The sequence below is a fragment of the Megalops cyprinoides genome, chromosome 8, assembly GCF_013368585.1.
Source record: "Megalops cyprinoides isolate fMegCyp1 chromosome 8, fMegCyp1.pri, whole genome shotgun sequence".
NCBI lineage: Eukaryota > Metazoa > Chordata > Actinopteri > Elopiformes > Megalopidae > Megalops > Megalops cyprinoides.
The window spans coordinates 17,925,878-17,992,792 of record NC_050590.1 but is presented as its reverse complement, the minus strand read 5'-3'; the positions used below and the strand labels follow the sequence as shown (position 1 = coordinate 17,992,792).

Sequence of the window (66,915 nt, the reverse complement as noted above, 5' to 3'; positions counted from 1 at the left end):
CATTTGCTAGGATTACTGGTATCTCTACTGAAGAAACAACATTTGAGTTTTTCCATATACGGTGCTGTACATATTTGTAAAATGCTCAGGATGTTTTCAGCCTAATTCATGAACTGGACTAGGGGAGACTAAAATTAGTTGTTATGGACACTAGCATTCAGGCAACATTCCAGGAAATTAATTTCCTTGTGAAAAGATCAATAAAGACTACAGCCCACAAACAAGTCTCACTCAATTTAAACAAGGCTATATCATGTTGACAATGAATGTGCCATATCGTATAATGCACATGGCTATTAATTGTGAATTGAAAAAAGCGGGATAAGTACAGGGAGATTTGGGATTTTGATAAGTAAAGGTATATATTCCCGACAAGAGGGAGGCTAACCTCATTCCCTCATTCTGATTAGCACAAGCTCTCATATCTGTGTGCGATTAAAGTCTAATTAATGTACAGTGGTGCTGGAATTCTAATATCCTCTTAATGATGTTGATACAAAGTTATAGGTATTGGGCACAGGACTTCCTCAAGGCGAACACATCACACATGTGAGATTAATAATTGATTAAGTCTTATTTGCTTAAATATTAATTAGGAAAGACAGGGCCTTATGCCAAATCTCATTTACATAGCAAATTTATTCAAATTCTCAAATTAGGTCTAATTATCATATTTTGATAGTGTATTATCCCTATTTCCATAATGAGTCTTCTTACTACTATCATCCAAGTGCATACAGCTTAGTTAGTATTCTGAATTATTCATCAAATTGGGAGAATAGGCTTTGAAAGGATTCCAGCACCTATGACCAATCCCTCAAATATGCTCTACTTCTTAATCACATTTAGTGCCTATTTGATTACTGTAAATACTTCCATCCTCAAGCTTGTGCTTGCTGGATTGCAGTCATCCACATTTTCAGGTCTTGAAAAACATTGCCAATTTCTACAGAGCATAATCCCCATTAGCATGTGGGTAAAATCTGGATCTGAAACAATTCAGACTGAAGAGCAGAATCATAACACTTTGAATGAAATATTACTGTACTAACTGCAAAATAAAAAAAATGTATTGCACTTCACTTATAGGAAATAGTAAGTTATGAATCAACCACATATAGTGAAAACACTTGCACAGAATCATTCCTATGCTATCACTGTTTAAGTTCTCTTCTTGTAAGAATTAATCAGTCTACTTATTAAATTTATTTTGGGCTGACATGTGTAATATGATACTCTCTGCAGTTGAATGGCTCATATGTGAAACAGAGATGAACATACATTTAGTCCGTGTTTAAATTTGTATTTTGAATATATGTCTTGCACTAATTACAGAACCACTTTGCAAAATATTTTGAGAAAAGAAACTTAGCTGTGCTTAGCTGCTGTGCTGCTAGGTGAGTAGATACCATTTGACATTGCAAGAAAAAGGAACATGATTTCTCAGACATGATTGGCAATGCTTTTCATTAGTGAATTATTTAGCCTTATGTCTTACGCAGCATTGAAAGTATGTAATATTCTAAAAGGCAATCGTAAGCATGTTGAGGAATGCAGAAAAAGGAAGGCAAGGAATGCCAACTTTCTAGACTACACAAATTGCCAATTATCATAGAGACAAAAAATGTTGTGTCAATTTTTTGTGTCAGTATTTTATTTTTAGTTAGTCATTGACATTGACTGCAGCACAGAAATGTATATCACACAGCACTAGCCGCTTGCAAGTAACATGGGGATAATTAATGGAAATCATATTGCAGTTTGTATTTTATTTATTCAAGTATTGCACAGAAACACGACATTAAAATTGGTTTTCTTCATAATTTCTCACATTTTACTAAGGACATTAACAAAAAACCATTTAATAAAAACATAAAAATGTCAATTTTATCCACTTAATTAGAACTCTGCTTTTAAATGTCAATTCCTTAGAAGAGTAAGTCATCCTGGATGGATGTCATGGACCTTCATTTCCTCTGTACAGTTGTTGCATTAAACATTGTGTAAGGATGATGTAGTCAAAAAGTCAAATTAGACATGGATACATAAATTCAGTAAATTGTAAATATTAACATTTTTCCGATAAAGAACTTAAAATATGTAATGTGCTATGAAGAAATGATCACAGAGCATAACTCTGAAAAAAAAGAAACAAAAAAGCACTAACGATCAATTCACTGTCAAGGCACTACTACCCCAAACACAAACACAAATGCCATTACTTTCAGCATTATCATCGGTTATCCAGCGGATGTTATAGCCTATGCTCATCATCTTAGCCGCATCAAACATACAGAGCTATGCCCAGAACACCCAGAAAGGTGTGACATTTGGGTAAATCTGGCATTGTGTGCTTAACATACTTTAGGTCAACAAAATAGCATAACACTCTCATAATTATTTCTATCAAAGGGATCTTTTCCCAAAGGTTTGCATTTATGTCAATTATGTCATTGATTTCAGAGAAAACAAGCCAAGTGAGTTTTATACTGTGTGTGAGAATGGACCTCTAGGAAGTTCACACCAAACATTTCATAATATAAAACTAAAACTACTTTAATGTACCCTAATCTGTTTCCTGCAGAAAACTATTGGGTGGTAACCAAGTTGGGCGGTACTGACCTGAAGGAATGGCTGCAATATCTGTACTGAAAGCAACTGTAAAACTTTTGACTCATAGAGCCCTTGACCACAGAATGGAGCCATGTAGATATGCCTTCAATTAGTGGTGCTAATACCTGGCATCTTGGGTCCCTTGGGCATCCCCTGCATGTAAACAACCACAAGGATTGGCAACATACATATGCTGACCTCCCCACTGACCACATCAGTACAAGTACTAGATGCCAATTACATAGACATGTAGTTGCTTGGAAACAACCCAGATATATGAAATGCAGATAAACAGAGCATTGTAAAGCTTTTTATTAAGTAATTTGAATCTATGTTAAATTATATGGAGAACAAGAAGAATCCACAGTGATGTTATTTCTGCATCATATTGCACAATCTCTTTCTCTTTGTTTGAAAAATCTGATTTCTCAGGTGATTGATTACCCATTTGCATATATAATTATTGATTCATAATTATGTGTTCTGTTCAGCGATGGTATTGCAATGTGGTATACTGTTCTAGTACTCACAAAATTATAATGACAATAGTATCCATGTAGTATTTACTAAAACACTGCAGGATGCTGCAGTCAGTTGGGAAAATGTTTATTTTATTATTATTATTAATTATTATTTCCAGTGATCTAAGAATTGAATAACTCAAATAATCACCAATCAAATAGTTACCAATTTAATCATTTACAAACAATTTTACAATGGTGGTGTAAAATAAGTAAACAACCAGTACGTCACAACTATAGGACATCTGCATGGTACGTGTTTCTGGGTAACGGGGCCATTCTGTAGGCTTAAATGGTTGAAAGGTCCCCAATTACTAAATTATGTCTCACAATTTGATGGAATTATTTCAGGCTTTTCCCCTTACTGAGAATACAAAATATCTGTTTGGGCTTCTTGGTTGCAATGCGTGGACTAGATCTGAAAACCACTGTTGTGCACGGATGTCAGAGTCAGAATGGCAATGTGCCAGTTGTTTTTTTCATCCACTATCTGACCTTAGGTCTTATTTAATTCAGTTAAGCAATAGATTAAGAAATAAGGACATATATTAAGCAATAGATACAGAAATAAGGACACCAAGAAACCTTTGATATTCAATGTTCTTTTTTTAATTACACATATCTATATATATATATATATATATATATATATATATATATATATATATAAACTTCAACACAGACAATAACCTGAATTAGAATGTTTACAACTTCACATACCCAACATAGCACAATTAGAAAGGGAAATAGCAAAAACGGGAGAGCATGCAAGAAATAAATTAAAATTGGAATTTAATTCTCCTGGCACAGTTCACATATTCTAAAGAATGATAAGAGGACCCTTGAAGAGAAACAGAAATTTTTTTTACCACACTAATCTGCCAACAGAAACATTTTTTTCTGCATTTATGTATTGCACTATACAGTTTATAATGGCTCCCTACATATATTGATTCAAACATTTTATCTGTCCAAAGTATTCATGAAAAATGAACCTACAATGGCTTTTGAGAAGTGCTGCATACACCTTGTTAGCAATATTTAAGCATTGTATTGGTGCCAGGGTTACAGTACAGTTTTATTAAATAATTGTATAATCAGAGGAGTAACTAGATTTTATGTCAATGAGGCATGATGCCTTTCCCCATAAAAAATGAAGCACGGTTGTTGTCGTATTACATATAATGAAAGCAGAGAGGCTTCTTAACAAATTTCAAATAAAAATTCTTTTTTTGCCAAAGAATATGAATGGAGCCTCCTGAATGTGGCAATAAAAAACAATGATATTCATTCATAATAGCCAAGGATATCCTGGAAAAAGCCAAGGTGTTCCATGTTGCAGATTTTGGGAAGCATTTGGGTAGAAATTTTCATGCAGCTTTTGACAAATTATGACTCCCATGTAAAGAAATGAACAAATATTTTAAAAAAAACAACTTCTAATGCTATTTAAAATAAGATGTCGACCTCTGTTTCAATAACTGATGATAGAATGTTTCCCTGTCCATCTTAAATCACTATCAATCAACATCTATCCCCATCTCCCCCATACACAACCTGTAATTCAGTAATGACCCCCATGTTGGCATAATCCATGTTTTGATACAAAGATGTGATGTTCTGTTCTTTCCAGGTTTAATATAGTACTACTTGTAGTTCGCTAGCTGTCCTTTCTACCAATGTTTAATTGACCACATGGTCAACCAATTCCATCCTCTGACAAAATTCTATGGAGATGTACAAAATGTAAGTATGGATGCAATAATACCTGTCTGATACAGAGAAATACAGCATAACGATCTTCCGAGAAACCTATAAGTTATACATGCTTTTTGGTTTGATTTTGGTTAGATTGTGAGGCAAAATGTATACAAATCAAGTAACCCTATTTTAAAAGTAAGTATCTAGCAGACATACAAAGCACATCTAAATATACAGAAGTTTTGAAATAGTATCCACACCTTTGAATGTTATCCCCATACTTGGTTATTTTGTCCATTTCTATTAATGTAATGCAGTCAAGACATGGATTACAGAGGCGAAAATGCTGATTTGCAATTTTTTCTGGTTCACAACTCATATCTGTTTGACTCAATTGAACATGCTCAAGTGGATTGTGCATTGGAACTTTCCAGTTTTGAAAAGATGCACATTTGCACGTTCAACCATTCTTCTTACATGGCTTGGTAGAAGTGTGTAAACAGTAGTTGTGCATGATGATACACTACAGTATTTTAGCTGAAGTGTTTGATTTGGAAAAAAAAAGAAAACAACAAAACAAGCAAGTATGTGCTTCAACTGCTTAAGTGGACAAACTCAGCTATAAATACCAATCCTGTTGTCTTTTGTGCTTTGAACATAGTGTATGTGTGTATTTCAGATACTTTGGTTTACACATATAATTGGTATGGAGCCTGGTTCTTTATAGTCTGTCCATAGCATGCCAAAACTGTCTTGTCAGATCTACAGCCATATAGAAATGCTTTGGTCTGTGCTTTTCATTATTTTGTATGATAAGTGACATGGCAAGAATTTATACAATACAATTTAACTGACAGTGACACAAAAGATGATTTGCCTAAAAATACAGTCTTCTCATAATCAGAATACATGGTCTTGCATTTCACTCAGGAAGCAAATCAAACCTGTTATTTTATTAACATTGGATGAAGTGGTCTCTTGTATAACTCCATGAGCACTGCCAGATTAGGCACTGGGTAGCAGAAAGCGATGCTATAGTACTTAAATCAGTATCTGGACACTAACATTGTCTCTGTTTCTGAAATCAACAGTCTTCCACAGAGGTCTTTAATCAAGTGCTTACATTGTTTATTTTTCAAGTGCAAGAAATAATGTTAAATATGGTAAGTACTGAAGTGGACCGAAGCACCCTACATTCTGTTCTGTAAATATCTGTTGAGTCTTGTTGGTAAACCAGGTACAAAAAAATGGTGAGTCCAAGTGACTGATAATTGTTTTTCTCAGTTCTAGTGATTTACAAATGCTGCTTACTGTGTCCTTTTGAATAATTTTGGTTCTTCCACTTTCACTTTGCCTGAGAAATTCAGTGTGTTTGCAAGTCTGTTAGCAGGCATGTTAACTCTCAGAAATGTATCATTATTTGTCATTTATTTGCAGCACTTTCCCATGAATGCAGTTCAGCAAGCACTCAGAGGTAGAATGATCAATTCCGCTAATGATGAGGTGTGGGGTGGGGTGGGGCGAGGGGCAAAATCAGGCAAGAGAACAGGATACCCAGGAGGTTCAGACATGCATGTGGATCAGATCCAATACACAAACCATACAGCGTGCAGCTTTTCTTTCTTTTCTTAAGGCTGAAGTAAACTATGAACAGCAACTCATATCAACATGCCTCAGGCTGGAAATTTCAATGGGTTTATTTGGCCAGCTAGAATAAGTGCTGTGCCTCTGTGTTTGGGGGGGTTTCTTCAGAGCGGCTGCCCTGCGAACAGCTTTCGTTCAAGTGGGAGCACTGTCCTTTTGTGAGTTGGCTGAATGAATGAATTATTCTCAAGCTTTGCTTTATTGATGGGAGTTATTGTCTTTGTTTCATTTTTGCCTTTGGCTGGCATGAACAACTATCGTTACTGAGCTCCTTTCAGGACTAATCAACCTGCTATGTGATGGTACTGTAGTGCACGTTGTTGCAGCTGCAACACATATCCATGTTATTGTGTACATATCACATATCACTGCAGGGTACCTTCTAATTAATCATATTGGAAATACTCAATACATTACCTTTGAAACTCTGAAATTAGACAATATACATATTTGGTTTAATGAATAATAAGAAAACCTGTTAATGCTCATCCTGAATGGTTGGGCAGACAGATGAATGCTGGAGCCGAAACACTTTTAGTTTGGTCCGTCACTAAGCTATGTGGCCAAATAGTTGAGGTTTCATAGTAATGAATGCTATTGAACGGATGATTGAAGGATTCCTTCATTTTCACCATTATTTCAAATTTTGAAAAAAAAAAACATTATTTTTTGAAAGGTTTGACACCTGGAGATGAACAAATGGCCCATGTCATTTTAGGAACATTTCAATATACTGAGAGCCAAACTGACACTAATTTGCTGAAATTGGAAAATTCCATTGCCAACAGTCCTTTTGTTTTACAAAGCTTCTCTACTGTCCTCTTTACAATGATTCATCCTTTCTGTTAATGACGAAGAATTATCATTACATTATCTTGATAACATTAAGAGCAACTTCTCAAACACAACATTTTTAGGACAATACAATGATAGTGAAAATGTAATAATTGTAGAAAATGCAGAAACGTGCATTTTATGCACGAATCTGAATCTTGGATATGAGCGTATAAGAGGATTCAAATGGAGCAAGCCCTGTTGTGCTAGGGGGGCAGCTTCTCTGCAGTGGTGTTTTGGCCCAATGGATGGCAATGTTTCACACAAATTCAAAAGCTGCCACAGGATATCCTTCACTTAGCCTTGTGCCAATCTGGTTTGGATGTTAAGACAGTGAATGAAAATTTTGCCTTGCCATTCTGCTGTGTAGAGCCAAACTTCCAAACCACACAATGACACAGAAGCAAAAGGAAACAATTTGCATGAATGCACACAACAAATGTTCTGTACTTAGTTCTTCATAAAAGGCAGCTTTGTATGGCAATACAGCAATCCATCGTTTCCTCTAGCCATGATCTTTACAAAATTTATGGCAAAACTGTGTGCTGATTCTTGTCTAGATTACATAGAGGATTTAGCCAATCTGGGTAAATAAAACCTCTGACCATGTAACTACAGTAAAACAAAATTAAATGGAGGAAAAAGCATCATATTCTACATATCATACTTAAAGGTTTCTCTTATTTGGCAAACACATTTTTTGGACCTCTTTAAATACTATATACATTCACATTAAGTTACTGTTATTATTTTAAATATATTCGTATGTATATTTATATTATATATATATATCACCCTATGGGCAGTAGCTGAGGTTCCATTCAGTAGCTGAATTCTCTTTTCATATTGCACCTCTGTCCTCTCACTGTCTCACAATGCCAGTGATATAAAATATTCTACATGAGGATTTCCTTTTCATTGCCTACTATTGACACAACAGAATCTGCTGAAATTGCTGATTCATCAAATGTCTTTTCTGCTGCAACAAAGTTCAGCCCAAACCTAAAGCAAGAGAGATGTCTCTCCATTTCTTTTCTCAGGGGTGATCTGAAACCATGGGCAACACAGACAGATGTCAGAGACAGGACATACTGAAAAATAAAAACACATATCTACAAATGAGTCTGATGCCTTCCCAGCTGTCTGCTCAAAGTTCCTGTCCTGGATGTGGAAAGTCAGCCGGAAGTGGTGGAGTGACGGAGGTGATGGGAGCAGTGGGGGAGGTAGAGATACAGAAAGAACCAAGTGTACACTGTGAATGAAGCACTTCACTCTGCCATGCTTTGGAAAAGTAAGGAAAATGATAAGGTAGAACCCATAGAAATGTCTCGACTTCAGCACAAAAAAATGCCTCAGTTTAGAAGTTATCCTATTGTACAACGCTTGCTCAGATTCTTGTTCGTTTGTTTTAGTTCTTTGAGGTTCAGCTTCTTTTAGGGGAGGCCAAACATGTTTTTCTTTCCATTCCATTTCCATTCAGTCTTAGCCAGTGTCTTATCCTGGTTAGTTTTTTGTTTTGTATTCTCATAGTTCTGTTTTGACATACACAAAACATTGCTGCCTCCATGGAATCATGTTGAGTTGGTATTAACTGACCTGTACTTGAACAGCTTAAGTACACATACTATATGTGTTGTTTGTGTCTGTGTACCCCACAGCCTGTCTCTCCATCAGGTCTGACTTGCTGAGAAGTTGAAGTAGCTTGCGTTTGGTCACAAGATGAGTGCTTCTCCTCATCTCTCAGTTACTTTGGCAGTGTAATAAAAATAGAAGGTTTGGACTGTGTTTTTTAAAACTCATTTGGGTTCACGTCAGTACAGAGAGGTGAGTCCGGTGTATATTTTCTTGGCTCGCTAGCAAGGTAGTTGATGGGTTTTCCTTTTTTTTTCTCCTTAAAATTTTTGGGCTACTCTTTTATTTTATTTAAAGCCAAAAAAGAAGCATTGAAAGTAATCCTTCATCAAATAAATCCTTCACACCAAAGAATTCCCAAGGAACAGAATGCACCATTCCGATGGTTTATGAGGAATAGGACGTCCTGATGGCTGTCTTTTCACCCAGAGGGACAGAGTGATGTGGGAGACTGTTCCAAGGCAAGATACACTGATGAACCTGTTCTTTGAGATAGCTCCAAACGTTCTATATCAAATGTATACATTACAGGGGTGCACAGTATCCCACAGTTCAACTGACAGCCTTTCCTAATTGTTAAAGATGAGTTCAGACAGGGTCTACCACTGTTATGATATCATATTCTCCTATGGTACTAAGAGAGGGAAAGGTTTCTGGATTTCCTGCTTACCCCCCATGTATACCATGTATAGTGTAGGGCCTATTTTACCAAAGCTAAGAGTTGGGCATGCCAGGAATAAGGAACAAATTTCATATTCACTCAGTTGTCAAGTCACAGCTGTCAGTTGTGTTGATGTTAAAAGATGCTTTTTTATCACAGGATTACAATTCCAAAATTCCATGTAAATTTGGACATGTGTATTAAAGGCAGCCCATGTACATCTTTTTGGCTCCAAGTAATATAAGCCCTGGCCATGCTATACATTATAGGAGACACATGTTCATACGTGTCTTTATGTGTGTGCATGTGTGTATATGTGTGTATGCTTGCGTGACTGAGAGACAGAGGTCTTTTTGGAGGTTCAGGAGTTGAGAAAATGAGATCTTCAGGTAGCTGAGAAGTTGCCGCAGTACTGGTGGTGGTGCTGGTTACAGCTCAGAAGAGCAGGGCGTGACAGTGGTTTCTCAGTTTCTTTCCTGGGAGTGGTTGTTGTAGCGATGGGGAGGAGTGCTGTTGATGGGGTCAGCGGGAGGCACTGTCAAGCAGGGCAGGTGTGGCTGGGGTCGTGGACCTTGAGACACTGCTGGAGCTTGCTTCCTTGGGGCTGCCAGAGGCGCTGCTCCCGCTGCCCTGGCCGGGCAGGGAGAGAGGAGCCGGAGGAGTGCTCTCAGAGTGTGTGGGAGGTGCACCGGAGGAGGAGGAGGAGGAGGAGGAGGAGGAAGAGGAGGGCATCCCCTGGGGCATGCTGCTGCCCCCGGGCAGCCCCTGGAGGCCCTGCCCACACATATGGTGGTGCTTCTCCCAGTCCTTGTGCTGGCAGAAAGAGCCACAGTAACGTGCTGTGTTGCAGCCGCTGCAAGTTTCACTGGCCTTGCGCCCGCAGTTCCAACAACTCTGGGGAGACAAAGGCCGTGTTAAACTTCTAGGAGTTAACTCTACTAAATGATACCACTGCTCTGCACACCTGTAAAGAGGGTAGTAGAGATGTACTTGCACAAATTACATCATGTGATCACAGCATCTAATGTGTAAGAGCTACACTAAAAAACCTAGACACAGTTGCTGTAATGAGATTGCACTATGCAACAAACAAAACAATGGTACATGCGCTGTCCTGGCTACGATGTTTTTTCTGCAAGCATGTGTAAACATTGCAGTGATAATTTAGACAAAATGCTTGAGTACATCTTTAAAAATAAAAGCATAGACTTATATTTTCTCTGAGCCTGTACACAGTGCTAGTGTACATACAGAGTGCCAGATAGAGAATAGTTTGTGGGACAGTTGTATTTTTGGTGGGTGTGGGCTTGAGGTACATGTGAAGTGAAATTATGCAAAAGGGAGTATAGCGTAAAAGGGAATTAAGTGTGTGAGAGAAGGCACTCATCTTAAAAGAGGGAGGGAGTAAAGAGGGAGTAAAGTATGTAAGTGGCTACTGTGAGAGGAACCAAGTGAGATATGTGACAGACACTGCTCTGTGTGTAAATGGGTTGAAAGTTGAGTAACATGCTGCTTAAAGGGGGAATGAGGTGTGTAGCAGCACACCAGAAGTGAAGTGACAGGAAGAGTAAGGTAAGATAATACACTGTGAGCCAGGGAGAGTAAAAGTATATAAGGAGTTCACCTCACTGGAGTCCTCCTGCTGGTTGATGACAGTCAGAGCATCCTCAGAGGCCTGCCTCTTGGCCTCGGCCAGTGCCCGCTCCATCTTGGACCTTTCTGCAGATATCATCTCATGAGCCTTGCGCTCAGCATCCGACACGGCTTTCTGCAGCTCTGACATGGCCTGCCTCTTCACCTCATTTACGGCCTCCTCTATGGGCGACAGAGAGATGGCACATAAGACCCATCACCCAGGGTCTCCCAATTCCTCAACCATCATCCTTTATTGAGACACTCTAAGCTCTCAGCTTGTTTTATCTCTGCAAACAGATGTACATCATCCAACATTTAAGACATTCTGTCAGAAATTCTTTAATAATTCAACAAAACAAGTCTGGTGACAATCAGTTCAAGCACTGACAACAGCAGATGTCTCAAAAGTTTGTTATAAAACTTGCCCATTAACCCAGTATTCTATGCCTTTTTAACATTATTTTTAATTCATTATTTTAATTATTTTTAATATTTTTCTGCAATGATTAGAAGAACAACTCAGAAAGGATGATACCATTAGTAGCTTCCATATAGTATATGCAAAGCACAATTCCAGAAATGCAGAGTACAGTTGACAAGGTTTAAATTCTCTCTTCTTTGTTCTACAAATGCCATTGTGTATGAATGAATAGGCAGTGTTTTTAGAACAGGCAGGTGTGTGGACTCATTCACAGACGGCACTCAAGAATAGATATTCAGACTCCTACTCCCTGGAAGATGAAGTGTTTATCAGTATAATTGTGTTCCATTTATTTCATATTTATATATCACACTGTATCATGAAGGACCAAACAAGGACAAACACTCAGAAATACCTCTGCTTTAGTACATCATTAAATCTTCTCAGAAACACAGCTATAAAGAAATTCAGCAAATCTCTAAATTAATTTACATAATTGCCATTTGATGAAGATGAGAGTACAGCAGCAAGAGCAAAACACTGTTAAGTTCAGCAGTTTTCCTTTTATACCCCGTGTCCATATACAGTCAAATATGAATAGTAAAGTAAAAGAAATACACATATTTTTCATACATATTTAATACATGCGGTATATTTTGACATCTATTACAGAATAATACTTCCTAGTCTACATTTTCTATTTTAACGTGAGCTTTTTTTTAATGAGAAAATAGAACTAGAGGAATCCACTAAAAGAGAGTGAGTGAGAGCAGTGTGAGTGATGTCCCTCCTCTGACATTCAGTCAGCTACCCAGATGTCACTGCCCTCTACAGACAGGGGGCAGGAAAAGCCAGCCCTAGCCATACACAGGTCTGTGTCATACTTTGCCTTTTGGACCTAGAGAGGGGGATTGGTGACATTAATAATAGCCTGCTGGCTGGCTGGGATTGGTCCTTTTCTGGACCTGATGGAGTCCTGGAGTGTGAGGAAGCACTTAGTATTCCACCCATCCTCTCCACATCTCCCACACATGTCACTCGCTCCTTTCATCCCATCTCTACCCTCTTCCTTCATTTTTTTTACATCTGCTTATTCTCTATCTGTTCAAGCCTTGGATGTTCAATCATCAGACTTAATGCATGCACCACTAAGATCAATTTGCAAATTTAATCAATTTCATCAAGGAGAATCCAGAGCAGATGCTGGAGCAATTAGCACAGTCGAAAACACTGGGGTCTCAGAATTAACTTTTCAATTCTACAGGGATTTGGCAGGTTTCATATTTTTCCTTTCACATTTCAGATCTTGTTTTCAAAAACAGCAGTAGTTTTAAGACTGCACTAGGCCTTTGAATATGTGTCCTTTTTTAATTAAAGCAGGTTAATGGAGGAGTGTACCATGGTAAACCTGTTTACAGAAGCAGCAATTGGCCAGAAATGGCACACTGGCAGCAGTGCCTCATGAATAATCCAGCACACACACATCAGTAGTGGTGATGAGAGATGTTACTCACCCTGCTTGTTTTGGAGTTGCTTTAGTGCTGGTGAGATTGGGACACTTGTTGTACCTGTATGAAAAACAACTGCAATTAAAAGGGCATTACTGCCAGTGAAAATGCAGCACAGTTCTTGCACACAACAGCAGGATTTATTTTCACCCCATGACTGCAATGAACTGCACTGGGACTGGATCCAAGACCCGGGCTGAGTTATACTGACTCAGTAATGTATCTGACCTCAGCTGTGCAATATCTGACCCAGGCTGTGCTTTGTCTGATCCAGTCTGTGCTACAGCTGCTCTGGGGTCTCAGATTTATTATTTCGCTTTGGTTAAAAACACTGGCTAGTAGTATGTGGCCATCACAGCAGTGATTCTGAGCTGTGTGGCAGCTTTAAAGGTGAAAATAATGGGCAGAAACTCTCCCCCGGAGAATGAGTGCCAATTGCTCCCCAACTGCAGAGCATGGTTAAGATGCATCCTACCTGTGCTGGACTGCTGTTGACTGTGCCAGGTTACTGCATTTTCACCGCAGTTTTAACTGCAGTCATCTTTCATAGTGGTGACAGATGGAAAGCACTTATCGCTAATGACACATGGGATTCCAATCTCTGGCCTTATGTAACTAGGCTACTCCCCCTCAGCTATCTGCAGTGACAGCTCTGTCCAGATGCTCGGCTCTTACCAGCCTTCCTCCAGATCTCCTCAGGCAGGTATCCAGAGGGCGGTCTGTGCAGAAAGTCCCGGTGAATCTCTGAAACACAAGCAGACAGAAAACACCGTTCACACATAATGTGTTGAGGAAAATAAATATCCCAGTGCATATTGTTTTTCTCCATAATTTTTCTGAAAAACTGACAGCTCAAATTTGCATGCTTTTGGCATGGTCACTAAGACTAAAACTGATTCTGAGCTTGGCTTTTCAGAATCTGTAGGATGTATTCCCAGTTTAAAGACCCCATGTGCTTTTTTGGTCAAGCCCCCAAGCGTGGTGGATTGTACATGCTTACGGCCTGGAGTGTGCAGTAGAAATACCTAGGGGTTGTGTCTCGGTGCTGTTAGAGGTGTTGGAGGAGGAGTTGTGAGGAGGAGGAGGAGGAGGGCGCTGGGAAGAGCTCCCACCTTTTTTCATATCCTCCACATCACTGTAACGACGAATCCAGTGGTTCATCTCCTCACGGTCAGCCTCTTGGCAGCGCCGCAGCACAGTCAGCGATCGCCGTGTCTTCTCCACCATGTCCATGATGCAGTTCAGCAACTGCAGGGAAGGGGAAAGGACACAAGGGAAGAGTCAGGGAGGACCGGGGGGGTGTCAATCTACTCTGTCTTTCTCCAAACTAGGCTCCAAGGCACCTACTACTACTTTGAGAGCATAAAGCCGGAGAAAGTCCAGCATGCTGATGCCCTAACTGGGTATTAAAATGAATTGACTACACTGCATGTCTAACAATGCACACAGATTTTCAATCGCTGGACATAGTACTCTTCCTGATTGAATATTTATGCAGCTTTGAGAAAAACACCAGACTATTATGTTTACACTTTAATTCTAATATTATCTCAGCTTAGTTATCTAGTTAAGTAGTTAAAAAGTAGAAATTAATGCTCATAGCATTCAGATCATGCATGTTCTGTGTGCAGCTGTGAGACTGGGGGCAGCTGTCTCACTCATCCAAAAAGTAGTAGAGCAGGGCATAGAAACCGTGTCAGACAGACATGGCCATAAAAAAGCAATCGGCCTGCTGGCTTGACATGGTCATAGACTTGTGTACACATAGAATGCATTAATGCACATATTTTTGAGTAAGCAGTGCTTTCTGTTTGAATTCTCTGAATTCCTCTTAGTATAAAAAGGAGGGGTCTTTGTGAGTGACATCAGGCAGAATACTGACTACAGGGCTCATGTTTACATTAAACACAGCAAAAAGGATTCAGTGAAACTAGTATTTTACGATACAGATGCACTCTATACTCTATAGAACAACAAGACAACAATACTACTTGAACAATGGTGCTGATGATGTGGAAAGTCTAACAGATTCATACCATCTCCACACTCGCAACCCCGTCTCTGCTAAACCATCATGACTTTTCTTTCTTGCACCCTCTCTCTCTTTCTTTTTTTCCCCACCCAGACTGGATTTCTTTCTGTCAGTATCTCTCCCTCATATAGTCTTTTTCTGTCTTCCTCACATAGTCTCTCTTTTTTTCTCTCCCTCTGGTAGCTGTATTTATTTTCACTGAACTGTTTCTGGCTCTGGGCTCCATTGCAGGCCAGTTCCCTCCATGACTGCAGCCCTTGTCTCAGCTGCTTGCCTCAGCTGCAGCTCCTCTACACCCAAGCCTCGGTTCCATCTGTCGCCCTGTGTGTGTGTGTGTGTGTGTGTGTGTGACAGAGAAAGAGAGACAGAGAGGGAGGGAGTTCAAGAGTCAGGAAAGGGGAGGGCCAAATAGCTGTTGCCACAAACCATATGTGAGGCAGGTGAAGCTGCGTGCATGCACCTCTCTGAGTGAAGACAAGCCACAACAGCTTACCCACAGTGAGCCGTCCTTCAGAATCAAAGCCGGCCACAACAGTTCGATCTTAAATCTGTCAGTGCCTTGCTATGGCCCCCTCTGGGGCAAGTATGTTTCTGGGCCCTCTGCTACTGCAAATAATAGTGGGGAAGCCATAAAAGTGGGGAGAAATACCCCAGCCACACGTACATTATCGAGGTGCTTCCACTCCTCTGCCCACTCCCGATCTGTCAGGCGATGATCGATGACCTCTTCCTGCCGTGCTCCATGCACCGCTGCAACACAAACAGTCCTGGATGAAGTCTCTGACGCCAGTCTGTATTTGAGACATGTCTTTTACCTACAAGACTGACAGATCTATACAAAATCCTCCTAAGAAGACAAAAGCAACCACATATCTGAACAAATTATAGCCATACACAATTCTGGAACTTTTCATACATGTAAAACATGATATTGGTTTTCATTCAAAGAACACCAAGCTGATGGTCATTGCTGTAAAGATGAATGGATAAGCCTTTATTGTTGAAAGGGTCCTTGTCTTCTCTCACCTGCCTGCCGGTGCCTGTCACGGGAGTCACGGTGCTCTGTGTGGCGGTAAGCATCACGGTAATGATGGGCCAAGGCCATATCCTCTAGGCGGTAGTGCTGGGGGGCTGGGGGGTTGGAGTGTGGGAGTCCGTTGGGGGGGTGGGGGGGGAGGCCATTGGGAGGAGGGTGCGGAGGAAGACCTCCACTGGGGCTGTAGCGCTGGCTGGGGCTGACGGTGCACGGCCTCTTGGGTAGATGCTCAGGATGCAGGGTATCTCTGTCAGCACTGCTGTCTTTGGTCCTGAGGGGGACAAAGAGAATGCCTTAGTAATGTGCACCATATAAAGACAAAGGTGTCTACTGCCTGTAAGTGCATAAAACCCAGAAACAGATTTAGGGTTGTTTCCAAGCCTCTCTCCCTGTTTTAACTCAAATATCTCTTCATTTGTTCCCCTTGAATTGAAAGTCTGGAGATATACTCAGCAATTATTCTTCAACTCTGAATTTGGCCAATGCTTGATAACATTGTTTTGAATGCCTATGCTGTCTGGACAGTTAAATGTTTAAATGTTGAGCTTCCTTTAAGGGCATTTTGTCCTTAAATTTGCGTATGTAATAAATGCAAGTATCTTCATTAAGTACATAAAATGTTAAATTCATTTTCACAGATATCAATCTCACGTTACATATATAAAGGTGTACAGAGTACATGTGTGTAGTGCTTCGACTGAATCAAGCACTGCTGCTACAGATCCATTTAGCTTAGTATGCAAGACTGGTAGTTTTACCAAAACATCAATGCTACATTACAAACAATAGAATCTTTTAAAATTTTTTTAGTTTTTTTGCACCTGCTTTCCATTATTTTTTTCTTTGACTTCAGCAGCACCTTGCCTTGGCGTTAGCTGATTGAGCACAAACTAATTCACGCTTAGCTTTGTTCAATAGCCAGGCTTTTGCAGGAAAATTGCTCTTTAGCATCTGCCTGTTCAGGCACATAGCGCTGTGGCAGGGTGAAGCCAAGCTTAGCAGGAGCCACTGTGTCCGATTCCCCTGCAGGTCTCTCTCTTTATCCGCCCCGCAGTTACAACGAGACATCTCCGCCAGCCTATCTAGGCCCAACATCCCCCAAATCAAAGCAACAGCTGGAGCATCACACAGTGTCACAGGGGTTGGGAGGCAGAGGTGTGTGGATTAATGAAGGGATTGCCTGCTCCTCTTCCTCCCTCCCACAGCCCCGCCTGCATCGGCTCACACAGGGGTTCAGCAAATCACCATCTGGACACATCCGTGACATATGGCCAGCCAAAGGGAGACTTGAGAAGGGAGGGGGAGCAGCACTGCGATTATGTGCACCTTAAAATTTAATCAGATCTCCCTCAACATAGTGTAGATTTAACACATTGTTTATAGTGCTGTACATTAAAGGAAACTCTTTGTGTGAGTATTTGAGAGGCTGTTGTTGTACCACATCCAGAGCATCTGGAATTGTCCTCGTCTTTGTTCTGCGCAGGCAGCTGGCACACTGTCTGTGCACATGGCATGAGTAGGCTCAGACTGCTGTGTCCCTGACTAAGGATTCTGTGTCTGCTGTGTCTCTGACTGAGGATTCATCTCCTTCCTCAGAAAGCTGATATAGTTCAGCTCTCATGTGTGGCTTTTACATTTTTTGGTTTTAGGCCTGTGGTCTCTTGGGTTTCCATTTGATTTCAGACAGCAGAGTTTCCCGCAGGGGCTTGGATGATTTCAGTGCAGGGCATGAGCGTGGGTACCTGTCAGGGGTTCTCCTCTTGCCATGCTCGTTGATCTCCAGCAGGATCTCTGAGGAGTCCAGGGGGGAGCTGGCATTGGCATCAAGCAGGAGCTGCTCGTGCTGGGCCAGGTACTGGGCAGGTGTTTGCTTGGCCATTCGGGCACAGTGCAGGAGCTCCCTCTGCAGGAGGGGCAGGTTTGCCTGCATAGAGAGATGGGGAAACAGAGAGGAGGGAGTTTGAAAGGTTAGATAAGGTGAGACGACACACTTTCCATCCTCAAAGGTGCACTATTTTCTCTGGCCATGCCTCTGATAAAAGACAGCTTTTGAATGCTACCAATGAGTAACTGCAACACACTTCAATCATATAAAATTAGCCTTTTAATGAGGGACCCATCTTCGAATGGCAGGCAAGAAAAGTCAGCTGCATATGTCACCAAAATCATCTAATTAATGAGCAGTCATATTCAGTGAAATGCTCAGAAACACCACAAGCTTCAGACTTGCACAGTTTCACAGATCATTAAGAGGGTAGACTGCGATGCTATGCTCATTATTCATTATTTTTTATTAGCTGCTTGTTACAAAGTTAACGCTGGCACTTGCTGCCGCTTCCTTAGACAGGCCCCAGGAGTGTTTCCTTATTGAACAGATAAACAGGGGGGATCTCATTAAGGAGTTCTTCTGCAGACTGCTCAGTGCAAAATGAGTACGTGTGTGTGTGTGTGTGTGTGTGTGTGTGCATGTGTGCTATCAGATGGTGTGCGAGCTGCTGGTGTCTCTGCTGAATACAGTATGCTTCTTCGGTAGCTGTCACTGCTTAGCGCCTCCCCAGTTCCCGTGAGTTAATCTCCCCACCCGTGTGTTCCCGTTCCATTCCAGCTCTCTCCATTTGAGGCGGGCGGGCATGTGTTCGAGCCACAGAGACACACAGCGTCTGTTCCGAGCGAAAACAGGCAGGGCTCCAGCTTGCAAAGCCACCCCCAGTCTCCTCTCAGCTCCGTTCCTCTTGGAACAAACAGGGCAGCGTGTGGGACTGGAATGTGTGGACGGCATGCCCAACACACAGTCTGAGACATGGCCAATCAGCCTCTGGATGCTTTGACCCTTCCTGCTGAGAGCTCCTGTGTATTGCCATTACATTTGTTATTTCTGTGGCCTACGCTTCGAGTCATTAGTATCACTTCACACTGACATGCTGTGTTTACAGACAGCGTGTTCCCATTTTGTGAAAACACTAGAAACATTTCATTCCAACACCTCTATAGGCATACAGAGGCATGACTTATGAAAATGTTGGATGGATTCCGTTTGAAGAGTCAAAAGAGTAGTTGACTAGAAAATAAAACAATGAGAAAGTGTGTAGACGTTTCAAAAACGTGAAAAAGTAGTTGTTTGACTTGGTATGCTTATGCCCAAATAAACACTTTAAAATACTCAGCCGAATTTTTTTTTTTTTTTTTTCCAGAAGACTTAAATTTTCATTTGCAGCTCCTACATACGCATGAAAAAAACACTGCCAGGTAAACAATATTCATCTAAGTTCAGCCCCACTATAAGTGCACTTTATGCTCACAAAGAGGACCGGAGTGGAATTTGTTCCCAATAACATATTGTTGACACTATGCACCCAGGCTGTGTCCTGTGACAGTTGGCAGTAGACCAGCAAAAAAAACATCAGTGCCATGAAAAGCCCCCTGTTTGAGCTGCCCATCAACATCTGTCAGGAAATGTTCTTTTCCCACTTGACTCCACTGTACTCAGATGCGTCCCTCTCTATGATAACACACAGATGGATTAGAGTAAACGCAAGTATGCCAATTTTAATGAAACGCAAATGATTACCATATGGACCACAGATCATCACTGTGCCAGCAGACAGAGGCAGAACAGAAATGATGTGGAAATGATGAACTGTATGTTCATCATTTCCACAAATAGGTGGACAAATTACACACCACTCAGTAGCAAAGATGTGTACACTGTGGTTTACATTGTACAGAATTTATACTTACTGTGTACATTCTGTCAAGTATTTAGTGTGTGTTGAAAAAAAGCGATTCTTTAATGATTATGTCTGTATAGTTGCAATGGACACAGCAAAGGCATTTGATGCAGGTTGGGATCTCAGTGTGATTGTCAGTCAGGACACTCTTACCTTGAGGAAAGGAATGACAAATGGCCTCAGGGGGAAGTTGGTAGCCTCCTGGAGCTTGGAGTGGAACTCCTCAATAGTCAAAGTTGAATTCTGGACAGACATAGAGTGACTAGTTATCACCATCATTGTCACCAATATCCTATATTCATTTACTGTAAACACTTGAATTGCTGTTTAAGAGACCCCCACAAAAACAAATTAACAACAAAAAAGACAATTGCAATGAGCAATTATCTCCTTCCAAGGAGAAAAACAGATAGAGAGAGAAAAAACAACTCACCACCAGACCCAACACCAGGCTGCGGACGCGCTCCCCAATCTCGGGTGAAATGTCATTGCCGAACTGCTGCAGCGTGGTAAGGAAACGCTTGAGCTTGCAGAGCTGTCGTGCACCACAGGCTGGGGGCAACTGCTGGGTGGACAGGGAGGCACTGGAGGACATTGCCGGGCCGTTGCTGAAGCCGTTAGGGGTGGAGGGCGCCCCGTTAAGTGCTGTGGGCGAGTGGCTGTTCCCGTTCAGCACTGAGAAGAGAGAGAGCGGGTGGTCGTTAGAACCTATGCTCCTCCCACTCTGTCCCACACACTTTGCAGTTCTGCCCCCATTCGCCACCACTCCATCCACTTCACATTCACTCACAGAACCAACATGGGCCCTGGTGGGCAGAGCTGAGGACGGAGAGGGTGCGTGCATGGCCTGCGCTGGTGGGCAAATCTGTGGATGCAGGATACACACAGGACCTGGGGAAATTACGGATGTGCTGCCCCTCTGTGCGTTTCTACTGCTACCCCCAGCAGGGTTCATCCCACTCTGAGCAAAGCCACAGTTTGCGTTGACTTCAGCTGTGTGCAGCCATCTGACCCCCTCAGGCTGTTTCTCTCTGTCTCTCACTCACTCACTAGAACACAACTATAAGAGGAACTTGTTAAAGAGGTTCCAAAAATAGACCCGTGGCCTGTGTTACTTTTATTCCGACAGCAGGTGTGTTGCTAAATTAGTCACTGCACATGTCCACCAGCTGAAAGTAGATTTGCAGCTTTCAGGTTCAGAACCCCCCTCCCTTCCCCCAGCTCCCTAATTCAGCTCCTATACATTTCCAAACACGTCTTCCTCAGGAAAAGGACTCAAGTTTTATTTATTCCCACATTCCCACACGGCATCCAAAGCATCTTAAGTGACAGATAGGCAGTGAAGGCAGATAAACACATGAGCACATTTGTTTATATTTGGTAGATGCCTTCAGCTGAACAACAAATATTATGTAATCAAGTGTTTACACTGTGTTGCAGACATACGTTACCTGATGCAAAATCTTGTTATTTATACAGAGGAACACTAATTTAATCAGAAACATGTAATATATTGCTTTTCTTAATATTTTGGCATTTAGTGTTGGCACCACTTCAGAAGAGAAATGTCACTGTGTGCCTCTTATAAACACATGCTCCATTAGACTGGGTCTTTCGTTGCATCTCTGCTAGTACACCCTGTGCACACGAAGCTCTGTGTGGTTCTAGAGACATGTGGGTTAACCATGTGACTTGCCACTTGTGTTCTGGTTATAGAGTGGAGAGGGGGCTACACTGGCGACCGACACAACAGGTGAAACAACACAGCCTGTCATTGCTATATAGGGAAGAAAGTGGTCCAGGGACCACATGAACGCAACAGTGCCCTCTCCACCCTCTGCATTGGTACCATCAATAAACAAACAGCCTGGTCCAAAGCCAACCTGTTAACAGATGCCATGGTGCCCACCCCTGACCAGCACATACAGATACAGTACCATGATGACCCAGGCTGATACACTGTACCCACTGGGTCAATACAAAGACACTGCCTCCCTGCCTTCACTATGCTACTTACTGAACAGACATACACAGACACAAGCATACCCCCCACTAAATAGACATTCACAGACACCTGTGCACTGCCAACTGAACAGACATACACAGACACCAACACACTGTTCACTGAACAGACATACATGGACAGCAGTACACTGCCCACTGCATGGATAGGACCAGGGACAGAACCCCTGCATAATTCATCTGTGGCTGAAGAGCGGTGCTTTATGGGCTCACAAATATATCTAACAGCATGCATACTGCCGCCAGTTTTCCCATTCAGAACACATTTCGACCAATTCTTGTCTACATTTGACATTTTTGTGAGTCTTTAAAAAATCTCCAACCCTGGCCTTGAAGATATGCCACTGAGTTTTGTTTCTTTCACCCTCTTAATCTCTGATAAGTAAAGACACAAGTTTTAGAGAACATGGATGACTGGTATCTCAGAAATATTCAGATCATGACTAAAACATACTTAGAAGGAAATATAATCAAAATACAAAATGGTTTGTCCTCAGCTTATACACAATATTATTTTTTCTTCACAAAATATGCTATATACATTTTATTTCTGTTCCAATCTAAAATGATGTCAAGTATGCTTTGTGTGAAAACTCACCTCTAATGAGATTTCAGTATTCATTTTGAATACCACTGAGATATCAGTCACTTATCTTATTATTATTTTTTCTACACAATCTGTATGAGACTTTCTATGCAATATATAGACACAAAAATTATATATTGTAAAGTATTGTCATTTTTGACATATTTCATTAAAAACAGGTTAAAAAAACACTGAATCTTTGTCCATCTACCAATTTTGGATAACTACTGCCTATATTTCTCTTGCACAATGCTGAAAGATGATTGATACAGTGAACATTTGCTTTTGAGAAGGGTTGATTTGCAGCTTCACACAAAATGATTGAAAGGACAGGGGGTTACCATGGTAACAAAGACTTACTGGTGGTTGGTGTGAATGAAGCGCTGCGATTAGCTGCCTGGCTGACGGCAGGGGGAGGTGGAGGCATAGTGGGTGGAGTCGATCTGGGCTGGGTCTTGACATCAGCAGGTGAATCTGGCATTGTTCCAACCTTCTGTTCTGTGCTACCTGCAGGAACAGAGTGACCAGGTAAGAGCAAGCATATGCACAATAAACAGGAAGGACAACAGTCATCCATACTGACCATTCAGCAGCTACCTCTTTGTTCATTGGTGACTTGAATGACATAATTCTTTTTTACAAGATTGGTCCAGATACTGATCATGCCCGAGCAAAATTCATCATATTTTTGTTGTTCTTTTCTTTATTCTTTTGTCCCTCTGGTCTGAGTTCCTCTATGCTGAATATAGTATAGTAGTAGTATAGTCTAAAGCTTCAGATTGGAAGGGAGAAGTAAAGATGGGACACACTGAGCTGAAGGTAAATACAAATATCTGTCCTCTTGGAAACATCCAGTAGCACCTGCTGTCCCACTCAGCTGCTACTGATGGCCCTCCACCAGCGTCCTCCACCCACCCCCACTCTGTTCCCTGCCTGTCCCCTCCTGCCCCCCCCCCCCCCCCAAAGACAGCCGTTTGATGGTCAGTGACAAGTGCAGCTGGATCTGCCACTGTCCATCACCGCAGCCACCTCCATGAACCTGCAGCGGCCTCCAGCCGGGACCAAACAAGGCAAGGCTTTCCTAGGCCATGGTCAGGTGGCACTGCCTTTCCAGGAGCACAAGGGCTGAATGTCCCGTGGCTGCCCAAGACACTCAGGGACACTGGGGGACAAACAAGTCTCTCACACGTTCACCCTGCTAATTCTTACTGTTACACACCTTTATTTTAAAAAGGGCATACATGTCCGACTGTAGGAGATATTTAAGATTTCTTGCCTTTTCCAGTTATTCATTGCTTTTTGAGTTTCACAAAGTTTGCAATGTCACCTCTGTTAATTTCACAAAACTACTGCGAGAAACAATTTTCCATTAGCAGTAAGTTCAGAGAGGAAAACACCATGTCCGTATAGTTTAGTACTAAGTGGCCACTCACTGAAGTATGTGTTCATCTGCTCAACTACAAGAATTACCAATACGAACAGCTTTTTCAAAGAAGAAATAAACCGTAACATTGGAATTATGATCAGGCACATATTTATATTTTACAGCAATGCTCTCTAATTCTATTACAAACTAATCCCTGTCAGTTTTGCCCATATAATAATTTCCTGGGAATACCTAATGGAGTTCTTTCATGTGGTGTGTGACATGATAAATGCAATGAAAAAGATGGAATCCTTCCAAAGCTTCCACAGAAGTGAGGTAGAAAGTGGTGTCTGGTCTGTCTTCTGGGAGTTCTCTGTATTCTCTTTGCAGTGTTAATCTTGCAGTGTTGCATTCCACAATGTTAAATGCTCAATGCTGAGAATTCAGTGTTACTGGGGAAGCAATGCAAGGATGACTGACCCTGAGTGAAGGAGATCCCTCAGCTACACAGCCATATGCTAAGGAAGAGCACTGACTGATGGCTTTTACAGAGACACTGCGGGTAGCTTTACAGTTTGCGACCCAGCCACAAGAGTCAATATCCTACAAATGATACTGACTGGAGCGCGGGGGGGTCAGGGAGGTCTCGGATCTGGTAACCAGGCGGCTGGCCAGGCAAAAACCACCAGCTTCCTCCTCGCCATGGGTAAACTCAAGGGAAATCCCCCGCCTTCAGAGGGAGGACATTTAACCAGTACATTGCTCAAAGCCAGGTGAAGACACATGCTAAGTAAAGGAGTTTATGCCAGACACCCCACATCTTAATACCGCTGTGTACTGTGAAGGATTTTCCTTGATGTTCATTCATTTATGTCCATGGGCCAAATCAGTATCATCATTTCTAAAGAAAAACAACTCCTTAGGACACTTGGTCTCTCCATAGACACCTTTACAAGGGTTCTGCCAGCTTTTGTCTGTTGTTTGAATAGGCAAGTACAAAATTAACAAAAGGGGCTAACAGTGCTCAGAGGTATGGATAGGTCATCACAGCAATCCCAGCTCTAAAGGCTAAGCTGGGACAAAGGGCTCACAACTCCAAGTCAACAAATCATCTTTTATTTCATTTCTTACCCAGACAATATTCATTCTGCTGTAAGTTATAGCCTTTATCCCTCTAACTAAAATAACAGGGAATTTTAAAAACATGCTTAACCAGCAAGTTGCATCTACCAGGCTGATATTCATTATTTGTTTTTGTTTAATAAACTGTCACTGTGGTACACATTGTGAAATGCTATATTATTTCAAAGGGTGGTTTGCCTATTGGAAAAAGTAAAAAATCTGTTAATATGTTGTTACCAATGGGATGAAATAGACTTAATATAAACTTCAGATAAAGTAAGATATTGCTTCTCCCCTTTGTTCTTTGTTCAGAAAGATGAAAATGGAGGTAACAGGAAGTAACAACAGCCCGTATTCAGATATAAAACATCTGTGTTCTCCTACCTGAGATTACAACAGCATTTACCACTAACCCACCATGAATAATTGCCATTGATTCCATTTTATTGCTAATTATTACAAGTGATGTGCAGCACTATTGTTTCATCGATTTCATGACTTTTTTTAGGAAATCATTGTCTTTGGCAACAAAATACAGAACTGCATAAAATAATTGTCTCCATATATAGAAAAAAGAAAAAGAAACCAAGACTACAAAAACTTCATTGATTTGATTTGATGGAAATTATTATCAATGGAAACCATTCTCAGAGTACTCTAAAGTGTTGTTGCACTTCAGTAGTCCTGTTTTTGAACTGGGCTGTCTGAGTTCGTCCCTATGTAAGCATAGGGGAGAGCAATGTGCATGGTGCTCAGTTTCTACTGAGTGTCTGAATCAAGTACAGGATAGAAAAACAACTGTGTGCTTCTTTAGGAGGGAGAGAATTAGTTGTCCAATACTATCATTAGCACTGCATTCTTGAAAATTATGACAAGTACATGCTTCCACTACTGAAAAAATACTTGATTGGAAAAATACTTTTTGAAAAATACTACAAATATGCATAACAAGGTGTTAAGTGTTGTAATATGCTGACAAAAATGGCCACCCTTCTTTGTACTTTTGACCTAATGCGTTTTTCTCCATATTCGTACCATGGTTGACTGTAGCCCACTACTCTACATTTATAAGGCGTGCTGTTAAGTTGGTCTGTCTGCCACCAGGTCAGGCAGAAATCATGGTCATGGGAACCATCAGCAGAAGAAATGAACTGAGGGACATGCAGATAATGTCAATAAGCTCAAAACCACTGTACTCACTGTGACGGAGTGCTGTCACCACGGTTAAGTATGTGCTCTGACTGCCATACCAACGAGCCTGGCTCTTTGGCGTCGTGGTCAAAGTTGCATGGTTGGTACCCTGTAGACCGGGTTCAAGGCCAGGCGGGGTGACTGCTCTCGCCCTTTGCTACAAATGGTGTCAGAAGTGGGATGGCTGGCTGCAAGGCCATCGGAGGCGTGCCCGGTGTGTGAGTCGTATGAGGGACCCCCAGGTTGACAGCGTATCTATTACTTATCACCACATTCTATATATTTATACATATTGTTATATACAAATAATTGTTGCTGTCACTTTGATGGACACAGTGACCTTTTGAAAACACGTCTCATCAGGGTTTTAATTTGCTCTTGGAGGAGCTCCTCTCTACACACCAACTGCTGTGGAACCCACTACAGTGACTCTGGGAATGGCCCTGGCCTGGGTTATGGGAGCAAACCTTTTGAAGATGAAGAAAGTAAAAAGAAATTTTACTGTTACAGCCATAAATTATAATAACAATGTAACAAATATTTGAAGGATGTAACAAATGTTTAAAGCATGTATTTGCACGTGCGCGCACACACACACACACACACACACATGCACACACACATACACACACACAAACACACACACACACATACACACATATATGTTATATATGTTACATATGGATTCATCTTATTTTGCTGTAATTTTTCTCTTAAGAAATTGCTTGTCAAGACTGAAAAGCAAAAAAATTCTCTTAAAAGCATTTAAAATAATCTTATATTCTAAGTACTTTCTTAAGAGCAAATCATTATTGCAGAGACGGAGTGAAAATCAATGCCTGCTTGTGCCCTGCCTGGGATTACAAACAGCTGTTTAATCTGACCAGCTAAAGGACAGGGAGGGACACAGCGCTGGATTTCACTTTAATACATTAGAAAGTCTGCCATGGCCATACACCATCTGTGACCATCTGTACTCCTATTGTGCTGAAGGACAGGAAGACCTGTACTGAGCACGATAGAGAGAAAGAGAGCAAGAGAGATATTAATGCCAGCTGTGGCCTGTTCTCGGGGCTGGCCCAGGACGGCTCCTGCATAGGCCCAATACTTATCCTTGTGCTTGACATCCATCCTGGGGAGAAATGTCCATTACAGTCTACAGCTGTGCACAATGTTCATCAAGGAGATAGTCTAATATGTTATAGAAGTAGGAATATGGAAAACCAAAATCGGATTCCATCCTGAACAAGACAAAAAGCAAAATACTCTGATTGCCCTGTCTCTGCCAGTGCCCTTTTCATTTCCTTTTAGCAACAGGATCATCAATAAACATACAGATTTACAGGAAATGATACTGCATGTGGATGAGGTAAGTCACAGAGACAAAGAATGCCTGAAAAAGTTTGTAAAGGATATGGGGGAAACTGATGATTTATTGCAGAGTACACAACTTTCTTGAGATTGTCTTTTACAGGGTAATTTCAATAAAAATGTTTACTGAGGAAACTGTTCAATCTCTCATTTCTTCAAACAGTTAAAGTTATCCTTTGTGTGATGAACAAAATTGACAATAATCCACCACAAGTATGTTCTCCAGTTTGTACTTTGGCTAGTGTTTCTGATGTCTTTCTACTTTTGAAGACATAGGCTTTAACCAAAGCCCCAAATACAGAGGGAAATGTCATGTAATAACAAGCCATCAAACCATCAGACGTTTGTAAGCATTTGTTCTGTCTTCAGAAAGCCTGTGCAGTGTGTTCACACAGCCACTCATCTGCACAGACAATCCATACAGAAATACTCTACACACCCAGACACAATGAGACCCCCAAGAGAGCATGTGACACAGGCTTTCTCTCTTCTATTCCCCATCCCTGACACTCCCTCTTGTCTCCAGATGGGCTCTTATGCTGTGCCGTGATAACTCCCCTCTCTTTTTCTCTCTCTCCCTGTGTAATTCCCCCAGTCTCCAGGAATGCTGTTGTTTTTAATATCTCCCAGCTGCTCTGGCTTCGTGCCCGCCCGCCTGCCTGTCCACATCTGCTCTCCATCAGCCCGTGATGGAGTCCACACAAACACAGCCCTCGCTTCAAAACACGGGGATTAGTGCTCTCTGCCTCGGCTCCGGGACCTGTGAACCCACCCACACAAATTTCCCATCCACCTCTTCTACCCTCTGCAAATCCTCCGCCCATCAAGCCTTCACTTCAGCCCCATACCTGAACCTGTGCATGGAGGGTGCAAACATTGATCAGAGCAGCTAACAAGGATCTGTCCTCACTGACTGGCTCTGCCCTTTGTTCCTTCATTCGAGCCTGTGACATCAGCAGAAAATCACCTCTTTCTTATGAGCTGCATGTCCACATGCAGGTAGACTTCATCCAGAAAAAAACCCACAACATATTCAAATCATGTAAAATTATGCCCAGTGTCAGAAATCAATATATCTGTTAACAGTAAAAAGAACTGAAATAGCTAACAAACACCATTTGAGAATTTTATTTCTGATAAAATAAAGTATCAGCACTGGCATTACTGCTTTCTTTCTTGTTAAGGGCTGAAAAACACTCTGCTGAAAAAACTCACTCAGCCCCTGGGTAAGAGAAATCCACCAACTTCGGCCATAAAATAGGCCTCGGATCCCCTTCAGCTGCTAAAACAGCAGAATGTTTATATTTACTAATGACAGGGTGGGAAAGGGGTCAGGACAATCCAGAGGGAAGTAAGTTACACAGCCTCCCCATCCATTTCTTACCAAGGAATCCCTGAGATATTATACACGGATCTTTGGTCCAACAAATATGTTAAGCAAGTATGACATGTCTTTTTAAATGAAAGCTGAAAGCTGAACAAACCCAAGAGGTGACCTCGGCTGAGAATCAGAGGAGTGTTAATACTATGAGAATGACTGCTTGCTATGGGACTTGTGAGACTTCTGAGGCTTGTGAGATCCTACACAATAGCATACCAGGCAAGCTGGGGTAGGATATAGCGTTCATCATGTTCCATATCAGAGGTATACAAAAAGTCAGACAGACAGACAGGTAGACCTAAGACCTAAGAGTCCCTCTGTGACATACATTCAGAGGTCTGATGGTTTCTGTTGAACACAGCAGAAGAGCAGGCGACAGGGCTAACGTGGTTATCATGGACTCAGATGGGAGTTCCTCTGCCAGCCATGCATGAGGCTGTCCTGCTTGTGCAGACTGTGGAGACAGCTGTCTGACACACTGCCAGGGAGCCAGCAAACACCACACAACCAAAACAGAGAACAATACAGAGTGCACAAACCGTGCATTATCCACCTCCCTCTGGGATGTTCTCTTTCAGGCCATAAAAAGACTGCAATGATGGTCAGATGAACCAGAGTAAATGTCTTATTTTTTTATGATGTTTTCTTGCTTTTCCACAACATGGACATTGCAGCATCTTCCCCAGTCACATTTCACACAGGGTTCATTGCTGCTGCCTTATGTAAGAAGTTTGCTGGCTGAAGAGTAAAAACACTCAGCTACAACATGCTGCTTCCCGATGATGAAAAGGAACTGCGGAGACTGATTCCCCTGCAGCATGCTTGTGAAATACATCTTTTATTTTTTCAAGACTTTTCTGTTTTGGAAGTGTCCCTGTTATTGATATTATTGGAATGAAGTACAGTAATCACCAGTCTGTAGTGCCAATCTGCTCTTTCTTACAAGGGCGTTAGCAGTTAAGTGATTATGTTTGATATACCATGACTTAAAAGAGCAGGGAATACTTCCTTTTCAGTTTCCCCCAATGAGAGCTAATGAAATCCAGATGTTTTGTAGGGCTGATCCTCTTTGTGGTTCCTCCTCTTTCTTTTTCTCCCTCTCTCCTTCCCCTTCTCTCCCCAGTCTCCAACCCCAAGCCATTCCTAAATAAAGGAAAGTATTTGTGACATTCTGCCATGGTGTGCTGTGCCAAGAACAACTCCTCGCTCTGGCCCATCTGGAGTGTGTTAGGACTGTACCGGGCACACTAACATGGCTGGGACACAGAAGCGAGTGTATAGCTGCTAAAGGGGATCTGACAAAAACACATATGCACATTCACACATACACATACACCAATGAGGGCACACAACAGCTAGGCACATGTAAACACAGATGCCTGTTGATTAAACCATCATACAAATCCTGATGTGAGTGAAGGATCATTCCTCACGGAGATGAATGCTGTTTTTTGGTGGTGAAGGGGTGGGAGTGGGCAAAGCTTGAGCAAAAAAAAAAAAAAGCCACAGTGCCAAAGTTACCTCATTTAAGTTGTATATCAGAGTGTATGGTCATGTAGTCAAATATGTTCCATTCTCATGGCAGTGCATTTTGTTTTCTCGTTGAGGTTTTGCGTTGTGCTCTTGTTCCTGATACCACTTGTCTTTCTACCATTGTTGTTAAGACCATTCCACAAGGGAGCACAGCATGGAGCTCCTGCCACTCTCCTGTAAAGAGCTCACACCTGAACATCAATAACTGTCATCTCTGCCACCTGGGGCCCGCCAAAGCCGTGGGCACAGAGCCGTCACTGGCACATCTGCCATTGCTGGGGGGGGGACATGGAGCAGAACAGAGAAGAAAAACACAAAAATGCTGAGAGCTGGAGGGAAGGGAAAGCTTTTCCTGACTCCCCTGTGTGATTCCATGATCAACTCCTGCTAGGAGATGCAGACACATTCCTGCCAGCTGGGAGATTCACCTTGAGGTATAAAAAAATTATTTTCTTTGAACAGGCAAGTTAAGAAAAAAAAATGTCCTTAGTTTAAATGAAGTTATAAGTCAAGGCTACAAAATACATGACTTCATGTACTTTATGTCTTGTTAGAGTTTGGGATATTATTCCTTTGAAAAATACCTCTGTTTTGGTTCTACGCAATAATGCCAGCCTTGATTTACCTAAACATCCAGTCTATGTAAAAACAGAGCCAAAAATTACCCTTGATCAGAATCTGTTTATGCAGTGCTCCTACACAAATAAGCTTGACTATCAAAACACCTGCAGCTCCACTGAACACCAATTAGCTCATCAAGCTTTTAATTACTCTGTTAATTGCATACAGGCAGTGTGAAGGGCGGCCAGGGAATAAGGAGTAGGGCCCTTCAGAGGACCCGCCTTGACAATCCTGACAAACAAAGAGGAGCGCATGCCAACAACAACACTGTTCAAGCGGCTGGAAGAAAACAGCCTGGCTGCATCACCGCCCACTGTCTGCCACTTTATTTCCTGACATCATATCCGGTAGCACGTCGCCATTACCTTTCTTTCTGACTGCCACAGCAAGGGAAGTAAGAGCCTGTTTACATCTGAATAAGGTTAGCTTTATCACAGGAAGGCTGAGTGGGTGTGGGAATATTCCATACATGAATGTGCATGTAAGTCATTGTCCCTAAGGGAAAGTTTCAAATGTCTACAGTCATGTCTGCCTGAAAATGTTGAAGATAAACAGTTCCTTATCTGGATGCAATCTAAAATACATGAGAAACATTCTATTTATTTTCACCGGGCTTGACTTCACTTTGTTTTACTGCCATGAAAGTTACATCAGATGCCCCCCCCCCCCCCCATTCTCCTCCCTTTATCATCTCCCAGTTGTCCCCCCCCCACTCTCTGTGACTCTCACTCCTCGTTCAGCAGTCTAGGAGCTGCCGGAGTGTTTGGATGAAGAGGCGTATCCAGGAAACAGTGGCATAGCCTGACTTCCTGTGTGACAGGTGTGTGCTGGGGTCTGACAGCTGCTGTCTCTGAGGCGTGCACTCTGGCCAGGCCAGCTGCAGCCTAGCACTCCTTCTGTTTGCTCTCTTCCTGACGTCACCCTTGCTTGTTGATGTATGCTGCACAAAAAGGCACTGAGTGCAACCTGTTTGCTGCTCCTACCCAAAGAAAAAACTTGGTCCATCCTGTGTGTCTAAACTCCAGTGCAGACAGAGTCTGCCTCCAACAAATTAACAAAAGCTACCCCTTCTCTCTGTTTGCATCTGATCTGCTTTTCTAGAGGATTTTTAAGGGCCACACCATCATTGCACAGTCCACAACTGTGTCATTTTTTCCTGTAATTGTTCACAGCCAGTTGGACACATTTTGCCAGATAACTAGTTCTGAGCTATATAATCTTTCCTGATATTTGTAACAGCAGCTCTCCCTACATGGCCGAGTCATGTGATTCCTATTCTTCATTCCCTCATTCTTTCCCCACAGGTAGCGTTCTCTTCTCTATGCCCTGAAAGTGGAGTCATGTGACAAGTTAAACAGAAGCTTGACAGGTTCCCCCCACTGAGCTCCATTTAGTCACAAGTCAGAAACAGAAGCTAAAAAAATAAATAATACAAACCCCTGTGGGATATCAAAATGACGCATGAAAGCTACTACCAATAGCACCACTATTTTTTAAAGCAGTTTTGCTGAGAGAGGTATGATTAACCATAATTGTTCCTAATGACAGGCTAATTAAACTGACCCTATAACCCACGACACTGATAGAGTAGACTGACGGACATTAAAATCGCAATGGTTAGGTTTTTAGCTCTGTCTCTCTGTTGTGGCTGCCTGGATGTTATTTCGTGGCTTGCCATTTCTATCCTTGTCTTCCAGTTCAGTGACCTAATCTCTGCCTCTTTCCCTCAAGCACAGTCTTTTGTAGATCCTGTCTTTACATGTCTTCGTTGATTCGCCCCTCCTTAAAAAATGTCTCACTCATCTTGCACCCTCCCTCACATTATTAATATTCTTATACAAAATAACACAAACTCTGTTGTAGGCTTCTGTGTGCTTCAGTGTCTTTACCCTCATATTTGTATCCTGCCACAGCAAACAGAAGGATGTCAGCCTGCTTGCTTATGTGGCTTATTCATTTACTCTCAGCAATGTTTGATAGAATGAACTGTAAAGAAGAAGTTTCACTTTCTTTGGTATGCTGAAAAAACACCATTGTAATCTCTTTAGTTTATATTATCCTGTATCCTGTATAACACATTAATGCAAAGTAACTGTCCTATATGTGAATTTTAAGAACGGTGCTGTACCTTCTCAAAGGAGAGGGCAGTGTGGTACTGAGCCATAGATTGTCTATGTGACTAAAAACGTTGCTTGGATGAACCCCATTTAAATGATGAACCAGTCTGTTGCAGTGCTTCTGTTTCCAGGAGATAAGGAGCTTTTAATTTCTCCAGTATGTGTAAGGGCTGTCTTCACATTCAGCCATGCAGTTCTGGACTCTGCCCAGAGCCTTTTACATGACTTTAAACTCATTGTGAAGAAGATGCTTAATAACTTTAACTTCATCTCACAACGTTGGAGTCCCTCTCTTTGATAACCAGCTAGCCACGGAGCACAAATCTGAGTAGGCTGCTTCCTCCGGCATCAAGGCGGAAACACGGAGAACCTCATTATATTAATGTGGGAAGCAATGATACGAACCTCCCTCCCAATTTATTAAACCCAGCACCAGCAGGGATTAATCCAGCTATGTATCTGATCCTCAGATTTTTGGAATTTTGGGAAGACACTTGCTCTACAGTACCTTACTCGCCTTTTCTTCCAGCTATTATGGCATGAAAATTGCTAATGGCCAATATTTTAATAAAATCAGCTGATATGACGGTTTTGTACAATTTCCACTGATAACAAGTGTTTGCTACATACAAATAAATGCCTTTTCAGTGATCATTTCTTGGATTGTGTATAAGATTTAAAGGCTACAAGTTAGAAAGAGAGAAAGAAATAAAAGTGTGAATATGTTGAGGGAATATGTACCTGAGAGACAGTATCAGGGAGAGTGTGTGGGTGTGTGTGGTTCTGTGCTGAGTAAATTCTCGGCTCTCACACTGCAGAGTCAATGTGTTTCCCATCTGGCCAGATGTTGTAAAGCTGGATGGTGTTTCTGCGAGCTGACATTCTCAGTCTCCCCCAAGAACCGAGCATGTCACAGTAATGTCAAACACATGTGGAGGAAACACAAGCTCAATACCTGTTTTAAAACAGCAGCTTTTCCCACTGTGTGGAGGGACAAACAGGGCAAAAACCCATAGTGATCAACCACTCATCTGCATTTGAACCCACATTTTTTCATAGGTACCCTTACACAGAGCTTGAGTTGCCAGGCCATGCAAAATTGCTATCCCCTGTGGGAAGCACTAGCATGACATCTATTAATCCATGCATATGACCCTGTGTGTCCACTTGGACTTTGCATCTGATTAAAAACCAACTAAAGTGTTCAACTAAATCTTTGTTGATATGTAAAATATGCTTATACATTTTCAAGGATTTAGTTGAACACATTACCTGTTTTCAGGAGACAAAACTGTGAGACTCTCATGTGCTTATCAAATCACCATCCGCACCACATGTATACAGTCTCTCTGACTGTCTCAAAAGGTGTTTTTGACTATACTGTTCCCCTATGTTTCTCTCTCCCTCTCTCACTCTTGCTCACACACAAACTCCACTGTTCCCTCAGATTGTGGATTTTTCTGCTTCTGGAGTTTGCCTTTCCAGCCTGGCTTTTCAGTTGCTCCCACACAAACAAAAAGGCCTTTGATTTTCATTCAGCTGCTCCAAAAACTCATTTTCTGTCTGAAATTAATTTCCTCACACCAGGATTTAAATGGTACTTGAGTGCCTTTGCTAATGTTCAAATAATCCATGCGGCCAGACTCCTGCAGATCTTATTAAGACACAAACAAATAAATAAAACTGTGGGAAACTTCCAGTACGTTGCAGTAAACACTGTGCAGCCCTTGCAAACTGGCTTGGGCTGAGTCCCATTCATGTAATTGCACAATGGTTTTAGTGTATTAAGAATTAGCTTCATTGGGTAAGCTGCCAGAAGCTTACAGGTTTGCATTCCAGGACAGTGAAACACTCAGTAAGACTTGTGTTCTAGATACATTCAGCTCACACTGGAGATTCACTGCTGTATGCTTATGCAGAGGTGGTTCATCAAGCCTTGCATTTGTGACATGGGCAAATCTCCTCTTTCCCCCTTCACTTCCCGTTACACCACATTCATTTCTACTCTCTTCAACTTTGAAAAATGCTGACATTCTCAGATGCACATATGTGTCAAAGTTTACTGTTTACTGTAGTAGTGGGTGTTGTTATTAGTCATCAAATAAAGTACCTCTGGTCACTGTACCATGCCACTGTTTTTCTGGCATTTCACTCAATGCTCTACTGAGTTACATTTTATGGGTATACCCTGTTGTTATAATGAAATATACTTTTGTATTACAGTATGTCCCACAACATTGTACTGAAGTGTTACACAGTGTTACTGCTCTTAATACTGTACTATTGCTGCAGTGGTATTACTATTGATCTACACACATGCATATTTTAATGTGGCATAATAATTACAATTTTTTCAAATTCAACTTCATTCCCACAAACAAACCTGGTGAGCCCATCATGTGGTTACACTAAGAATACATCATTGCATAATTACAATCATTATGTCCATTATGAATTCAACTAAGGGACATGGATCATGTACCTGAAAAAGAGATTTTCCCTGTCAGTCCAGTGCTCTTTCCAAAGCTAATGCTCTCACAACATTTCTGTAATGCTAGGCTGACATCATAGCCATTTTGAGAAGACTTCAAACTTTAAACCTGTTCTTTCCTATCATAGGCTGGAGGGTAGTGGTATCTCTTTGCCTTATTCAAATGAATGCTTATAGAAAGACTCCATTGCCTCATAGTAATTTCCTTCCATTGCAGTCCATTTTTGGCAGAGCCTGTGTTTTTAAAGCACGCGGTATGCTCGGTCTAGATGTTAAACAGGAGACAGCTCTATAAACCAGAGGTACCAGAGGAACCAGAGTTATAAAGACAAATTGAATAAACACTTGCGTTGGATAACGAATGGGTTTCTTTCAAGAGCGGTACTTAATGATGAAGTGGGGACATCTGCCTTGAAAAGAAAAAGACATTGATGGTGATGCAGTGTAAAGCTAAAAGAGTATACCGCAATTTCACCTTTGGACCTCCCATCCATTGTGCTGGCTATTATCAGCTCTTCAATTATTCAACTGATCTTTACTTGGGCAAATAAATAATTAATTAATGTCCTGCAGAGAAAATGGTCTGTTTTATTGCTGCAATTGTGGAAAAATCTATTGCTGATATTTCAAGTGGAATATGCTCTAGGCAACTTCTTAAGAGTCCATTACTTTTGTCCTCACACATTACTGAACCACTGTTGTTAACGGTCTAACAACCTGATCTCATGTAACATTTAGCACTTTTAATTCCTTGGCAATAATACCCTGTACAGTTCTGTACTCAGTTGTTACCCTAACTGGCACAGACAGGCCACATGTTGAGCATTCTGGCCATTAAAGTGAGAAGCACTGTTTTATGAATTGAATATCTGGTACAAATAACCTACGGCAGAGCTCAATTATTACACTTCTGGAAAGTGAAGTGATGCATAGCTTCCACCTGTATACAGAGGTCAGTGGAGGTGGAGTCTTTGGTATCTGCTTCAACAGATACAAGAGGAGAATGTTCAGAAGGTCTGTTATTTGACGGTGGTATGGCCAGTTTCCAAATCTGTACTGCCTGGTCCATGTCTTCTGCTTGTCTGTGGGGTGTCACATTTGTGGGGATTGGTGTGCTCCTCACTTTGTCTTTTTCTCATCCAACACCTCAAGTAGGCTAAGACTACTTTTATCTCCCCTAATTTGTTTTCTCCATATTTTATTACATGCACAATCCTTATTTTTGAATAAGAATAACTGTTTTTTCACTAGTGTGGCCACACACTAGACAGCAGTAAGGTTTTGTCAGGTGAGCAAATGCGAATCCAAGCATGACATTGACACCACTGAGCTGCTGTCTCCGGAGCCACCCTCACCTTTACAACTGTTACCCTCTAATCCCCAGTGCCGCTACATCTGCTTTATGCTGAAAGCGGTGCAGAGAGCAGACAGCCATTGATCGATATGAGAGATATGTGTATGGAGGTGTGTTTATCAGTGTGGATTCAGAAACACGCCATAAAAGAGCACAACTGTACTCAAGGCAGTTAGTGTATTTTTACAGTTTAAACGAAACGCAACTGCAGTGTTGTCATTTGACGCTGGCTACGGGCGAGAACGTACCATCTGCCATCATAGTGTTAAATGGAACTGGTACAGTATCAGTTATATGTGTTTAAAGTTAAAAGAGTGAGCCGACGTCGAAAAATAAGTTAACGTAATACTGGTCTACAAACCAAATACGATCAAACAAAGTTTGTTTATATACAATACACCTAAAACATATAAACTGAATTTATCATAAATTATATTGAATTCACAGTAAATTGGCATACAACTCTTCACAGCGGAAGTTCAAGGACATGATACTTAATGACAAATAAATCACTGACAATGCGACTGCGCTTCCCCTTACTTTGTAATATTTTCAGCACTTTGAATTAGGATCACATACGAAACGGAACACTTTATAAAAGCGTTAAAAGGACAGGTGCGATAGGCTCTCCGTGTCAACAGACATAAATTACAGGGCTACATATTACTTTTATAAGTCTCAGCGCTATGAAATACAACTCGCAATTGTTAACAATTTACAACACCAAATCAAAAAACACATCTGTGTTCAAATGAATTAAGGCTGTTAGTGCAGTGGAAATAATACATGTTGTAGAGCTAGCCTATTTAAATATTAATCGTGAACAAGCTCCCTTTAAAATAGCTGACAAAGCCAAAAAGTTGACAGAGAGGAGAATCTGTGTGGTCCACGCAACAAAGCGCTGCCTTGACGACACATGTGAATAGACAATGAAACAGACTTGTTTCTCTGGGAATGACCACTGTTCCTTATTTCAGAGAGAACCTGAGAGAACACTATTCTGAAACTGTAGTAATAAATGTCCGAATCAGCCATCAGGTTTATAATAGCTATGTCTGAGGGGGTATATGACTTTTGTCGAATGTATACGACAAAGATCACATGCACATAAACTAGATACTTACAATCATACGTTTTGAAAAATAAAGTATATTACTGAAATGAGCATGCAACATCTGCATTTATTATTTATATCACAAGTTTAGATAAGTTATTGAGGATCCCTTAAAAGTAGTATGCAATCGAATTACAAATATATGGTAAACTAAAGTAATCGCTGTAGCCATGGGAAATACACACCTGATTACTGTTTAAGGATTAACACAACCTGTTCAATGCTAACACTTTCCCACACACACACACACTTACTAACAACTTCAGACAAAAGTATACATATACTGTACTTACTTTTTAGAGGGTCGAGGTCAAGATGAGGTAATTGCAACAACGATAATCCACATCAAAATTACGAAATGTCAGTTGTAACGCACCAACCCTCAATATTTGGAAAAGAGAGAAAGAGTAAATCCTCCAGAGTTATGGAATATCATTTAAATGTGTTGTTTCTGCTTTGTCTAGAGAATATCTGGAAAAATCCTTCAACCGGTGGAACCGCGTGGACAATAAAATTTTGAAAAAATATGGATGTTTATATATGTTCGACTCCTTTGGATTTAAAGCAGTGTTGACTTTTCGGTTGAATAAAATTATGAGGTAATTCGCGTTCCAGCTATTAGGCTCAATCTATAGTTTTGTCTTGCACAGCTAGAACTCAAAGATGGGGTCCATTAGATTAGAATGCATGAGTCTTTGGTTTACCTTCGCTTCTTGATATTAAAAACAAGACTTCAGCAACTGTTGTTTTAAAGAATCAAAACATTTCTTCCTTTGATTTGGTCGTTCCCCTTCCTCTAAATTTCATTTTTTTTCTTTATGCCGCATTTCTCTTTGCTATATTCCAGCCTTGAACGACCCAAGAAAAGGATGGAAAAGTTAAGATCGTAATTTTGAAAAATAAAAAAGAATTACGGGGTTGCGCACTTAATTTGAGCACAGTGCATACAAGTCACTTGAACATCAACGTTAAATGTGTTACTAATTGTTAAAGAATCCACGGCAGAAAATCCTTGATCGATCCGTGGTGCCTCTTCAAGGTATAAAGATGCAGTAGATTTTGGCATCAATCCTCCACCAGTCCCAGTTCAGCCCCTCTGTATTAGGGAACTAAAATCTACAAAATCTGTCTTGAGACAGACTCAAAAATATGAAGTCCCGTCAATGATTACTTTAAAAAACCTGGGTGAATTGTTGGGTCAGTTCTGCATGCGGCTACGTTTCGTAGATTGCTTGTGCCGACCAATCCTCCAACTGTTAGGCAACAAGGATAGCTCATTCCACTTTAACAGTCGGCTTTAGCTGCTGTACGTAGATCCAGTCATTAAACAGTGGCGGTTAAACGTGTGTTTGCAATTAGCTTGAGCTGTTGCATTTATGCTTAGTCTTGTTTGTTCTCATTTCGGGTGTTTGGTTATTTTAGGAAGCCAACGGTGCTGCGCTCCTGGCTCTCGTGTGTAGTCTAGTGCTCTATACGCTCTCTCCTCTGCAGCCTTCTGTCTGCGTTTAAATCACCATCTGGAGCGGAGCTGCGCACTCCGGCGCTCCTAACCCCCCCCTCTCTCTCTCTCTCTCTCGCTCTCTCTCTCTCTTTCTCTCTCTCTCTTTTTGACAGCTCAGGCACATGAGTTGACAGCCTCCCTTGTGCTCGATTCCTCTATAATACTGGCAACTAACTCACTACTGCCAGGCTCCACCTCTAGCTAGCCTCTGCGTCTCTCAAGTCAGTCTAGCTGACGCGCGCGCACACACATGACTTTCGGTGTAACAACACCGTCCGATTTCATCCCATGTATGCTAGGTTATTATATGACATTTCCCTAATAACTCTGTATCTATATGTTCACAGTTCCCGGGGTCACAGGACAATAACATAATAGACGGAATGACACTATTGTTTTGTAAATGGTATAAGTACAGTAATTTGATGATTAATTCATTTTGTGTGGATTTCTTTGTCTTCAGCTTTACTGCCAGTGAAAATAGTATGACTAGAGTACTGCCAGTATGATCCGAGGAATAATTTATCAAAGATGTAAACACATCGATTGCGTAAGCGACACAATGGATCATGCCTTTTATGTAGTTACTACATTTTATATATCGATATTTTCTTCTCAGACCTGGTGTTATTTAGATGCAAGAGTAGAGGAGATTCTGTAGAGAACACAGTGTCACTTACACCAAACCTGCCAGAAAAGGTCGTGAAGGTACAATTGCACTCACTTCACGTTTTTGTGTATCTGTGTTTGCTCTTCCTAATGTCTACCCGTGGGGGCCGCTGTTTCCTCGCAGCGATGGTAAAGCCCAGCTGGCCGACCGCGACTTCAAGATGTCAATACAGTGTACACGATGTCCACAGGGACTTATATGCATAGATCGATTGAGAACGCTTATGATTGGCGTAATGCATATATGGATATACATTTTGATTATTGCTATACAAACCACTGACTATTCTTTAACTATTATAGTTACTATATATTTAGTATAACACGAATAATTCCAATTACAAAGAAGCACATCATTGATAGAATCAACTATTCATTTAGTTTGGTCTGTGTCTTTGTGTGAAGAATTGTTAATCCACTTTACATTAATTGATAAACCAGTTGTCTGGATGGGAACAATATTTTTCTGAATATCAAAATACATACTATATTAGCCATGACATTATATACAAATTTGTTATATAAATAACAAATAATTTAGTTATAAATGACAAATGTCATCATTTTTTTTCTTTTACATTAGTGGCTTAAACTTTTCAATTCCATTTAGTAATCATGATTCCAATAAATAAATAAATAAATAAATAAATAAATATTCATCTTTGAATAAGATGTGTATGCATGTCCAAATGAGGGAAATTCTTAATTATAATCAAGGTAATGCAAGATTCCTTCCATTTATGACTTACTAGTAGACACATAGGTTTGTCTCAGAAGCAGAAATGAGACTTGGAACACAGAAAACAGAACTTTTCAAGTTCAGGTAAAACTGAATCTGGTGTGCATTTCCATGACCTTGGGTGAGTACATACAGTTTCTTAGCACAGTTACTGTATTCATTAATAATACAACAGTGCTTTAAATATGAGCAAATGTGACAAGTTGACTGCTTCTTACATTAACTAGTTTCTATCTAATTTTAACTGTTTAATGATCACCTTTCCCCCACAATGTACGTGCAACTTATAATCAAATAAGGGAAAGAGAGGTAACACTGTATAATTTTGTCTTGGAGCAGATGAGCTTTTGTATTCTAAATTGAGTCTCACATCTTTGTTCCATTTGTAGACATGGTAAGAAGTGGGGCCAGAGATATAACAAAGTTCATAATGCCCATAGAAACCTCAGTCAATGTAAATACAGCCAAAGCTGTCCTGTCCTGTACTTAGATCATTCTGACGTGTCCTCTTAGAATATGTCAGAAATTTCAGCTTTAATAAGTAGGTAATAAACTTACCCCAATATTTTCACTGTGAATAATAATCTTAGCCCAATGACAGAATTTTTATGCATTGAATGGGTGTAGGGATAAAACTGGGTGAGCTGATCCTGGATTGGTGGTTGGAGGTAGAGACCTGGAATCTTTCCTGTGAGCAATACTGAGAGGGTATGCTGAGCCAGAGTTCAGTCATGGGATTTGGCTAGGGGAAAAGTGACTAACTCCCCCTGCCGACTCCATGAATGCAAAGCCGAGGAGGAGAGAGGGAGAGAAAAAGGATTATCCCTCAGGAACCGTAAAGATTAATCATACATGACATGAGTTATAATTCATAGTTCTTCTACGCTCTGAGATTTACAGTTAAGACATGCTGGTGAAGTCTCTAGCAGAGGGTATAGTATTTGAAATGTAATTGGGATGTGTCTGTAATGTATTGGGATTTTAAAATAAGACACCATTGTGTCATGTGGGACTTGTGAAGATTCTGTTTGTTAGGAATATCACTGCTGGCTGGACAGCATGTTCCTGTGAATGGGTTGTAATTGGAGACAGAGCACAGCCGTTCAATAAAGCACCTTTGACCCTAGGCATCCCTCATTGCTTCAGTCATCAAGGGTATTGCAGAGACACTATGTAGGCAACTGAGATTCACTTGTTACAGAGATGGATTATGTAGTGGCGCTTGGGCCTATAGGATGTTTATGATGCTGCCCCATGGGGAACTATTACTTTCCTTGTCTTGTACTTGGAAGCCTCACAAAGGTCAAAGTAGGTAGTCTAGACACTGACATTACATTACATTCTACTTGGCAGACAATCCTATCTAGAGTGACATATCTTATACCTTTTTTGCATGTTATATCCATTTATAAAACTGTACATAGACAGTTCTCAGATGACCGAGTGGTTAAGGTGTTGTGTATTAATGATCCAACGGGCTCAATGGGTTTTGAACCCCACTTCCAGTAATGTGTAACAATTGGCAGGAGCAGGAGATATTAAGGAGCAAGGATCATGCTGGTTTCTTTTTGTTGGAAGCAGTGTGGTTTTGTGGTAAGGAGCAGGACTCGTACCAGAAAGGTTGCTGCTTCAATTCCCAGCCGAGAAACTGCAGTTATATCCTTGTGCAAGGTACTTAACCCACAATTGCCTCAGTAAAAACTCCTGTTGTACCAATGAATAAAATTGTACCCTACTATGTAAGTCAAACAACTATATATTTACTGAGGCAGTTCAGGTAAAGTGCCTTGCCCAAGGTTATAACAACAGTGCCCCACCTGGGAATCAAACTGGCACTATTTGGTGTACAAGCTCTGCTCCTTAACACTATGCCACGCTGCTGTACTGCGCCTGTGCTCACTACACCATGCCACAGTAAGTGGAGTAGCAGCCCACACCTACACGCAGGACCCAGCACTGACACTGATGTGGAGTGGATTTGGAGAGAATGGACGCCTAAATGTCAGCTAGGGGAAGTGATCAGAGTAGAGTCCTGTCACTGTGGTGGAAATTTGATTGACTGCACACTCTTCTCCCACGTGAGCCAGATTAGCAGCGGATGGCTTGCCAGTTCTTAATGTGAAAGCTTCTCATTCTTTGCCTAATTTGTGCTTTTGTTGTTGGATTTACTGTCCAAGAGCACAAACCACACACTGACCATTAAACCGATTAACATAGTCCCACCGCTGGAATTATCCATGTTCACACATTGTTCCCATTCTTATATGACAGCAGCCTTCAGGCACAAATTGCCTCTGACTGCAACACTGCAGATAGGCAAGCAATAGAGCTTTTTGAAAGAAGTAGTATGATGTGGCGTTTTGTCAATCTGATGGTTTTTGTGTTAAATGGAGATGTGCTGACCAGACTGGTAAATGCTGTGCACAATGTCTGTTTGGTAAATTAAACTTGCACCATTGACTCAAGGCGACACTTAACATGAGGGCCTGTAGCACTTCCTCAGCTCACACATTGCAAATCCTTTCCGATTGCACCAGACACAAGCTTGTGTGTTCAAAAGAGATAAGGTTTTGCTGGCTGAAAGAACTGTGTACCCATTGTGCTTTGGTGCTTGCATCCACATTCAGTATTGCCTATATTGAGCTGCAATTCAAAGCTCTAGAATAAATTGCAGTTATTTTTAGCGAGCAACATAAGGAAATGTCTTTCTAATGAGAAATGCTTCATGTAAGAACAGGGTGGAAATTATGGAGTGGTTAAAACAGTGCTTCCTCTTCCATGGAATAGCAGGCGTTGGCTGCCATTGTGAAAGGAGTTACTTCATTTGGAAAAAAAAAGTAATTACAACTGAATCCAAATTAAAGGTTAATTTGACAATAATACAAGAGATTACTGCAAAATGATGGGACAGATTTTGATGTCTTATCTGACAGAAAGTTTGATATGTCAAGCACTAACTGCATGACTCCAAATCTCCACCTTGCTCACCAGGTAATTCTTCCTCATCACTGAAGAATGTAATGCTGCAATACACTACAGATCATTGCACTACCTACTCAAGCACACATTTGATGCTGGTTTTACAAATTAAGTCCATAGATCCTCTGACATCTGATTTGCAATTTCAGAGTAAAGTGCTTACTTACAGTTTCTTAGAATCCAACTGAACCTTGCTGAAATGTAGACAGATAATTTTTAAAATCTATTTGCTAATGGTGTTAATGTATGAGACTCCCAGCATTACTCAACCACACTAAGAAATGCATGTCCTGAGATCACTGGTGAGTAACATGACTACTGGAAAGAGTGGCTGCACCTGATGTTGTGTGATGCAGTCTCCATCTGAGAACAAAGCTCAAATAGTGAGAATGAGAGAGAAAGCAGTAGAGGTTGTATTTGTGTGTGTGTGTGTGTGTGTGTGTTGGAAACTGTAGCAGTGTCCTGGCGGTTAGCAGGACTGCAGTTGAAGATAGCACAAAGGAGGGGATGATGTACTGTATCTAGTTGTGAACATCTGTTCCTCAGAGAAACCACAAGACCGGTGCAGGGGAAAGAGGAATGATAGACTCTCTTTGTCTCACACACACACACCTTTCACTAAAATGGCTGGTGGTGTAAAACTAGTGTTGTTGTTGGTGCCAACATGCTCCCGGTAGTCAAACAGCTGGCAACTGAATGCCCCCCCATTGCACACATATTTCAGATCTACCCCCCCCCCCCCCCTTCAGATTTCATCCCAGCGGCCTTCTCAGTCAGGGGGTCTTAAAGGGGTACTAAAAAACTCTATTTACATTTTGTTACCTTAGATTTTATTTGGCTTTAGTACAAAGTGTTCTAAATCATCTCCAGAAAAGAGCACTCCCTTATTGGTTTTTTTTATTTCCACTCAAGAATACTGTAGGATACTTGGATTCTAACTCCCTTGAATAAGTTTAACTTTTTTTAAAAAAATGTCAATATGGCCACGTCAAAGCATCTTCTTATGGTGGTTGTCATGGACCAATTCAACCATTTAATATTTTTGGGGGAAATTATTGCCTGAGATTTCCGATGAAGCAAATAACAATCCATTTAACCTTTTGCTACCATTTCTCAGCAGGTATAGTGAGGAAGTCTGTGAATTTTCTCACTATTCAATGACATTCAATGACATTCTAAGGTCTGTAGGAGGCTGGAAGTGACTATAATTGCTACAGAGCTGGTCGTGTAACCACAAAAGAATTTCACATAAGCACATCTGATTGTTTGATGAAAGAAGGCTCTGTAGTACACATTTTCACTACAGTAAAAGTAGGGATAAATTTATAAAATTGCAGTTGATTAATACTTTAAGCTACTATTTATATACATTCAGTCATACTGTTGTAGGCTCCCAAGACAGGGGATTCATGGCCCATGGATGTTCAAAAGCCTGTTGCATTGGTGCACTGACAGAATTCAGGGGGATTTCTTAAACAAGGTGAGATAGTGTAAAGGTCCATGATCCATGGTTCTCTGTCAATGTTTAGTACTTCTTCTCTTACACTTTACCTTCAATGATAGCTGCTGTAGAAATGTGCATTCACTGACTACATGTAGAAGCATATTCTACTGAACAACAATGTGATGATCAGCCATAAAATTGTTCTTAACCACTAAGGATTAGTATAGGATGAGGTAAGCTTTGTAAACCCACAATGACACAAGACTGCAGTTATTGCTTTGTTTATTTTCCTGTCCCTGAACAGTTACTTTGTTATATTATTTAGATTAGTCAGTCCCCTGGGCAAGGCCTCACCCACCATGCCCTGCTCTGTACACTGCCTTGATGGTCCACTGTTGCTGGCCACTAGAAGTCCCTGATTGTGTTTGCAAGCGTACTGTGCACATGGTGATAAGACGGTGGGAAAGGAGCCAGCATGTCAACATCTCCCAGCCATTGAGGTATTCACCCACTGCAGCTGTGCCAGAGGCGTCCAACATCTGCTCCTGCACAGGAAATCTCCACCGATTCTCAGAACACCCAGAGGAGATGAGGTTTCTCACAGAGATGCAGTGAAGGTGATCCCCCCACCTCCCCCATAAACAGGTAGATTCCCACCAAAACAACCAGTGTTGTTTACAAAGAAAATGCCTTCGTAGTAGTATAAAATAAGTCTGATGGATAGAACAAGCATTTTGCCAGGGTTATTCTCTTTTTCTCAGAGATTTTCACAAGATACTTATGGCTAAGTCTGTTTATAAAATGCAAATCATTCAAACGTTTACAAAGCTCATTATTGTCAGGAAACAGAGAGCTGCTGTTGTTAATGCACTGTGCCTAGTATTAATGCTAAAATAATTCTCTCTTTTTATGTATTAGCGAGCTATCAAGTAAAGGTTTAAATTATTTTGCTCTCCTGAGATTTACTGATATTACAGACTTATGAAGTTTGGCCTGGTGGCAGGATTTAACTCGTAATTTCCTCTATGTTAAACAAATGATTGTATATTAATGGCATACTTTACATTGGCATGATTTACATGCTACAATGAGGCTTGGTAAAAAAGAAACTTTGAATCACTCGGTGAGCTTGAAGATGTACAATCTTCCCAAACAAATTTTTCCAATCACTCAATCAGTAACAAAACATCCTGCAAACAGTATATATGCCTAAAGGACCTCATGTTCCTTTGTGATTTAAAACAGTAGAGGTCAGGACTTGGTTTTGTGTTTCTCAGAATGTTCACTATGTGATCAGTGGGGCTTTGGCCCTGCTGCTCAGTGGCTCATGGTAGACTGTGGCTGGCTAGGTTATGTACTCTTCAAGTAGTAGTCCTCCAGGATGGTCTATAGCACCAGCGTACACAGCCTGATGACAACACTCACTGATGATGTCAGTGCCAAAGCTATTATTACTGTATCAGAACCAAGGTGTAACAATGCCAGCCCAAATGTTTCCTCTACTCCCCAACCTATGACCACACTCTGCATCCACCAAAAGGGAAGTCCATTTCCCAACTGTCATTATAAGGGGAAACGCAGATATGTCAACATTTCTCCACAATACACTGAAAGCTTCTTTATCAAACTGCAAACTGGTAAACAGGTAAAAGAGGCTTGTCTTTCTTTTTCTTCCCTTCCTTTTGGGTATGCATTATACAAAGAGTTTTGTAGGTGCTATGAAAGATTTGCAATGCTGTTGATGTATTTCATAATAAAGTGTGAAGGAGGAATTTTGTCATCTTTCTATCATTTGTGAAAGAAAATGATAGGAGAGTATCTTAATCTCTAGGTTAGAGGCAAACTTTGTCAGCTGCCGGTCTCTTTCTTAGATATGTTTTTCAATGAGGGATTACTCACCTGATGTGTGATTCTGGGGGCTGCTGACAGAGAGAGTTCTGTGAGTGGAGCATTCCTCAGCTGTGGTCCTGTGACTGGACAATGTCACTGCAGGAATTCTCAAAGTGGATGGATCAGCCATGGGCAATGTCTTCCCAAAATTCCACCTCCTCTGCCTTTTAAGAGACACTTCTGCAGCCACTTTTTGCATTCTCTGGGCTGTCAGAAACAGTCCCAAGGTTTGGCCTGGAAGGGCAATGTAACTCCCATCTGCTCCTTCCATATCTCTTGTGTCTTGGTATCACAAGTAAGACGCGGTAGGCTCGATTATCTTCATGCAGGTTTTCAGCCCAAAATGTGATGATGATCTCATTCCGAATGCTCAGAGCACTGCCGAGCTCCGGCACATTCTTACTCCCACTGTCAGAGGTTGCCTTGAGTTGGCAGGCTCACCACAGACTCACTGAGATCACTGTAGTTTGGGCTTGCCAGCTCTGATGATTATAACATGAGACCAAACAAAGTTAAAACACATCCCCAACAGGAAAATCCAAATCTTCCATTTATTCTTTTTCTGCCTTTTTTCTTATTTTAAGTTTATTCTTCTTATTTCAGGCTGTGCTGTCCATTCATGACACTTGAAATTGTCTGTAATTCCTCTAGTAACGGCAGCAGTATGCAGTAGAGAGTACCTTCTCCTCAAACATTCTGCTTGCTGTTCTCTCCCTCCCTCTTTCTCTCTTTTCCCTGCACTGACTTACTCAATGTCTGTTTGACAGGACAAACACATGGTGAGGGTTAAGCTCTGGGCAGGTGTTCCAGAGGTAGTAAGAACAGAATGTGGCTCAAGAGACCAGCCAAGGGCAGTACATCCACCTGAGCACTCCTCCGGGAGAGACGATGAGCTTGCTCGTATGTGCTAAGCCTGAGTGAGTCTGGGAGTGTTAGTGTGTGCTTGTGCGTGTGGGCTTTTCCCTGTGTGAGAGGGGTGGAGAGGGTGCTGCTGGGCCAAAGGGGAAGGTAAACAGTGCTGTGCGGTGGCGATAGCACACAGACTCTCGCTCTGTGTCTCCGTCCGGGCTTCCTCTGTCAGGAACCAGCTGTGAGTGCGGGCAGCACTGCCTTCCCTTTCGCTCCGGACATGTGGGGCTGCTGCTGTCCACAGATTTCCTTCCAAGCCTCCTTTGTCTCACCATTTGTCTCGCCCTGCTGCCCTGCTATTGGCTTGTTTGTTTAGCCTCTCTCTGCCCCTCCTACAAAGCCTGATATGTAGTCCATGTCCATGTTCTCATTTATGCATGAACTTTCACTGCAATCATGGAGGAGTTAAGGTCATAGGCATAGGTGTTTCCTTCCGCCTGTCCCCTGGACATCCCTAATCACCTACCACAGGGATTTTTGAGTAACATAAGAGCATGACCCTGGAGTCAGGTACAAGGCAAATAAGTGAAAGAGGAGTGTAGGTGGAGGAGGTAGAGTGTAACCCTACAAATGTGCGCACACACACAAACAAACAAACACACACACACACAAACAAACACATACATATGCATCTCAGAGTGAAACTCACAGATGGTGGACAGTAGAGTGTTTGTGAGAGTATTAGGGTGGGGGGAGGAGTCATGTGATGCAGATGGGACTTTTTCAGTCACAGCAGGGTCCCCTGATAACTGACACATTTATAGCAGCTGAGTAACATTTTTTAGAAAGACCCTAATGACCTCATGGGGTTTCCACACTTCAGAGGAAGGTCAAAAACTTGACCATGCTTTGCCCAACTATGGTGCTGTTTGCACAAATTCAGTGTTTTCTCTATCCTTCAAAGCATTCCCCAGAGGACATTTCAGCCAATAAATCTCCCGACATTTAAACAGCAGTAGTTTAATTGATAAGGTAAATAAAAATGATCATCACTGTCCAATAATGTATAGCAGTATTTGTTCATTTTTTCCAGCAGTTACCACAAACCACATATCTGAAGGCAAGGAGTGACTTTTAAGTTCGCTGAATGACAACTGTGGGGTGACAGTCGTGTAGTGGCAAACAAACTTTGCCCATATGAACACAGATGAGTAAACAAGTTTATATTGTGTGTAAGAATCCATTGGAAAGAAATGTGGTCTGCAGCTGTGTCAGAAAGAGGAGTTCAAATGTGCTCTTTGTTACATAACAAGGATAATGGAAAGCGGATATTTAAGACTGAAATAACTCCAATAAAATTTGAATTAAACAAAAAATAAAGTGACAGGTTTGCTACATGCCATTTGTGGATGTAAAGTTGGGTGCAAGTGTCTCATATGCCCCAATGACATCCAGAGGTTTCATATTCTCAAAGCCAAAGCTGCTATCACATGTATGCTATCACACAAATGTACGTGCTCTACATGAGAGATCACAGAGTAATAACATGTCATTTAAGTCCCTGGACTGGCCTGGGGTTCAGGGAGAGATGGCTTGGCTGGATTAGTGTGTAGAACTGTGGAGGCTGGTGCCTCTCAGATGTTGGCAGGTATTAAACGAGTTTGGGGGGAGTGAGATAATGATTCCCGCATAATCACTTTACCCCAGTTCTGGTGCATGGTGCTATCGGGGCGACACTGTGACCTGCAGTAGTTTTTCACTGAGATAAAGTCGGGTGGGGAGAGAGGCTTGGTGGTGGAACATAGTAAGGGTGGAGAGAGGAGCATTGAGTGAGCGGCTAGCTTGGCCTTATCTCCTCCAGCGGTTGCTGCTCCCAGCACGGACTGAACCCACAGACACGGCAGGCCAGACTAGCCGTGTCACAGATATTCCTCTATCAGCACCGCACAGACTCCTCTCTCTAAATAAACACAACCAAGAGGTAGAAAAGAGGTTAATTATCACTTTAACATGGAATCAATAAAGAGAGAAAGTTGTAATTCAAAATAAGAAAAGTGAAAATATCCACTTCTGTTGTAAACATTTCTGACCAATGTTTGATTTTGCTTTTAATTTTTAAAGTTGCTGTATTACATTCCTTTAAACTGGTATGTTTAAAGGAATGTACCATCAAGTGAAGCACCCAAGCAGAAAAGAGCAGCTTCTCTGTTCAGTGGAACAACTGAAAGTAAGAGAATAAAAAGTCTAAAAAAAAGTCTAAAAAGTCCCATTGTTGACAAAAAGAATGGAGCAGCCATATGGCTGGATGTGCCATCAGCCACCTGGAGACTTCAGAATAGACACACAGTTAACCTCTAAGTCTTCTAAAGTCCTTTTCCTTCCTTTAAGTAAATTAATATATGCATAAGCACAAGTAGCAGTGCTACATCCTGAATCTGCTGTTCTCAGCTCAAACCCTCTGCTTCAGGGATTGTCATCTTTCATTTCTTAGCTCTCATATCTGTTTCAGTGATCGAATGGACAGTTTAAAATGTTTCTTCCTTTTTATATTGATGAAAGGTACTCAGAACTGTACTCATCTGCTATCTCTGCTTTAAATCCTTGAATAAAATATCTGCTCAGTGAGCATTCTTTTCAGTAATTAAAATGTGTACATCATGTTGTTGCATAATAGTGTATACCTAACTCAGCATTAGATATTGTCTCACACCATCAGAAGAATGTGTGAGGACATGAACAATTTAATTTTAAGAACTGGTAGCATTAAACAGTATAGACAAATTGCAGGGCTTTTGGACTTTGGAAGAACCTGAGGACTTCCCTAAATACCCCCCAAATGCAGCAGCTGGGACTCCTTCTCTCTCATCTTCCCAGTGTTTTGTGCACACCTGCTTGGCACAGACAGCCTCTGCAAACCTCCAGATCTTAACCGAACTCTATAAGTTAAACCGTCCCCATCTGTCACAGAGCAGCCTCACACAGATGCTCGCTGGGGTCTTCAGAACCGGCTTGGCGCATGTTCAAAAACTGTCAGATTGCACCTGCTAAATTAAGTATGCTTACACACACAGACACACACACACACACACACACACACACACATGCGCTCACACACGAGCGCAACAGTAGGCTTGCAGTGGAGCTTTCACATATCGTATCATATATTAAAAGCATATGTCAATATATGCATACCATATACCAGTACTGGGATGTCATGGTGTCAAATGCTTCTCTTATGAGACACAACAGCTGCAGGTGCTGCTATTCCTGTGTGCATTCGGCTCGGCTCCGATAACTATGATACTTCATCCAGCGTGAGCAGTGCTCTAGGCCATAGAACAGATATTCAGTCTGCTTATATTTCACGTTCAATAGGGTGACTATTTATTATTGTTCTCTTTTAATTTTCAAACTCAGTAACATGGTCCTGTGAACCTGGTATTTTTGTGCTGTTGTGCTATATATTGGAGTTTCCTAGTATGATCAGTGGTAAAAAAAAAAAAACAAACAAAAAAATGCTGTCATCAGTGCACTGTGCATTCCCCCACCGTATTTTCCACACACCCCTGCTCTCTTGTGGTGTGCACAGTGGCTGCTCTCCTCTAAATAGGTGCCACCCTGAATAGGAAACAGATGGAAACGAAGGTCCCCCGCTGAGCGGTTCCCCTGCAGCTGTGTGAAACCTGGTGCCAGGATGTGATGACAGCTCTCAGTGGGGACAGAGACAGACATGGAGACAGGACAGTCTGAGTGCTCAGTGCACATGATGACTCTCAGGGAGGCCTGACTCAGGCAGGAAGGTTAACCCTTCACATATGCCCTTTCCTGCAGGAATGTATATCAGCAATGGAGGCTGCTATTAGTGATACATGACATTGCACAGCTGACTGCATGAGGGAGGCAGTTTGGCTTCTGTCTTGTGACCATAAGATTGAGGGCATATCACACAGTAGTCATTGTTTTTGTTAGCTTGAACTTCTTCAAACAATGGAACAAAAGGCAGATATTTAAATGATGGCCACTTACAGTTTGTAATTGCTTTAACAAAGACAAAGACCATGGGGCATATTGCAGTGTTAGGATTCATAGAGTAGGAGCCTAGAAAGGGCACATATTATCCATTCTTACAGAAATATATGGTCCCCATACAAAGAAGATAAACATAGGTTTCTTTCTAAATGGGACATACTCCAATATTTGACTTTGAATCTATTCCTCAACTAACTGGTGCTGCTGGATCTCTTTAACCTCCTGATGACACCCCTGCTAATGTGAACCTTTCATATGGAATTGCCGTATCATTGTAACAAATTAAATTACCTCAGCATTAAAAATGCTAGGCTTGCCAAGAACATTTAGTAGGCTTTATCAGTTGCCCCTTTCAGTCTTGACCCTGACCCTGTCATGTGCTGGTTACTGCATCACACATAGCACAAAGCAAAAGACAGGGGCTTGAGAGCAAGGCCTTAATGAGGTTTGAGACTGACCATTGCAGGTTAGCATAGACTCTACTTCTATCAAAGAATGAAAGCACTGAAACACACACAACTATCATTTCACACTCATTACTTCTAACTGTCTTCAGACTTCAGATACACAATCATCATATAGCATGTGTCACCTCTTCTCACATAACTGGGGAGCCTTTCCAACAATGAACTTCATTTTGGCTGTCATTGTCCTCTAGGTCCCTCAGCTAGAGCCTTGTCCAAGCTTTCACACAGCTGTCTTTTCATTAGAAGTTGTATTGTCACTTAGGAAAGAAAATATGTTTGTCTAGCGGCAAGTGACCCTGCGTTAATCCTGTGTGTGCTCTCAACACGTCCATGGAGAAGGAGGACACAGCGCCCTGCTCACAGTGGGAAAATACACTCCCCGAATTTAACTACTGCCAATTAGCTCAATAGCTTTCATGGCATATTGTGCACTGGGACCATAAATTATTCATGAACAGGAGATACACCAGAAAGGTCGTTGTGGAAAAAATAAACAGAAAGACACCTGTTTTTATTTTAGTGAACGTTCTGAATAGATTACCTTCTCGCTGTTTGTCTTAACTCTTTCATAGGTAAGGTTCTGATTGAACACTATCCATGCTTTTTAAATGAGGCAGGTTCAGCACTATTAAAGGGACAATGCATGTAGAAGGGTTTCAAGGGTCTTATATATGGCTATATATTTATCTGGCATTATTCCTGTTCATTATCTATTTGTTATTTAAACATATGCACTGTATATAACACACACTGAAATCTTTTTTTTTGCTAGTCGAAGCGTTAGCACACATTCATCCAGGGAGATGTCAGGTTTAAGACAATCTCCATGTCTTAGTGTCTTCCAATAAACACGTGTGACTCAATGAAAGGTCACCCTGTCCTTTTTAGGAAATTTATCCCACCACAGCCTTGATATGTCCAGCTTCTCTTGGGGGTGGGGGGTGGGGGGTTCACTTTGCCCAATGACAAAAGTGTTTGCAGTATGCAAAAAAAGATTGCATATGTGCACATATGGATACATATGGCTATACACTGTGACCCTCCCATGTCATTCTTCATTGATCCTCTATACAGACCTTTAAATAACAGAGTTGTTTATGAATAGTGAAGAGGTGGGATGGGCCCTTCATTAATCTGCTTTACACAAGCCAATTCCATCCATCCCATCCAAAAGTATCAATCAGCTCTGTTTAATTGACTTGACATTGCACACATTATTAGACCTGTGATCAATATTGGAAATGAAAAAGAAACCAAAGGCCAAATAATGTCATTGATTCTTCAGTGAAGCCTAAATATTACATTGAGGATGCATGAGCTGTTGCCTCAAAACAGGGATATCATCCCTGCACTGATAACTATGAGGTAGAGCTGAAGAATTCAATAATGCTGACACTGATACCACATATAAACAAAAGTATCAGAGATGTGGCTTGATCATTTAAGTCATTGACCGCTACAGTATAAAATAGTTTAAAATGTTACAATGGCTTTATCTGTTTTGTTTTTTTCCACTATTATTAACAACTGTGGGGCAACTGTTGCTGATGTCCCCAGAATTATGAAAGCACCCAGAATAACCTTTAACCGCTATGCCACCCCTTGTAAGAATACCTGATTTTGATTGGTTGAGAAGTGTGTGAAAGGTGCTGACTAACTTTCAAGAACCTGTACATCAAAGCATACAGTTCCTCATTGGCTTTCTAAATGAATATGAAACGCTGTTTATTTGAAATTAAGTATCAATTTTAATTGATTCCATTACATTGTTTAAATCCCTGAGCCCTACTCTACAATAACAATGAAAATGGATGATTTCAATTAAATTAAACATACATTACACACACACACACACACACACACACACGCATACACACACGCACTCAGGCAGAACAGACTATTGCAGCGCATGATCGTGGTGCAGGAAGTGCAGCAGGGTGCTCTCCCCAGCCCACACACATGAACAGCCACCTGTTTCAGAGGCCTCTGTTTCCCATTACCACGTGCAGCTGTGCCCTGCCTGTCCATCAGAGGACACAAGCTGTGATAACATGGCTGCTGCACCTTGTAGGACACAGCAGGGATGAGCACAGAAGGGCATAGCTACAGCTCTGATAAAAGGGTATGGTGGAGCTTAAAAGGGCAACCCTAACCCTAATCTTAACCCTAACCACCAACTGGAACCTTTGGTTGCTGTCGCCACACCATTCAACCATAAGGTCCATATTCAATATATTCTTTAAATCAAGTCAGTGTAAGGTATTGTGGTTTACATGACTCTGGGTTTGCTGAAGTCACTGCTGGTATATCCTTTAGTCGGGTGATTCTTTACAGATTATTTAAAGAACAGAGGTATATTACAGAGGTAATATTGTTTTCACAGGCATTACACAAAGTTATCACATTGGTCCGATGAAAACTGGTCCATGTCTTGACTATGGAGACACAAGTGATTGCTGAAAGGGAAGATGCTGAATGCTGTCTGCAGTGTTGTGTTGCCTGTGATGCTAAGGGTGATACCTGCTAGGTTTCCTTTGTGTATGAACCACACAGCCTTGTACCTCTCCTGCACTGGGGTGGGAACCTTGAGCCTTGAACCTTGAGGTTCCCACCCCAGTGGGAACCTCAAGGTTCCCACCCTTTACCTCTGAATGAAGCAAAAGGCTGGCAGTGGGCCTTGCTGCGCTCCACCCAAGGGTGGACCGGGGGACTGGCACTACTCTCGATGCCTATGTTGTCCCGCTGGACCTTAGAGTGTCTGTGGCTCCTGGAGTCAGAGTGCCCTGCTTGTCAGGCAGCGCTCCAGTGTCAGCTCTGCCCTGCTGGTGCCCGCGGGCTGCCCACTTGTCCCTGTCTGGTTATCAGCTCCCTTGCAGGCATGCTGATCCTGGTTGCTAAGCACTGCTGGTGTGTTTGTTTCCCTTATCCGTCTGCCTTTCGCCCCAAGCCAATCCCTGCATGCAGGAGGCTGATAAAAAAGACAGCTATAGAGCTGGCAGCAAGGAGAACACGTCGGCAGAAGAATCTCAATCCCCTTTCATCAGGGGTTTGGAGGGCACAGAAGCTGATGCAGAAAGACGTGGCAAGGGGGTGATCCTCTTAGAGCTCCCTAACAATTTATGTGCAGTTTTTTCCCCTCATCATTTTGTTTCAGTATAATTTTCCCCTTTGGAATCCCAAAATGAGGCAGTCACTTTGTATTGATGCAAAACAACCCCCAGAAAATGGCAGGAAAATGTAATGTTTCCCTCTCAATGCAGATTCCTGCTGTTTTCAGATGGGTTTTATTCAGCTCTCTGTATAAAAGGTTGAGGAATGCTGTGATCCCGATTGAGAGAGGCCACAAAGGCCCCCTGCAGTTACTGTCTTCAGGTGGTGTGCTCTCAGATCTCTCATTGGGGACCAGACTATGGGCCATGAAAGGGTTGAGCGCAATGCTGCGCAAGCTAATTGGGAACGCCATCTCATCTAGGGGTCCATCACTGCTGCAAAGGGGATCATTGCATTTGATGATATTGAAATCTGGACATTTGTACTTCTGAGATGAATCACTCAGGTGACTGATTTGTTTTTAAAACAAAAAGAATCAGATCTTTGAGAGAATATGCAGAATACTGCAGCATTAATTGGACACAGGGGACACTAAAAAGTTAAAGGAAAGTGAATATATATAGAGTAATTAACTGTTTTCCGGATGTAAGTTGGATCTTAATGAGGCACGTGCAGCAATGGCTTTGTTCTGTAATGAGAAGGAGGGGGTGTCTGGTGCAGATGAACCTGGGTTTAAAAGTCACATTACAGCGCAATCACAAAGCCATCAGAAAGAGAAAGAACAAAGGTCTGGCCCCTGACAGCAAGAGTCAAATAAACCATCCCATCTTTACCGTGAAGGTCAGAAAGAGAGAGAATGGGAGAGAGAGATGAGAGACTGCACATGGCAGAATGGAAACAAAAAAGCAGAAGGCGCTCTAATAGGAATATCAAGACACGGAAAGGTAAACAGGCTTCTCCAGGCCTATACAAAGGGAATGTTGCAGCTTTGAGAGTGCTGGAGTGCTGGCACGCTCCTGTGCCGACGTGATAGTGAGCCTCTGCCCGCCTGCAGCCCAGAGATAAGGCAGAGCACTGGCATGTGTCGCCCCTGATCCCAATTTCACAGTCAATATTCATCCAGCCTGACAAACAAGCACCATTTGAGATAAAGAAATAAATATAGACTCCTTCTGCTATTACCCCCTGTTTATTAATCTCCCACCATCCACTGCCTTTTAAACACCAGTAAATGCTTCCTGCCCTCCCCACATCGCCCCCACCCTTCTGCCTCCCTATACATCTGTGGTTATAAATCGGTCTTGGTTCTCATAGGCCACCATGGAGTGCCGCTTGCCCCTTCAACACCCCAGCCCCAGGAGCAGGGGCTGTCCACAGATGTTAACCTGATTCACTATCTCTCACCTGGTTTATGACCCCTCCCATGTCGTACCACACCAAAATATGTGCTCATTCATCTCATTACTTCATCCCATTGACTGGAAGAACATTTGCACCAAAATGTCTGCTCTTATTAATAGAAATGGTGTATTGTAAAGACACACTTACACTCAGGCCACAGTCCAGTAGTATTAAGCCCCAGGCATTAAAGCCACTTAAAAGAAGCACTTAAAGATGTGAGGTTAGCTGCTTCTCTGCTCTTATTTCTTTGTGGTGGTTTATTCTCCCTACCGCCCTGGGAATTTACATGATTAAATGATTAAGAATGGCTGCTGTTTTTTCATCCTATAATGGATTACAAACCTGCATGGAAACCGGATGGTACAACAAATTCTTGCTTTGCACCATTTCCTCATTTGCATCATTTTACCTCCTTACACATTATTGTTGTTGTTCAGCTATTTAAAAAGAAACATTTTCAGCCCTACAAGAGCAAATTGTCTTGCATAAATCCCTCCTTGGAGGTACTGTGACTATGAAATTTAGATGAGGTGGATTTTGCCATTGTATTAGCTCACTCATAAGACAGCAAATGATGAGGTGGAGATTGGAGTTTTGTGTTCGGGACAGTGCACAAACCTGGCCGGACCTGCTCATTCCTCTGACGATATACCTTTAAATTTACCCTGGGCTGAACACAGCTCTTGTTGAGATTACTGCACACTCTCTGCACCTTCACAGATGGGCAGTGCAGCATGCCAGCTGGCACAGGGACACCCCCAATCCCCCACTGGCTACCAGCCAGGAAGCTCTGCCGCCCCATGGCCCATTCACACTTATGCTTTCCACCCCCTTCCTCAGAGCTAGACACACAGATACACAGACACACACACACACACACACACACACACATCCACTGGCACAATACACACACATACACACACCTCTCTTTTTAACACTCCCAACTCCACAAAGACACACTCGCTCTGCTCACCCTGGCCCTGGCGATAAGGAGCTGAAAAGTGAAGGGAGGCATTGAAAGGTGTCACATGTGCACATGTGATTAGTGTCCCTGGTGGAGATAACCAGTGCCATGAACATCTCCAAGCTGCGGCAGGATGCCTGTCCTCGAATCCTTTTGTTTTTTAGAGCTTTAAATACTGGATAATTGTTCACTTGAAAGTGAAGTGAGGGCCTGTAAAAATAGGCAAGTTATTTAGGGAGGACACCAGATCCTGACTACAAGAGGAACAGTAGAAAATAAAACTTCCTTGCACTGATATTGCAACATGTAATTAGGCCTTCATTGTAGCATCTTTGGCAAAAAGTAAGAGTAGATTTTCATTAGAATAATAATTCAACAATCTATTTTCAAGCTATTAAATAAAGAGGAAGCTTGGGCTGTGAAGCGTAAAACCTGTAATTATGTATATCTTCAGCATCAATATTTTATGCTTTAGAATGAAGACAATTGTCATTCTCATTACCAAGTGATGACTGCACATCCTAGTTTTCCATGGGGGAAACTGGTAAGCTGGTGCTGAATTTGCAATTTCAGTCAGAGCACTGTTTTTATTTTGGAGCTGCAGGCTGCAGAACAGGATTATACAAGAACAAACAAACTTTTCCTCTCCTCTCCAGCTCTAATGCAAGATCATTATGTTAGAAATGTGCTGTGCCAGATTACCATGACCTAGCAGACCCCTCCAGATGGATGGGGAGCACCAGCTGGCATCTTCATTTCAGGTAGTTTATCACTACGCTGGCACACACACACACACACACACAGTAAAATGTACAAATAGACACACATATAGTGTATGCATACAAATAAACACCTCCGTAAGCACACATGCATGCACACACTCTCTCGCACAAACATTGACATCATCACCTGGCTTTCTGTCAGCTCCCTTCCTTGCTAGCGCACACAGAAGACACTGTCCCTGCCTCCTTTCCACCCCAGCACAGCTCCGTGTGGGGGTGTAAGCAGGTGTGATGGAGCAGGTAGGGGAGGGAGTGGAAGAATTTGTGGGCCAGCACCTTTGGAATCAGACAGATGCCAGGATTGTCAAACTCATGACACCCACCCACCCATTCGCCCACCCACCTACCAACCTTTTCTTCCTTTTCTCTCCCTATATCTACATTCAGACTATGCACAAACTTAAAGAAGCAGGCAGCTGTTTTCATGGTATACTTTTGAGTAATGAAAAATTAAATTTCAGGTCAAGAATGTTTATGAATGATTGCAAATGTATATGTGTATGTATTAATGTATCCCATTAAGTATTTTGTGGAAGATAGGATTTTGAGTACTGTGAGGTAATGCAAAATAAACATGTTCCTTACCTCACAATTTAGTTTGGACCCCATTGAAATGCACCAATCTTTCCCAGTTTCTCAGAACTCTACCTTTAATTATTAAATTTTGACTTGTTCTGTAAGTTACACTGACTCTCTCCCGGAAAGTACAAATGAACGGATACTTGATTTCAGACTCATTGTACAAAGTTTGTCCCTTTTTCTCAACATGAGCCCTCAAAGCATGCTATGGTGGCTGTCCTGGCCTTTCATATTTTGTAATTCCACTTTTCAGTTGTAGTGACCAGTGATTCCTTCAGCTTTGCTCCCGTCTGCCTCTATTCTATTCTGTGAATTCACAGTGAGGTGGTTTGTACCCAGTAGTTTGTTTCTTGCAAATCCCCACCAAAAAATTCAAATGAGGCTGGGTTTTCCAGATGTTGGAATGTCAACTTTCCTCCTTCAGTATAATAGTAATAGAGTAGTAATGTGGAGACTGATTCAGTTTGAGGAAGATGCTGTGCTGGAACTTAATGGAGGATAAAATCCAACTGTACAGATTTAGACCAGGAACTAAGACACAGAAGGACAGAGAGAATCAGAGTCATTGCATCCAGTAGGCTACTCAGGACAGTCAGCCACGAATGAGCAACAATTGCTGGTGTTTATGTGGCAAATGGGGTAAAGTGCTGGGGAGTGCAGCATCTGCTGGATAACACCTGGGCCCCTCTTTGACAAATGACTTTGTTTCTTGGACCAGGAGAGCTTCATATTGACCATGATATACCGTAGAGAAACACACTATAGTATGGTTAGTATGTGGAATCTTAGTTTTTAAAGGCAAATTCTACATTATTCTCCTACATATTGAATATCTATGTGGCCAGTCACAAACCCAGCCATTCCAGCTGCAGTACATTCTCAAAGTCCACATGGCTTCATAGTAGCATTGAAAATAGGTCATTAATGAATGTAGAATGATCACATTGATGATAAAGCTCATATTTTGAAGCGATGAGCATTTGCTAGGATTGTACCCAGCTATATCAGGTAATAAGTGGTGCTGGCAAGCCATCTTGTGTTGTGTTTTTTGGAGCTATTACCAAAATTTCACACTGATTCATAGAGTAGTAACAGGTGCTGCAACATACAAGTCTGTGTTCTTTTCAACTCACATAAAACTCTGAGTAAGCCTTTAAAATTACACCCAATAAGTCCTCTGGGGTGATGCATATCACAAATATATATGTCATGGTTACTTACATATTTCATTACAATGGTATGGAGATTTCTTGAACAATTCAACACCCACAGGGTACAGGCCATTTTCACAGTTGAACATAAGTGAACGCACTTTTCTGGGTTTTGCCCTCATTTGCTTGTGCTGCAGCCTGGAGGTTTCCCAAATTATTGGATACATTTTGAAAGAATAAAAATTCAGAAACTTATTCCTGAGTGAAAGACTAGGTCATTTAAGAATCTAAGATGAATAATCCCACAATAACTATATAAAACAGTGGCCAGGAAAGAGAAGTGCAACCTCTATATTTAGCTTGACTCCATATGCCATCATCATTAGTTACTGGTGGGACAAGTGAAGTAATGTCTGGTGCCTGTGGTCAAAAGAATCTTATGATTATGATTATACTTTGAAGTAATGCTTATTAGAAGGGTCATGTAACCGCATTCAGTCAGCGTTAAGGGATATCTATGGATTATCAAGTGCCCACCCATCACTTATCCAAGCACAGAAAGTCTAGAATATGTTGGATGACTGCAGTCAGGGTACTCTGTGTTTATTTATAGAATCATTGCAAAACAATTGAATACATACATAAAGTTAGTGGAATAGTAGAATGTAGCTGCTTAAAAGGAATATGTTTTGGGGTAAATAATGACTATTTTTCACAAGGCATACCAGTGGATCATACCATATCCTTTCACCTTGACAAGAGACAAGGAATACTACATCCTCTCAAGAAGGGGAGCATTCTCAATCACTCAGATTCCTCAAATCTTGTAACGTGTTGAACATTGTAAGCACTTGTCATACTTGCACTGTTGTTTGCCACTCAGTATTATTCAATTGTAAATTTTGGATGAATTAAAGAGAACACAAGGCCACTGTTATAAGATGTAGCCCAGCTCATTTGTTTATGTTAATGTATGTGCATGTGTAAAGGCCTTCTATTTGCTAGCCCTGTAGAAGCAGGCTGCTGGCTGTGGGTGCCCTTATGCTGGACCATCATAGCTACCACCTCAAGTGTACTTGTATGCACCTTGCCATTCATTATCTTCTAAGTGTGCTGCACTCTTGAGGTGCTTAAGCTGCTAACAGGAGAGTGTGATGAAATGAGGGAGTTGTGTGCAGTCATAGTTTTTTCCCCCTTCCCCTTTAAACATCCATTGTGTTTACAGAGTGTCACTCAGAAACAGTTAAGCAGCCTGGCAGTGTTTTTTTCCTTGTCTCTCCCTTTTCTCCTGTGCGACTTGCCGGAGCTGGGGCTCTGAAGGCTGTGGCGTGTATCCAGATGGCAGCCACAAGGCAGGCGGCGCGGCGCTGCGCGGTGAGGGAGGGAGGGGGGTGCACACTCTGCTTAATGAATGCTCATACATTATTCATCACACACACACACACACACACACACACACAGCCACAGCTCTTGTCAGGAACAGAAGGCAGTGAGACTATACACTGTTTATTATTATTTTTTGAATTTTTTTTCCTCCCAAATGGTTGTAAAGTAATGCCAGGTGGTACTCTCCCCTTTAGCTTAATGCAATGTTGAATATATGGGATAGATTGCCTTCAGGAGAACAGGCAATTGTTTTAGCTCCCATAGGGGGACATGTGTATTGTTCTTCACAGTTAAGGTATCTTTCAGAATAGGCCCTTGTATGTTCATATGTTTAAATGAACTAAAAACAGTACTTTTCATTTTTGTACAAATATTGTATTGGAAACAAGGTACTATATCTGAATATGATCATTATTGTTATTCTTTTGTTTCTATAAAATTACTCAAAATCCATAATTTATTATATCAGATCTGTTTGTGAGAGATTGACCCCCTGCCCTTTTGGTCCTAAAGTCAAAAGTGCCATTTCCTGCCAAATCAATTGCTAAGCCATGCCCCCTTTTAAAATTGAACCCCTGCTCTCTGGAAAGTCTGGGCAGAGCCCTGTTTTGTATGACACAATTTCTTGTGAAATAATCCATTGAAAAGCATCCACCATGACAGTCTTTTATAAATATCTGAGAAGAAAGGAAACATGCAGGTCAATACATACACTCACATATTAGAACAGGTAGGAGACTGGCAGGTTGCTGATGTATTTCAAAGGTCATAAGCACATCACACTCAATGGTTTCTGTCCCTGGAAACTGACATGGTCACCTGTTGTGCCACTTCTCCCCATGGTCTCCCCACCAGTGGTGACCAGTATATGGGATGACATGCATAGGTTTGGAAAAGGTTTAATAATATGTGATGGAATGCTGGCACCTTTAGGACCAGGTGTCTGTGGGAAAGCTGACCAAGCAGGGCAGTGGGACGGCATATCTGGGCTGTCAAGAGCAAGACCATGATTACAAGTGGGAGTTAAAAAGGCCAGCAAATGACGACGGTTTTCTCCTTTAGATAATGAAGGAGTAAGGCTCACACTTGTGGTGTGAGGTGTGGTGTGGTCATGTGGTCAGGTGTGGGAGGAAGGGCCATGTGACCTCATGAGGTAATTTCCTGTTTGAAACACTGCAGCTAACACTCTCTCCAAAAGCACTATGATAAAACTGTCTCTCCCACTCTTAAATCTCTGGAAAAGCATGCTCACATAACTCTCTCTCAAATATGTGACCTACAATACATGTACACTCACATCAAGTCAGGGTTGGCATTTACAAGAAAATGCTTTTGTGGCACTTTAAGTCTTTGACAGTAGGCTTCTGTGTGAGTGAGCCAACCTCCTGTAAAAAGCCAAAGCAAAGAAACATTAGCATTATATACATGCCTCTGAACTGTGCACTAGCCTTGTCCATATATGTAGTCACTGTCTGATGTATTTTACCATATCAGCCATTATTTACCATTTAAGCATGATCATTTGGTAAAAATGATCATTATCATTTCGTAAAACTGAATTTTTGTTCAGATACCATAAATTTATTTAAACTCATTGGATATATACTTTTGTTGATGTCTCATTAACACAATCTTACATTAGCACTGCTTTTATGATTATTTCACCTCCCTCAGTTGCATTCAGACAACCTCCAATATAATGATATCATTAAAATAAAAACAATGGTTTCAGTTTCTATGTCAATGAAAACACTAAACTTCTATATTCTATTCTAACGTCTATAATCAAGAACCAGTCATTAAACTTATTGCACATTAATAATCTAGTTGTTTAATTTTTTTTAATGGTGGTCTTAAGAGTAACTAAGTGGAAACACACCACTCTGTAATTGTGGGGATTGAACAGGTGAATTTATGCAGCTATAACAGTGTCAGTCTGCTCATTGTCAAATGGGTTTAGCTGACATGAAGTGACCATGCTCAGAGGAAAGCTCATTTCTTAGCATGCTGATCAATAGATCTTTTGTGTGATTAAATAAGATTGAGCCATCAGCTAGGAGCTCTTTGACTTCGTTACCATGTGGCCTCACTCTTCTTTTAATTGCCTCAGCATCTTTTGATATGTTGTCATTTTTACACCCTCTATTTTAAAAATACATCAGTCAAAAAGGCCCAAAAGCTGTCCAGGGTGAATATGGTCTGGTCCAAACCCATAGCAAAATGCACAAAGAGGCTCGGCTTATTCTTTTGTACAGTCAATTCTTTCATCTATGTTCTAAGGGATTAATTATAGTGTGTTGTTGGCCGGCAGGAGGCCCTCCGTACTTCCAGAGCCCCCCCACCGTGAACTGAGACTTATTTACAGATACCCCACTGACGAGCAGCTCTGCTCCACTCACACAGATCCCAATTACTGCTACTCCTGCCTCTCATCACCCACCCCCACCCCCCCTTACTAGGGCTAGCCTCATCATAAGTATCGTCTTTTTTCTTTATTAATCTACCACACCATTTACAAAGTGTACAGTGCCACCACAGGCCATATGTTGTAAGTGCACTTGGAATGCTAATGAATATGATAAATACCATCATTGAAAGGTTCTTGCTTTGTATGTGCCTCAAAGGCGATAGCCCTGATTTTGTCATGTTTTCTAATTGGCTTTTAAAAATTCACTTTCACCAACACATAAGATTCTTCTCAGTGAGAGAGTGTCTGCATAATGGCAGCTCATATAAAGTGATAATGGCCCCGTTTCCTGCTGTGCAAAGTGGATAGGCACACAGCATTGACCTCCAGGCATAGAGACTCTCTATGACTTTGACAAATTGCTAAATAAATGGCACACAGTGGTGGAAGTGTTTGACTGTTCTTTGTAAAATCCAAACTGTCTCTGGCCAGGCAGGAGACAGACAAGAATAATTATTTAGAGCTGATGTAGAAAAACACACTACTGACAAATATAGTCAGTAGTTCCATGATGGTTAAAGCTGTTTTCTTACTTGAAATTCAGAAATACTCAGCTGGATAACATATTCATCATTGTCTTGTAAAATCATCTGTAGAATCTTTTTAGATTTTGTATTTCATATTTTGTGCTCTCATTTTATTGAGATCATGATAATTTGGTAATCGGTACAATAATTCTTGGGTATTTATTGGATACAGCAAAGGAAGACATTTAATATTATTGCTTGGTTTTATTGTTTTTTTCATGATTCACATTGAGATTTCTACTCAAACCAGCTGCTTATACTTAATAGAAAATTCCAGTGACAGGAAGTTAGATTTTCAGGGCTTAGAGTATATTGTCTCTGAACACAAGATGAGTAATGTATTCTACTGGGGACTCTGATAATAAAATAACAGAGCGAGACAGAGCTGTTAGATACTAATTGATCAAGTCTCTTCTCCTCCCACAAATCCATGTGTTTTACTAAAAAATATCACTTCGAAGCTGCCCCCCCCCCCCCCCAAAGTTCATAGGGAATTAAAATAAAGAAACTGTATTAAAATTCATGTGCGGAGCTCAGTTTTGCAAGCAGATGTTGGCGTAATTAAGGCAGAAAAAATGAAATTAATTTCAGGTTTAATGTAAATTTTAGTGATTGACAGATTTGTGCTAGTTGCTAGGCCTAGACCTATACTTGGAGACCACATCCAAAGAAAACCCAAGCACTTTCACACACACAAACACATACATTCAGCTGATCATCTAACACCCTGACATGCAAACTCATAATACTATGTCACAACATAGCATGCTGGCATGGTGGAACATAATCCATGAAATTAATTGATGGAAAATGTGCAAAACTACGAACAGTAAGTGTATTTAAAATTGATAATGACGGATATATGTAATATAAAAAATGCATGTAAAGTAATGGATATAAATATATATTCCCATTGCCATCTGATTCTGTGGACACAGCTTACCATAGCTTACCAAGATTCCAACTGTGGGATGTCCTTACATATGTATCAGTCACACCTGAAAACACAATTGGGCTTATACACTTGGACATACACACGCACACACACACACACACACCAGCTGCCCAAGAAGCAATTACTATGGGATGAGTACCAAGGGAGCAGAGAGTTTTAAAATAAAATGGACCGTGTGTGATATATAATTCATATGTTGTGTAGATGCGATCACAGAACAGGTCTGTCAGGGAGAGTAATGTGAAAACATGTGACTCCAGTGCTGAGCAAAAAAAAATCACTCCTGAATAACATCTATCCCATTTCCTTGATTTCAGACGGACACCTTCTCCTCAAAGCCCCATTCCAGACAAACAAGGACAAAGAGTCTCCAGTGCACACAAATCTCCTTTAGCAGGGGAAAGACAATCATACTGAGAGAGTACTGCTGTCTCTTCTTCTTTTTAACAACCTGAGTTGAAATGTCCATATATATAAAATAATTGTCCTCTAAATTGTGATATCACACCTGGAATCATAGAGATTGTGTGTATTTTGTGAATTTCAGCATAGTGTGATTGGCTATATGTTGTATGTGATTTCTGTGTGCACACGTGTGTGTGTGTGTGTGTGTGTGTGTGCGTGCACGTGTGTGTGTGTGAGAGAATGGAGAAAGCTAGAGTCCTGGCAAGGATTTAACTGGCCCCAGCCATGGTAGGTGGGTGCTGGCGTGGCTAGGGCTGACTCCAGTCCATAACTGCCAGCTCTCCCACAGTACCTACAGCAGCCCGACGTGAGAGCTAACTCAAGTGAATGACAGCAGGGTACTACACAGCAGAGGGGTATGGTCTGTCAGAGCAGGGGGTGATGG

At 41.4% G+C, this 66,915-nt stretch overlaps 1 protein-coding gene across 3 annotated transcripts; it reads right to left on the bottom strand.

Annotated features, from left to right (window-relative positions):
* Positions 1-8,300: 8,300 nt before the first annotated feature.
* Positions 8,301-47,654, bottom strand: LOC118781713 (protein CBFA2T3-like). 3 transcript variants are annotated; one of them, XM_036534716.1, is made up of 12 exons: positions 47,467-47,654; positions 22,935-23,081; positions 20,400-20,641; positions 20,120-20,209; positions 17,981-18,162; positions 16,229-16,509; positions 15,867-15,952; positions 14,196-14,418; positions 13,846-13,914; positions 13,177-13,230; positions 11,231-11,421; positions 8,301-10,500 (listed from the first exon to the last, which is right to left on the bottom strand). In XM_036534716.1, exons 1-12 carry the CDS (start codon positions 47,585-47,587, stop codon positions 10,129-10,131), a joined length of 2,058 nt encoding a protein of 685 aa, XP_036390609.1. In that variant the 5' UTR covers positions 47,588-47,654; the 3' UTR covers positions 8,301-10,128. The 3 variants fall into 3 exon arrangements, with proteins under 3 accessions (XP_036390609.1, XP_036390610.1, XP_036390611.1); XM_036534717.1 differs by lacking the exon at positions 47,467-47,654 and adding an exon at positions 38,529-39,853; XM_036534718.1 differs by lacking the exon at positions 47,467-47,654 and adding an exon at positions 23,158-23,235.
* Positions 47,655-66,915: the final 19,261 nt, after the last annotated feature.

Coding starts and splice junctions, on each gene's coding strand:
- LOC118781713 (XM_036534716.1), bottom strand. CDS start 47,587: ATGGCTGATCCATCCACTTTGAGAATTCCTGCAGTGACATTGTCCAGT. Junction 18,163..20,119: donor TTGTCATTCCTTTCCTCAAG/GTAAGAGTGTCC, acceptor CTCTCTATGCAG/GCAAACCTGCCCCTCCTGCA. Junction 10,501..11,230: donor AGCAGGAGGACTCCAGTGAG/GTGAACTCCTTA, acceptor TTGTCTCCCCAG/AGTTGTTGGAACTGCGGGCG.